General features: G+C 43.8%; 1 long non-coding RNA gene across 1 annotated transcript; it reads right to left on the bottom strand.

Annotated features, from left to right (window-relative positions):
• Positions 1-35,375: 35,375 nt before the first annotated feature.
• Positions 35,376-68,477, bottom strand: LOC138453735 (uncharacterized). Its single transcript, XR_011260509.1, has 2 exons — positions 67,887-68,477; positions 35,376-38,605 (listed from the first exon to the last, which is right to left on the bottom strand). It is a non-coding gene; the product is annotated as an uncharacterized lncRNA (long non-coding RNA).
• Between the last annotated feature and the right edge of the window lie 3,612 nt (positions 68,478-72,089).

The following is a 72,089-nucleotide window of genomic DNA, read 5'->3' as shown; positions in this document are numbered from 1 at the left end:
CAATGTATCCTACTTTGTATGGTAACTGGATTGCTCGAATGCACTGCCCTGTTCTTTTTTCCCTCTCGATGCAATTTGTGTTGTGTGTTGGAGTTATACAAAACACCAATAAAATAACTGGAAAAACTAAAAAAAAAAGAAATCAGGACGTTGATGAGCAACAGATAAAAATGAAGGCAATCAGGCTGCTATTGACCAACAGAACAAAAGCAATGTAGGAGGCTGCTAGCGATCAGTGTCAATCAGACAGTAGGTGGTGGTACGTCAGGTGCCTTATAGTGGTGATGTGAGGGCAGGAGTAGGTGTTAGAAGTTGATGAGACAAGGTGTTTTTACAGACACACTGCGCGCACACACACTATAAATTTCAGTTGGTATATGTTTATTTCCCAAGAAGGTAGCCTGACACGTGTGCTCTTGCTCTTCTACTGAGGCTGAGTAGTGGGAAACCTTTAATAATATCACAATAGATGTGGCAAGCAAGAAAGAATAGAAGAATCGTGGGCTCCACTTGATATGCAGTTGCAAGGACAATTGAAAGCGTAATCGCGTGAAACAGCGTCTCGGCTGTAACAGTGAACAGGAGTGATGAGTGTTGGTAGGAATTAGAGGACTGAAGACACGGGTGGGACCTTTGCTTTGATGCTCTTTGCTGAGGACACATGCAATTGGACTCCTGGAGGTTCATCCTATGAAGGCTGTGGATTATACTTCATGTGACTCTGGTGGCCAACAAGTAAACAGCAGGGCGTGTGGAGCTAATTCCCGCTGTATGTCTTGAGATCTAGTACATGGTGTTCACCTGGTTATATGATGGCAATGCCTAGGAGACCCTATCTGAACTTGGACATATGATGGGGGCACGCCTATGGTGCAAATAGCTAGGACTTTGTTGACAATACGTATCACATGAGTACACAGGGTTATTCGTTGGTATATAGCAGGAGTAAGAACCTTGTCACCTCCCATGTGGTGTGAACCTAGGCACTATCACCGCAGTACCAGAAAAGCAGCATGGTGCTTAGACCTGGGCATATGATGCTAATGCTTAGCAGGTAGTGTGACTGGAGACAGACTGTCAGTACCAGTTTCAGTAAGAGGTCAGATGATGGCCCGACCCAGGCAATACTTGGAGGTTGAAGTACCTTGGCCTATGATGCTCATTCCAAGTAAATGTGGGAAATACCTGACCGTGTAGAGGACATATTTTATATATTCAGGAAGTGTCTGCTCGACCAAGTTACACAACACTCCAACCATGCATACATCTACACGTATATATCAAAAGTCAATACACAGAAACTGACACACCAAAACACAAGGCAAAACCGCACACACAGTATTACAAAGGTAGCGGGCGCCCCTCTCTCGCAAGAACAGACATGATAACCTGTTCAGTGGTTATTAACCACTTGAGAGTTCGCAGCCACTGCTTTTACTCACTGTGCCTTTCACAGATGGGAAATATCCATTTGCATATCAGTCTTTGTCCTGCCCAGGGGCAGTCCAGCACCGAAATACAATGGCAATTCCAATCTGAACGAGAGTACCACCAGCAACCCCATACACGTGTTTCACCCTTGTTGGGGATCATCAGTGAGGTGAAGCTGATGCCTCTCTAAGCACAGTGAGAGGGAGACCACGTCTGGTTGCCCCCAGGAGACCTAGGGTTACCAATCCCAGGTTCCTTAACAAATAGTATTACAAAGGTAGCGGGCGCCCCTCTCTCGCAAGAACAGACATGATAACCTGTTCAGTGGTTATTAACCACTTGAGAGTTCGCAGCCACTGATTTTACTCACTGTGCCTTTCACAGATGGGAAATATCCATTTGCATATCAGTCTTTGTCCTGCCCAGGGGCAGTCCAGCACCGAAATACAATGGCAATTCCAATCTGAACGAGAGTACCACCAGCAACCCCATACACGTGTTTCACCCTTGTTGGGGATCATCAGTGAGGTGAAGCTGATGCCTCTCTAAGCACAGTGAGAGGGAGACCACGTCTGGTTGCCCCCAGGAGACCTAGGGTTACCAATCCCAGGTTCCTTAACAAATAGTATTACAAAGGTAGCGGGCGCCCCTCTCTCGCAAGAACAGACATGATAACCTGTTCAGTGGTTATTAACCACTTGAGAGTTCGCAGCCACTGCTTTTACTCACTGTGCCTTTCACAGATGGGAAATATCCATTTGCATATCAGTCTTTGTCCTGCCCAGGGGCAGTCCAGCACCGAAATACAATGGCAATTCCAATCTGAACGAGAGTACCACCAGCAACCCCATACACGTGTTTCACCCTTGTTGGGGATCATCAGTGAGGTGAAGCTGATGCCTCTCTAAGCACAGTGAGAGGGAGACCACGTCTGGTTGCCCCCAGGAGACCTAGGGTTACCAATCCCAGGTTCCTTAACAAATAGTATTACAAAGGTAGCGGGCGCCCCTCTCTCGCAAGAACAGACATGATAACCTGTTCAGTGGTTATTAACCACTTGAGAGTTCGCAGCCACTGCTTTTACTCACTGTGCCTTTCACAGATGGGAAATATCCATTTGCATATCAGTCTTTGTCCTGCCCAGGGGCAGTCCAGCACCGAAATACAATGGCAATTCCAATCTGAACGAGAGTACCACCAGCAACCCCATACACGTGTTTCACCCTTGTTGGGGATCATCAGTGAGGTGAAGCTGATGCCTCTCTAAGCACAGTGAGAGGGAGACCACGTCTGGTTGCCCCCAGGAGACCTAGGGTTACCAATCCCAGGTTCCTTAACAAATAGTATTACAAAGGTAGCGGGCGCCCCTCTCTCGCAAGAACAGACATGATAACCTGTTCAGTGGTTATTAACCACTTGAGAGTTCGCAGCCACTGCTTTTACTCACTGTGCCTTTCACAGATGGGAAATATCCATTTGCATATCAGTCTTTGTCCTGCCCAGGGGCAGTCCAGCACCGAAATACAATGGCAATTCCAATCTGAACGAGAGTACCACCAGCAACCCCATACACGTGTTTCACCCTTGTTGGGGATCATCAGTGAGGTGAAGCTGATGCCTCTCTAAGCACAGTGAGAGGGAGACCACGTCTGGTTGCCCCCAGGAGACCTAGGGTTACCAATCCCAGGTTCCTTAACAAATAGTATTACAAAGGTAGCGGGCGCCCCTCTCTCGCAAGAACAGACATGATAACCTGTTCAGTGGTTATTAACCACTTGAGAGTTCGCAGCCACTGCTTTTACTCACTGTGCCTTTCACAGATGGGAAATATCCATTTGCATATCAGTCTTTGTCCTGCCCAGGGGCAGTCCAGCACCGAAATACAATGGCAATTCCAATCTGAACGAGAGTACCACCAGCAACCCCATACACGTGTTTCACCCTTGTTGGGGATCATCAGTGAGGTGAAGCTGATGCCTCTCTAAGCACAGTGAGAGGGAGACCACGTCTGGTTGCCCCCAGGAGACCTAGGGTTACCAATCCCAGGTTCCTTAACAAATAGTATTACAAAGGTAGCGGGCGCCCCTCTCTCGCAAGAACAGACATGATAACCTGTTCAGTGGTTATTAACCACTTGAGAGTTCGCAGCCACTGCTTTTACTCACTGTGCCTTTCACAGATGGGAAATATCCATTTGCATATCAGTCTTTGTCCTGCCCATGGGCAGTCCAGCACCGAAATACAATGGCAATTCCAATCTGAACGAGAGTACCACCAGCAACCCCATACACGTGTTTCACCCTTGTTGGGGATCATCAGTGAGGTGAAGCTGATGCCTCTCTAAGCACAGTGAGAGGGAGACCACGTCTGGTTGCCCCCAGGAGACCTAGGGATACCAATCCCAGGTTCCTTAACAAATAGTATTACAAAGGTAGCGGGCGCCCCTCTCTCGCAAGAACAGACATGATAACCTGTTCAGTGGTTATTAACCACTTGAGAGTTCGCAGCCACTGCTTTTACTCACTGTGCCTTTCACAGATGGGAAATATCCATTTGCATATCAGTCTTTGTCCTGCCCAGGGGCAGTCCAGCACCGAAATACAATGGCAATTCCAATCTGAACGAGAGTACCACCAGCAACCCCATACACGTGTTTCACCCTTGTTGGGGATCATCAGTGAGGTGAAGCTGATGCCTCTCTAAGCACAGTGAGAGGGAGACCACGTCTGGTTGCCCCCAGGAGACCTAGGGTTACCAATCCCAGGTTCCTTAACAAATAGTATTACAAAGGTAGCGGGCGCCCCTCTCTCGCAAGAACAGACATGATAACCTGTTCAGTGGTTATTAACCACTTAAGAGTTCGCAGCCACTGCTTTTACTCACTGTGCCTTTCACAGATGGGAAATATCCATTTGCATATCAGTCTTTGTCCTGCCCAGGGGCAGTCCAGCACCGAAATACAATGGCAATTCCAATCTGAACGAGAGTACCACCAGCAACCCCATACACGTGTTTCACCCTTGTTGGGGATCATCAGTGAGGTGAAGCTGATGCCTCTCTAAGCACAGTGAGAGGGAGACCACGTCTGGTTGCCCCCAGGAGACCTAGGGTTACCAATCCCAGGTTCCTTAACAAATAGTATTACAAAGGTAGCGGGCGCCCCTCTCTCGCAAGAACAGACATGATAACCTGTTCAGTGGTTATTAACCACTTGAGAGTTCGCAGCCACTGCTTTTACTCACTGTGCCTTTCACAGATGGGAAATATCCATTTGCATATCAGTCTTTGTCCTGCCCAGGGGCAGTCCAGCACCGAAATACAATGGCAATTCCAATCTGAACGAGAGTACCACCAGCAACCCCATACACGTGTTTCACCCTTGTTGGGGATCATCAGTGAGGTGAAGCTGATGCCTCTCTAAGCACAGTGAGAGGGAGACCACGTCTGGTTGCCCCCAGGAGACCTAGGGTTACCAATCCCAGGTTCCTTAACAAATAGTATTACAAAGGTAGCGGGCGCCCCTCTCTCGCAAGAACAGACATGATAACCTGTTCAGTGGTTATTAACCACTTGAGAGTTCGCAGCCACTGCTTTTACTCACTGTGCCTTTCACAGATGGGAAATATCCATTTGCATATCAGTCTTTGTCCTGCCCAGGGGCAGTCCAGCACCGAAATACAATGGCAATTCCAATCTGAACGAGAGTACCACCAGCAACCCCATACACGTGTTTCACCCTTGTTGGGGATCATCAGTGAGGTGAAGCTGATGCCTCTCTAAGCACAGTGAGAGGGAGACCACGTCTGGTTGCCCCCAGGAGACCTAGGGTTATCAATCCCAGGTTCCTTAACAAATAGTATTACAAAGGTAGCGGGCGCCCCTCTCTCGCAAGAACAGACATGATAACCTGTTCAGTGGTTATTAACCACTTGAGAGTTCGCAGCCACTGCTTTTACTCACTGTGCCTTTCACAGATGGGAAATATCCATTTGCATATCAGTCTTTGTCCTGCCCAGGGGCAGTCCAGCACCGAAATACAATGGCAATTCCAATCTGAACGAGAGTACCACCAGCAACCCCATACACGTGTTTCACCCTTGTTGGGGATCATCAGTGAGGTGAAGCTGATGCCTCTCTAAGCACAGTGAGAGGGAGACCACGTCTGGTTGCCCCCAGGAGACCTAGGGTTACCAATCCCAGGTTCCTTAACAAATAGTATTACAAAGGTAGCGGGCGCCCCTCTCTCGCAAGAACAGACATGATAACCTGTTCAGTGGTTATTAACCACTTGAGAGTTCGCAGCCACTGCTTTTACTCACTGTGCCTTTCACAGATGGGAAATATCCATTTGCATATCAGTCTTTGTCCTGCCCAGGGGCAGTCCAGCACCGAAATACAATGGCAATTCCAATCTGAACGAGAGTACCACCAGCAACCCCATACACGTGTTTCACCCTTGTTGGGGATCATCAGTGAGGTGAAGCTGATGCCTCTCTAAGCACAGTGAGAGGGAGACCACGTCTGGTTGCCCCCAGGAGACCTAGGGTTACCAATCCCAGGTTCCTTAACAAATAGTATTACAAAGGTAGCGGGCGCCCCTCTCTCGCAAGAACAGACATGATAACCTGTTCAGTGGTTATTAACCACTTGAGAGTTCGCAGCCACTGCTTTTACTCACTGTGCCTTTCACAGATGGGAAATATCCATTTGCATATCAGTCTTTGTCCTGCCCAGGGGCAGTCCAGCACCGAAATACAATGGCAATTCCAATCTGAACGAGAGTACCACCAGCAACCCCATACACGTGTTTCACCCTTGTTGGGGATCATCAGTGAGGTGAAGCTGATGCCTCTCTAAGCACAGTGAGAGGGAGACCACGTCTGGTTGCCCCCAGGAGACCTAGGGTTACCAATCCCAGGTTCCTTAACAAATAGTATTACAAAGGTAGCGGGCGCCCCTCTCTCGCAAGAACAGACATGATAACCTGTTCAGTGGTTATTAACCACTTGAGAGTTCACAGCCACTGCTTTTACTCACTGTGCCTTTCACAGATGGGAAATATCCATTTGCATATCAGTCTTTGTCCTGCCCAGGGGCAGTCCAGCACCGAAATACAATGGCAATTCCAATCTGAACGAGAGTACCACCAGCAACCCCATACACGTGTTTCACCCTTGTTGGGGATCATCAGTGAGGTGAAGCTGATGCCTCTCTAAGCACAGTGAGAGGGAGACCACGTCTGGTTGCCCCCAGGAGACCTAGGGTTACCAATCCCAGGTTCCTTAACAAATAGTATTACAAAGGTAGCGGGCGCCCCTCTCTCGCAAGAACAGACATGATAACCTGTTCAGTGGTTATTAACCACTTGAGAGTTCGCAGCCACTGCTTTTACTCACTGTGCCTTTCACAGATGGGAAATATCCATTTGCATATCAGTCTTTGTCCTGCCCTGGGGCAGTCCAGCACCGAAATACAATGGCAATTCCAATCTGAACGAGAGTACCACCAGCAACCCCATACACGTGTTTCACCCTTGTTGGGGATCATCAGTGAGGTGAAGCTGATGCCTCTCTAAGCACAGTGAGAGGGAGACCACGTCTGGTTGCCCCCAGGAGACCTAGGGTTACCAATCCCAGGTTCCTTAACAAATAGTATTACAAAGGTAGCGGGCGCCCCTCTCTCACAAGAACAGACATGATAACCTGTTCAGTGGTTATTAACCACTTGAGAGTTCGCAGCCACTGCTTTTACTCACTGTGCCTTTCACAGATGGGAAATATCCATTTGCATATCAGTCTTTGTCCTGCCCAGGGGCAGTCCAGCACCGAAATACAATGGCAATTCCAATCTGAACGAGAGTACCACCAGCAACCCCATACACGTGTTTCACCCTTGTTGGGGATCATCAGTGAGGTGAAGCTGATGCCTCTCTAAGCACAGTGAGAGGGAGACCACGTCTGGTTGCCCCCAGGAGACCTAGGGTTACCAATCCCAGGTTCCTTAACAAATAGTATTACAAAGGTAGCGGGCGCCCCTCTCTCGCAAGAACAGACATGATAACCTGTTCAGTGGTTATTAACCACTTGAGAGTTCGCAGCCACTGCTTTTACTCACTGTGCCTTTCACAGATGGGAAATATCCATTTGCATATCAGTCTTTGTCCTGCCCAGGGGCAGTCCAGCACCGAAATACAATGGCAATTCCAATCTGAACGAGAGTACCACCAGCAACCCCATACACGTGTTTCACCCTTGTTGGGGATCATCAGTGAGGTGAAGCTGATGCCTCTCTAAGCACAGTGAGAGGGAGACCACGTCTGGTTGCCCCCAGGAGACCTAGGGTTACCAATCCCAGGTTCCTTAACAAATAGTATTACAAAGGTAGCGGGCGCCCCTCTCTCGCAAGAACAGACATGATAACCTGTTCAGTGGTTATTAACCACTTGAGAGTTCGCAGCCACTGCTTTTACTCACTGTGCCTTTCACAGATGGGAAATATCCATTTGCATATCAGTCTTTGTCCTGCCCAGGGGCAGTCCAGCACCGAAATACAATGGCAATTCCAATCTGAACGAGAGTACCACCAGCAACCCCATACACGTGTTTCACCCTTGTTGGGGATCATCAGTGAGGTGAAGCTGATGCCTCTCTAAGCACAGTGAGAGGGAGACCACGTCTGGTTGCCCCCAGGAGACCTAGGGTTACCAATCCCAGGTTCCTTAACAAATAGTATTACAAAGGTAGCGGGCGCCCCTCTCTCGCAAGAACAGACATGATAACCTGTTCAGTGGTTATTAACCACTTGAGAGTTCGCAGCCACTGCTTTTACTCACTGTGCCTTTCACAGATGGGAAATATCCATTTGCATATCAGTCTTTGTCCTGCCCAGGGGCAGTCCAGCACCGAAATACAATGGCAATTCCAATCTGAACGAGAGTACCACCAGCAACCCCATACACGTGTTTCACCCTTGTTGGGGATCATCAGTGAGGTGAAGCTGATGCCTCTCTAAGCACAGTGAGAGGGAGACCACGTCTGGTTGCCCCCAGGAGACCTAGGGTTACCAATCCCAGGTTCCTTAACAAATAGTATTACAAAGGTAGCGGGCGCCCCTCTCTCGCAAGAACAGACATGATAACCTGTTCAGTGGTTATTAACCACTTGAGAGTTCGCAGCCACTGCTTTTACTCACTGTGCCTTTCACAGATGGGAAATATCCATTTGCATATCAGTCTTTGTCCTGCCCAGGGGCAGTCCAGCACCGAAATACAATGGCAATTCCAATCTGAACGAGAGTACCACCAGCAACCCCATACACGTGTTTCACCCTTGTTGGGGATCATCAGTGAGGTGAAGCTGATGCCTCTCTAAGCACAGTGAGAGGGAGACCACGTCTGGTTGCCCCCAGGAGACCTAGGGTTACCAATCCCAGGTTCCTTAACAAATAGTATTACAAAGGTAGCGGGCGCCCCTCTCTCGCAAGAACAGACATGATAACCTGTTCAGTGGTTATTAACCACTTGAGAGTTCGCAGCCACTGCTTTTACTCACTGTGCCTTTCACAGATGGGAAATATCCATTTGCATATCAGTCTTTCTCCTGCCCTGGGGCAGTCCAGCACCGAAATACAATGGCAATTCCAATCTGAACGAGAGTACCACCAGCAACCCCATACACGTGTTTCACCCTTGTTGGGGATCATCAGTGAGGTGAAGCTGATGCCTCTCTAAGCACAGTGAGAGGGAGACCACGTCTGGTTGCCCCCAGGAGACCTAGGGTTACCAATCCCAGGTTCCTTAACAAATAGTATTACAAAGGTAGCGGGCGCCCCTCTCTCGCAAGAACAGACATGATAACCTGTTCAGTGGTTATTAACCACTTGAGAGTTCGCAGCCACTGCTTTTACTCACTGTGCCTTTCACAGATGGGAAATATCCATTTGCATATCAGTCTTTGTCCTGCCCAGGGGCAGTCCAGCACCGAAATACAATGGCAATTCCAATCTGAACGAGAGTACCACCAGCAACCCCATACACGTGTTTCACCCTTGTTGGGGATCATCAGTGAGGTGAAGCTGATGCCTCTCTAAGCACAGTGAGAGGGAGACCACGTCTGGTTGCCCCCAGGAGACCTAGGGTTACCAATCCCAGGTTCCTTAACAAATAGTATTACAAAGGTAGCGGGCGCCCCTCTCTCGCAAGAACAGACATGATAACCTGTTCAGTGGTTATTAACCACTTGAGAGTTCGCAGCCACTGCTTTTACTCACTGTGCCTTTCACAGATGGGAAATATCCATTTGCATATCAGTCTTTGTCCTGCCCAGGGGCAGTCCAGCACCGAAATACAATGGCAATTCCAATCTGAACGAGAGTACCACCAGCAACCCCATACACGTGTTTCACCCTTGTTGGGGATCATCAGTGAGGTGAAGCTGATGCCTCTCTAAGCACAGTGAGAGGGAGACCACGTCTGGTTGCCCCCAGGAGACCTAGGGTTACCAATCCCAGGTTCCTTAACAAATAGTATTACAAAGGTAGCGGGCGCCCCTCTCTCGCAAGAACAGACATGATAACCTGTTCAGTGGTTATTAACCACTTGAGAGTTCGCAGCCACTGCTTTTACTCACTGTGCCTTTCACAGATGGGAAATATCCATTTGCATATCAGTCTTTGTCCTGCCCAGGGGCAGTCCAGCACCGAAATACAATGGCAATTCCAATCTGAACGAGAGTACCACCAGCAACCCCATACACGTGTTTCACCCTTGTTGGGGATCATCAGTGAGGTGAAGCTGATGCCTCTCTAAGCACAGTGAGAGGGAGACCACGTCTGGTTGCCCCCAGGAGACCTAGGGTTACCAATCCCAGGTTCCTTAACAAATAGTATTACAAAGGTAGCGGGCGCCCCTCTCTCGCAAGAACAGACATGATAACCTGTTCAGTGGTTATTAACCACTTGAGAGTTCGCAGCCACTGCTTTTACTCACTGTGCCTTTCACAGATGGGAAATATCCATTTGCATATCAGTCTTTCTCCTGCCCTGGGGCAGTCCAGCACCGAAATACAATGGCAATTCCAATCTGAACGAGAGTACCACCAGCAACCCCATACACGTGTTTCACCCTTGTTGGGGATCATCAGTGAGGTGAAGCTGATGCCTCTCTAAGCACAGTGAGAGGGAGACCACGTCTGGTTGCCCCCAGGAGACCTAGGGTTACCAATCCCAGGTTCCTTAACAAATAGTATTACAAAGGTAGCGGGCGCCCCTCTCTCGCAAGAACAGACATGATAACCTGTTCAGTGGTTATTAACCACTTGAGAGTTCGCAGCCACTGCTTTTACTCACTGTGCCTTTCACAGATGGGAAATATCCATTTGCATATCAGTCTTTGTCCTGCCCAGGGGCAGTCCAGCACCGAAATACAATGGCAATTCCAATCTGAACGAGAGTACCACCAGCAACCCCATACACGTGTTTCACCCTTGTTGGGGATCATCAGTGAGGTGAAGCTGATGCCTCTCTAAGCACAGTGAGAGGGAGACCACGTCTGGTTGCCCCCAGGAGACCTAGGGTTACCAATCCCAGGTTCCTTAACAAATAGTATTACAAAGGTAGCGGGCGCCCCTCTCTCGCAAGAACAGACATGATAACCTGTTCAGTGGTTATTAACCACTTGAGAGTTCGCAGCCACTGCTTTTACTCACTGTGCCTTTCACAGATGGGAAATATCCATTTGCATATCAGTCTTTGTCCTGCCCAGGGGCAGTCCAGCACCGAAATACAATGGCAATTCCAGTCTGAACGAGAGTACCACCAGCAACCCCATACACGTGTTTCACCCTTGTTGGGGATCATCAGTGAGGTGAAGCTGATGCCTCTCTAAGCACAGTGAGAGGGAGACCACGTCTGGTTGCCCCCAGGAGACCTAGGGTTACCAATCCCAGGTTCCTTAACAAATAGTATTACAAAGGTAGCGGGACTTTCCATCAAAACAGCCTTGTATGCACAACACATTAAAAACAGATAGAGAGGATTTTCCAATGCTAGTTTTTCTAATGGGCTCCATGAGATCAAAGCCAGGTGAACAAAGCCACCATGGTTTAAGTGCCAGCGTAGGCATCATTGTCATTTGCGTGAAGGAGTGTAGGAACACACATGTTAAGGCTTTGCAGTTATAGTAATGTTTCCTCACTTAAACATTAACCAACAGCCGCAGCAATAATCTTTACAAAAACAGAACACGGAGGCCCTGGCACAATCCCAGTAACCTGCCGACCCCACCTGTAATATGGACAACAATGTGCTTAACTAGTCCCAGGGATAGTTTAAACTCAAACATTCAACGTTGCGCCTGTGGTCGTTTCTTCAGCTATGACGGCAGCACCGCTATTAGAATCGTGTATTCGTTGCTAACAGTTCATGTTTGTGTTTTCTTTGGCAATGAGCATCTTGTGGTGCTGGAAACGAACACGATACACTATGAAACAATACCATGGTGTGCTTTCCGACGACTATCAGCCGCAGAAATCTCTTTAACGTGCAGTGATCCTTTCGAGAAAAACGGCGCGCAGTTAATAGGAGCAGAAACTTGAACTATTTAAGTGTGAGGAAGAAGTGCTCTACTACTAGGAAGGCCAGTAATGAGATTCAAGTGTGAAACTTGACTGAGGATTTAGATATAGTCCCTGGTGTGCTCCCATATGTGTTCTTACATGTTGGGGTTCGAGTCATTGTTGTATTCATTTTTACACAAAGGAAGCATGTGCATGAAACTGAGCAAAGCAAGGGCAAAAGATGCATAAACAAGACTGGGAGAAGGAGTAAACCAATTAGCACGCAAGGAGAAAGCGCCCTTACTAATACCTCATGCACGCGAGAAAGACCCACTTGCATGTTAAAGTAAGGAACCATTGACAGAGCAAATATGTGTGTCTGATGTACAAGCATTGTATATGCGTTGACAGGGCCATCTTAAGGAACCTTGGGGCGCAGGGCACAGACTCCTTAGGTGCCCCCCTCCAAACCAAAGAAATTACGGCATTAAAAAAATCCCTGGTCACCGCCCCCACAAATCCCTGTAACCAGTACCTAACAAACTGAGCTATCTTCTGAGCAATCATGGCACTCAAATTTATCAATATGAATTTCAACTTTCAGTATGGCACATGATCTATATAAAACCCACAGAAGGGTGAGAATACTACAGAAGTTTATCTTTCATGACTGGAAAAACTGAGTACAAAAGCTTTATAGGATTAATTGATCTGAGCAAAATGTACTGGTCAGTAACAGCCTGGCTGCAGGTTTGGCACCTCGGCAGCACACCATAAAACATGACATGTGTTATTTTAGGTTTGGTAAATAAATGGGCACTGACTAATTTCAATCAGGCAGCCATATGGGGCCCCCTCAAGGGTGGGGGCCCAGGGCACGTGCCCCTTTTGCCCTCCCATAAAGACGTCTCTGTGCGTTGACACCATATCCCCAGGTTCTCACACTGTCAGCTATCGCCATCATACATCCACGAAGTAGCATCATTTTTCAGGTATTGCCATGATGTGCTCTGGTATTTATGTTATATGTCAGTTATTGTCCGGTATTTACAATTTTGTGGCTCCCCCATGCTGTCCAATTTCTAACTGCATTACTTAGCTCTGAGATACTCATTAATTCCTACTCATGACGTGCCCGACAAGCAAAAACAACCCAAAGAAAGTAGGTCATATAAGGAGGAAAATGGTATGTTCCCTTCACCCACTATAGATTCTGGAAGCACAGTAGTGTATGCTAGACTACTTTGCCAACAGTTTAGGGTGCTACAAGCATATAAAGCCTCAAGGTGGTAGGGACAGGTTTTCTCAATCAACGGTTTAGGGTGCTACACTCACAAATACCCTCAATGTGGTAGGGATAGGGTTTCTTAGCCAAAAGTTTAGGGTGCTATATGCACATAAACCCTCAAGGTGGTAGTGATAGGGTTTCTTAACCAACAGTTTAGGGTGCTACACGCACCTAAACCCTCAAGGCGGTTTAGGGTTCTAACACCTATTTTTTTTAAAACAACATTTAGTGCTGCCTTCCAAATGCACACTGAGTATTCAGGAGCAGTGTAGAGATCTATTTGTGCCAGACAGAACCTACAAAAGTGATCTGTGAAATTGAACTGGTCCCCGAACTGTTGAACTTGTGACCCTCTAAAATGTGCGGGTCACTTTTGGGAGTGTTTGCACGTTGTTGGCCGGCTCCACTCTCCTTTCCAGGTTTGTCTTTAACCTCATCGTCCCCGTGTAAAGAGTGCTTCCTTTAGCTAAACCTTGCTTTTCACTGTGCAAGCCGGGGCTTTTAGCTTCCTTTTTCCTATTATCAGTATGGACCTAAATGTCCCAGAATGCAAAGTAAAAGGCTATAACTTCCTCTTGCCCACTATGTAACCCTGTGTTTCACCCGCTTTCACTCTTTTTCTCGTCTACATTCCTTTTTTTTGGAAATCACTCTCACCCTCTCGGCACTCTATCCCCACATCCAGTCTTTGTTTCTATCTCTTAAAACACACCTACTTGATTCTTCGTAGCGCTTTCCACCCTCAATATTGTACTTCCTCCTTTACTCACTTAATTTACTGCTTTGAAGCCCCTGTACAAAGCTTTGGCAAAAGTGTTTAAAAAAAAAATAAAGCAAACAAATAAATAAAAGAAAACTACCAAGCATGTAAAATATTCATATACTGACTTATGTTTGCGTTTTCTTTCTAACCAGCTGATGGACAAATAGTTCATGTAAATCATCATAGGTGATAGACACCTATCATCTATACTTTAATTATTTCCTTGTGAAAGGAGAACATTGTCCCAAAATGAACTGCAGGACTGAGTCTCTTGCTTTCTATTGACAAAAATTTATGTTATATTAAACTGTATTATTGGTATTTGTTCCAAGCACGCCTCCATTTTCATGGTTTCCAGGTGCTCACGTGGATCTGAACAAAATGGAGGCAGTGAGTGGATAGGAAGAATAGGGGGAAAGACATGTGTTTTGCTTTACTGTTGGTGCATGTCAATCCCAGAGCAACTGGCGTCTGTGTGCATGACTTTTCTTTGAGGATGTGTACCCCAGAGTCGTTTTTGTTTTCAGATGGGAGACCTGGAGAGTCTGTGGAGGATCTGGGTGTTTTAGCCAGAGGTACAGGTTTTCAAGTTGATTGGAGAGATGAGATGTACAGTTGTGACTATATTGGTGTGGGTTGAGGATTTTCTTAAGCCATTTGTGTTAGTGAGTTGGTGAGCATGTGTTGTGTGACTTGTTAGTAGGTTATGCTCTTTGCATATTGCTATGAGAAAAGTTAGTTTGATGTTCTTTGCTTTCGCATTGGTCCCAGTGATGAGGAACATTTTGAGAGAGGGTTCAGCTTTGTAGGTTTCTGGTTTCAGGTCATGTTTGAAGGAATATGTAGGCTGAGATCGGATAACAGGTTTTTGTTATCATTTGCACCACACCACGATTATGGATTAAATGCAATGAAAAATAAAATTAACATATTAATCCTACTAACATCCCAGGACCCAATAACCAATTCCCTTACTTATATTCAATGCAATTTAGTCCATTGCTTATGAGTGCAAAACATTGGTGCATTGAGATAAAGTGGCCCATTTCATAAAATGCAAAGGCTTTTGTGCTCTGCAAGGCTAACATTTATATGAAAAATGTAGAATTAGATTTGTTTTGCCGTGAATACGTGACAGGGTTTAGATGCACATTGATTTATTTAAACGTGCTCCATTGTTCATTTATAGAGAAGGAGGAAATAGCGCCAGATGAATGTAACATTTTCCTTGAATCTCGGTCAAAGGCGCAAACGAAACCACAAGCTATCTAATGGGCTGGTTTGTCTAGGGGAGGTGGTTTAAATGACACATGAGGTTTTAGAACAGGGCTTGCAGCAGTAAGTGCTGGGTCACTCACTCTCTGGCTGACTTCGGGAGCAGAAAGGTTGGCAGCTGTCTAAAGAGGGTTCAATCCATGTGCTCATTCTCTGGCTGACTTCGGGAGCAGAAAGTCTGGCAGCTGTCTAAAGAGGGTTTGTTCCAGGTGAAAAGGGAGTGGACAGATACAAGTTCTTCTGTCCGACAACTAGAGTGGGGTCGTGAACAGTGCAAGACACACACATAATTAAAGATTTCTGAGGTAAGTTCAGACAACTTGAGGAAAGAGCAGATAAGTGAATGCTTGATACTAGGTATCGTAGGGTAAATAAGTCATTTCATTTTTAGGTGCTGCACCATGACATTTTAAATGAGTATGTAAAACCGTGTTCATATTTGATTCTCTCATGTTTTGCTGTGATAAAACTCAGTGTGACAGAAGCTGTGCTATGCCATTTTTTTTGTTTTGAAACCCATTGAAGGAAAGACTTCGCTTATGTTTGAATTACAACACGGACGTACATGTCATTCTGTGTAACTTTCATATTTCTACCTTATGATATAGAATAACAATTCAAAAAGGTGAATTAGCCTCAGTGTAATTATTCTGTACTCAGCTTTATTTGATTGCCATGCAGAGAGATGCATAACGTGCAGTAAGAATAATCAAAACAAAGTTAGTCACTGTAAATTGTCTTATTCTGAGAGGCTCTGAATGAAGGTTTTGTGTTTCCTTTGAATGGTAAATGTATTCTGGGATGCAAGCCACAAGGGCATACGGTGGTATTGTAAATACGATACCACAGGAGGGGATGAGTTAATTGTTTAGAATGTACTAAGTCCAGTATTTGATTACTGTTAGTGATTCCGTTAAAAGAATAATTATCAGGCAATATTTTGAAGTTAGGATCATCACTATACCAAAAATACCACTATATCAAAAATACCACTATACGACAAAAGTACGATGAGATGCTAAACATATAGCGCCAAAAGATCTCTAACAGGGCTTATTTCTGAGAATACCTAATTATAAAACACAATGGGGAGCAACGTAATGCCTTTATGTCCAAGAGCTTCTAGATAGAAACTATATTATGGAGCAGTGTCTGCACCAAAGTGTAACAACACTCATACAAAGAATATGGTATTGTGTGTTGCTGCCCACTTGTATACGGAAACACTGTGCTACTATCTCATTTGAATTATTGTTGTTCTTTGTATATTGGGCTACTAGATATGTTCCTTTTCTCCTTTTTTCTATTCTTCTTTCAGTGATAACGATTTTATTCAGTTTGAATTATATTAGCAAATCTCTCCTTATTTGGCTCTACAACATTGTCTGCCTATTCCGTGCAAATTTGAGTTTCATTTCCTATGTATTGTATATAAATGTATTTACTGGCTTGCTCCTGCTTACTTAGCTGATCTCATTGCTTTGCATCAACCTTCTCGCTCATTACACTCTGTTTCTTTGGGTCTTTTTCATGTTCAGTGTCCTCCTTGTACAGCTTCTCGCTTCAGTTCATTTCAACTCTTAGATCCTAAATTAAGGAATGCTTTGTCTCTTCATGTTTGTCTTTCCACTACATTAACATAGTTTAAAATATGACTGAAGCAACATTTCTTTCTGTCCTTAGCCTTTCTACTTAACTATGCTTATATTGGTTTGACATTGTCTATTTTGTGTACTTATCTAAAATTTAAATCTGTTTAATTTCTTTTTGTACCACCACTATATAACGATTTGTTCAGAACTCTGATAAAAGGGCTGTAAGACATCAACTAATAAATACAAGTAAAAACACCAAGGAAGAGATAAAAATATAGGGCAGTGAAATGGGTCCACTTATGAGAAAACCCAAGAAGACAAAACAATTTAGAGTAGTGCAATGCGCCCATGTGTCGCCTGGACAGAAAAAACTACATAGAGCAGTGCAATCCACTTCCATGTGAGAACACCTAGTTTGAAAACACAATATTGAGCAGTGCAATGCATCTATGTCTGACAACACCTAGACAAAACACACAATATAGGGCAGTGCAGGCCACTTAAGTCTGAACGCCCATTCGAATACATTATGTAGTGCATTAGAAAACACCATATTGATTAGCACCATGTACTTAGTTTGGACGCCTAGCATTGTAATGCATTTGTCTGACAAAACCTAGATTGGTAAAACACAATATAAAGCAGTACAATGTACCTATGTTTTAGAAAACCTTGTTAGAGTAAACAATGTATACGAAAATAGAATGTGCTTATGCCTGACCACACCTAGATAGAAAACACCATATTAGGCATTGCAATGTGCCAACGTCTAAGAATATCCAGGTATGAAACACAGAATGGAGCAGTGCAATGTGTGTATGTCAGAGTGCAATTCTTGGTATGACTCTGACCTAGCTACACTTAAACGTAAGTGTAGTGCGGCTGAGAGCAAATGGAGGGCTTCTTGTTCATCCTCTAACAAACTGGCCTGTCGCCTGCTCCAAAGGCAATACTGACTCTCTGTCCACACCAAGAAGAGAGCCCACATGAAAGCCCGTGTCTCTGTGGCATCTAACAACTCGGCCAAACTCTTTAAAATCTACAAGGAGCTGGCCTACCCTGCTGAAGTCTCTGCCCCTCCGGTCCCCTCCCAGGCTCTTTGCAATGCCCTTGCCTCTCACTTAATCTAAAAAACCCAAGACATCCTATCCACCCGCTCCTTCCTTCCCCCTCATCTCCCCTCCCCTCCTGTGAACGCCGACCCTCCTTCAATCACCCCACACCCTCTTTCTCGTCCTTTCCTCTTTTCTCCCCTGACAAGGTCACTAGACAAGTCCGATCTATGAAAGCCTTGTCAAAACAGGTTCATCCCTGTTCCTCTAAAACCATCAAGGACCACATTGATACCCTCGCTCCGGCCCTTTCCGATTTCTGCAACCTATCTTTTGCCTCAGGAACCTTCCCCTCTCATCTGAAGCGCTCTCTTGTGCATCCTCTTCTGAAGAAGAAACCCACAGCTGATCCTTCTTGCCCGGCTCACTATCGCCCAATTTCCATTACTCCTTTTTTAGGCAAACCCCTGGAAAAGTTGGCCATCTCTCAGTTTAACCTTCATTCTGATTCGGTTGGCTGTCTCCACGACCATCAGTCTGGCTTTAGAGCTGCCAGAAGCACGGAAACTGCTCTCCTGAACATCTGTGAAGAATTTCTCTCCAACCTTGACTCTTACATTCCCTGTGTCCTCATCCTACTCGATCTCTCTTCTGCCTTCGACACAGTCAACCATACCATTCTGCTCAAACGTCTCTGTGACAACCTGGGTATCACCGATCAGGCTCTGACACAGCTGACCTCTTTCCTCCCTGATCGACTCTCCCAGGTTCAACTTGGGTCCTACCTTTCATCTATTTCCCTTTCTACCTGTGGTGTTCCCCAGGGGTTTAACCACTTGCCCTGGCTTTTCAACCAATAGCTGGCAACTCTCACCCACTGCATTGCCATTTCTACTCCAATTTCCAGTGCTATGCTGACAACACTCAACTCATTTTCAGGCTTCCCTCGGCCTCCTCCTCTCCTTCTCTCATCTCTGACTGCCTAACTGCTATTCATGATTGGTGTGCCACCAACGATCTCTGCCTGAATGCCAACAAGACAGAGAGCCTCCTCGTTGGCACACCTTCACCCTCCTTTCCCCTCAGTCTTTGGCTGGCATTCCTTGCCCTCCTCCTACCCCCACTTGCGAGGCTAAAAACCTCAGGGTCATCTTTGATTCCACGCTTTCCTTCTCTGCCCACATCTCTGATGTCTCTAAAAAGTCAAACTTCCTACTGCACCTTCTCAGATGTACTCTGCCTTTCCTCTCCTTCCCCCAGAAGCTCACTGTCTCCCAAGCCCTGGTTCTCTCTAGGTTGAACTATTTGTCATGGCCCACAGGTCGTGCCCCTTTTGGTCTTCCTGGTCCTTATCGCAAAGGGCCTTGCATTCCCTGACACTCCCAACATGGCCGTCCAGCGTGACACGCCTTCCGTGGTCTATACATTGGACGTAACATATTCTACTAATAGACCGCACCCCCGCGGCTCGGCGCGGCTCAATGCTATTGCCAAGTAGCGATCAGACGTGTGCTCCATAGTTCGCAGTATTGCTTTCCTGGTTCCTAGCTTTTCTACTTCCATTCCTTGCACCTTTCCCTTTTCCTCTTGCTTCCTGGACTCGTGCGCCATCAGCACGTCTTCTTCTTTTCCCGAATCCCCGGATTGCTGCATCCCAGAATCTTCAACGCACGCTGGAGTCGGAAGAGACTCGCTCAGCCTTATTCAAGTCCAGGTCTGTCCGCAAGAAGACACTGCCCACGGAGTCCAGCAAGGATCGGTCTCAGGTGAGAAGGGGGGAACTCTGTGACACTATTTTAACAGCCTCTTTCTAAATCTACCTGCCTCTACTCTCCACCCTTCGCAACTCATCTAGAACAGGACTGTGAGACTTGTCCTTGGCCTAAAGCCCCGGGATCGTATCTCTCCAGCCCTGAAATCTCTCCACTGGCTACCAGTGGATGCAAGGATTAAATTCAAAACCCTCTGCATTTTCCACAAGGCTTTCTGGGGACTGGGTACAGAAATCCTTCAGCTATCCCTCTGTAAATACCTCCCGTCTCGAGTTCTCCACTCCTCTACTTCTAACTCCCTGAGAGTCAGACGTATTTCAAAGAAACAAACTGGGGATAGATCTCTGTCTTTGGCGGGGGCCTCCCTCTGGAATAGCCTCCCTGCCACTCTAAAAATTGAGGCGAACCATCTCCAGTTCCAGAAGCACCTCAAGACCTTCCTCTTTGCTTCTGCCTTTGCCCCTCCACTCCCCTGCTGATCTTCTCTCTCTCAGCACCGTGCACCTGGCCTACCCTCTTTCTTCTGGGCCCAGGTCCCTGCTCACGCTGCCACCTACCTGCACTGCCTCCGGAAAATCTCTTACACTGGGGTCTGTATCTGTAACCATACAGCCCCCAGTCCCCTTTTTTCCTGCACTTATCAGACATACCCTGTCTGCTGCCTTAAACACAGCACTTGCCACTTGCTGGCTACTCTACTACTGTTTGTTGCCTTTTATTATTTATGTATTTTAATATTTATCTGTTTTTCATTTGCTCTGCACTTTCCACTTCTCCCCCCTTCCGGGCCCTTTTACCCTTTCCCTCACCCATGAACTTGCGCATTCTCAATGTCACTGGACCAAGTGAGATTGTTGTTTTTGTTCTCCCTTGTTCCCCTTGCTTGCCTTGTCGCACTCTGAAACACTTGTGTACGAGCGCAACACAAATAAAATATCAATATCAATACCTAGATGCAAAACCCTTCTAAGAGCAGTGCAACACACCTAGGAAGAAAAATACTATATGGAGTAGTGCAATGCAATTATGTCTGATAAACACAGAGCCAGTACATGATGATACTGTGGATTCAGCATTTGTAGAATGTAGCATAATGATGTTGGTAAGTTGTTCATTAAGAAGTCACAGTGTAGAGCAATAAAATTTAGCCAAGTTATGGGTTAAACTTGTTTAAAATGCAGAGCAGTAATGTTGTTACTGTAAAGAGAACACAGCTGGATATTCTCATTACCCAAGTGTTTCTGGGAGTTCCATCCCAGAGGGCTGTCTGGCTAGGATGCCAGATGTACCGGCAAACAGGAGGGATGCTCAGGCATGGCTGCCTTTGGTTTCTGTATGAAATGTGCAGTTCTGGGTGACATGAATCAGCATTGGGGAGGGTGGTCAGTGGTATGGAGGGGGAGCGGAGGGCAGTGGGACTCAAGTGTGCATTCTCTTTAAAAGAAGAAGGAAAAAATGATTTCATTGTGAAAAAAGAGCTGGGGATGGGGTTGGCCCCAAAACAGCCTGAAACATTTCATGTTCATACACCCTATCGTTCTGGGACCAAAAGCAATACATTATATTTGATATCGCTTAGTGGAATTTCCCATGACATGGACATGGACATGTTACCCTTCCTCAATTTTCAAAGGGAACGGGTCTATTGTAAAATAGCATTCAGTAGATCATTGATTCCCACTTAACCATAGTTGAAGGAATGGCTTGACCTTACTAGACAATGATTTCATTGGACTCAATTCACAAAGATATTACTCTAAGTAACTCAAACTTACCCTTGACTTACTCATTGTCAGAAATTAGCATTTCAATGATTGGGGCTCTGTAGCACAACCCTGTATTTTCCCTTTGCACCCTCTTCAGTTGTGAGAATTGATAACTGAGCACCCTTCTTATACCACACTGTTTTAGGAGGACATTTACCAGGACACAGCGTGGCAGTAAGAACTGATGTCTTCATGCAGTAGCACATCACCACATAATCACAAATTACTAGACTGTGACCTGGAGCAAGTGCTCCTCTTAGCCTTCCACTTTCATTTCCCCTTTAAATTCCCCTACCCCTGGGATATTTCCCCCTTGGGACTAGTGGGATTTGTTCTGGAATTTGGGATTTCCCTTCCCAAGAAATTGTGACTCTACAGGACTTCCACTGGAATTACTATTTGGATTGGAGTTTTGTGGTTTCTCCTCCTTCTTACATTCTCGTTTTGTCAGGTAGTTAGACCCAGCACTTTTTCTCCCTTTGGACCTTCGTGATGAGATGTGTCCCAGTTGTGCTATTTGCTTATTTTGTTGTCTTGGTACTTGCCACCTACTTGCAAAATTTTTGACCTTATTGTTGTTTGCTCTTGCAGCAGCAGGTCGGTGTTATTTCCCCCCGTCCCGCGAAGTTTTGTGACACTGCCAGACGGTTGCATCTTACTTGTGGTCATATGCTGTTCTTACATTGTTCAAGAGATGTGTTAGTGTTCTCCTCAAGGTATTCAAGGTATCAATCCACTCCGACAGTGCTACCCCATTCACAAAAGGTGCACTGTGAATAATGCAGGAGTAAGTCAGACTTACTCATAGGAACTTCTTTTGTGAATCAAAAAGCTCTCTTCAGTAGTAACTAAAGTTACTCATAGCAACCTCATAGTAACCTTGTTGTGAATTGGCCCCATTGTGTTTGTCCTAGCCATCATAAACAAGACATTCATTTAGGTTTGGGTTACAGCCCAACCTAAAATGTCTTACTTGTAGATTATATACTTAAGATGACGACTATCGTTCCTGCATGTACAGTGCAGGCTTTGTGTTTTAAAGTTAAGATCTATGAACATTGGGAATGCCAACATTAAGGTTTAACATATTATTGAATAGTAAAAGTAAAATCAAATATACTTTAACTATTTTATAGATCGTAAACTTAAGTATTTTTAACACAGTATTAGATGGATATTTGTCTCCACATTTCTGCATATGGTTGTGTTGGTGTGAGTTAATTATTGTGCAGATTATGTAACAAACAATCAAAGGGCAATGGACATTTGGTGATATGTTCATATTGTAAAGGTTAACATTGCAACCAATGAATACATTTGATAGTTCCTAATTTGATTATTGTGTTTGTGGTTGACGCTTGAGTGTGGGGATTGTTCTAGTAATACACCTACACAAAAGTAAAAGTGGTGTAATCTGACATACTAAGGTTTGTGTATTTGGAAGCCTGTTTTTGCTTAGTAGGTTATTAACGATGATACTTGTTGTGGAGGCACCCATGATCATTTGGTGTGTGGAATATATAGCCAATGTTTTTTTTGATATCGTATATTTTTCTGATATTCTTTTTGATATGAAATTATTATCGGTCATTTTTTTTATTGCAATTCATTTTTTGATATCAAAATGTCTGGATATCAAAATAATACCTTTTATATAAACTTTATGTAATGTTAATATACAATTTGATTGAAAGGGCTGGTTTAAGACCGCGATGGTAACACAAGGGAGGGTCGGACAACCCGGATATATACCGCTCTGCGATGGGCTGGAAAACACTGTGCTATGGCAAGGGGTGAACACCCCCAGGAAGGAAGTCCTGTGGATTTACTGATGTAAGAAGGGCTGGAGGATGCTCTAATGGCTGGCTATGAACCCAAAGAGTTTTGGGACAATTATGAGGCTGTTTTGAAGCAATCATTTGCGGTCAATGCAAACCCTGAAGATGAGGACTGCAAAGCTACGGTGATGTCAGTGGAAGCGGCGATAACGACGGAGAACGCTTTGGGCCCCCGGAACCTTGAAGAAAAACAGGGCCAAGTGTGCGAGGGTGGGACAAACCAGACTATGGCAGAGACTATTCATATGTATTGCCCTTGCTGTTCCAGCCAGTTTGAAACCCCAACTCTATTGAAAGTAGCCTGTGTAAGGGTTGTTTATTGCTGCTGGAGACCGACGGCCTTAAAACATTGCCACTATTCAATGCGTTTGTTGCTCAAAACAAATTGAATGCCTGACAGATATCAATCTGTGCAAGGATTGTATTGTTCTAATGAAGATCGACATGGACACGCAGACCCCTCTTTGCGCTGATATTCAAGCCATCCAAGGCATTACGCCCATCATTACGTGGCATGTTTAAACCAACACTTTTGCAGGTGGTGCTACGGACATAAAATTAATGATCCACAGCAGGATGCTCACGAGTGTTTGGAAAAAGCTTACGCTGATAGCTCGCTAAATATGTTTTGTGTTGAGCCCAAAATGCATTATAGACTTGTTGCGATTGACACAACTGCTGACAAAGATAAGGATTGGAGCGGGACTGAGCGATGCATATCTAAAACATTATGGGCTATAGAATCCGCGAATAAACCGCTTTTGAAAATTAAGCAGTTTAGTCGCATGTGTCCGATGGGGGCTAGGAACATCTTTGAAAAAACAGTTTCCAACTGGGTGGGGATAAAATATATAGAAATGGAGAGTAACACGAGTGCTTAACGAAGCAGTGGCATACAATGTGGTTGTGCAGTATTCACAGGTGTTCTATTAATATGAATGTTATAATGTAAATATATTTTGTATAAAATTGGCGTTTTTACATGTGAATAAAAATCGTTGTTTATAAAAACTGACTGTGTCTTTATGTTGAGTTGTTACGGGGAGACATGTAAGGCCGGAAGGTGTCAAAAATATATTATGATGAAGGAGGTGTCACCAGTTATGGCGGGGTTGACAGCCTGTATCATGATATGCAAGCAGATGGTGAGAAGGTGTCACATGGGCTGTCAAGATGTGGCTTTCAGGGGGGGAGGGGGTGGCTAGCAGCCATGCAAGGCTGACGTGCTCGAGTGGAGCTCCTACTTATACAGCCTTCAGTAGATCAGTATATCCACTTTACTTGCGCCTGCATCACCCAGAAGCAAAAATACAGCAGTACGAAACATCAGGGAAGCCGTGTACCAAAACGGGAGCACCGAGAGGCCTTGTGCAGGGAGTTCTGCCGTCGCACCACGGGTACGGACAAAAGAAAAGAAGACAACGGCAGTGCCCCAAGATATATAGAGTACTGGGAGTGCTGGGGAACACTACAGATGCCAGAAGCTTTACTGGCAGCAAAGCGGACACACCGACCGCCTGTAAGCACGGGCAGAGACAAAGTACATGCTGCGGTCGCGGTAGTGCTCTGAATATTGCGGCAAGAAGAGGGCTGGTGGACCAAGAGTGGCTGTGCAGCGCCTTGAACGAAAGAAGATCCGCGCCCAGCTGGGCGGAGTAGCCGGGCCGTGATGCCGGCACCATTGAAGAGTGCTGCAAGACTGTGCGGTGAGCAGGGGCGTCAGGGCCATAAGACATATAAATGGATCCGAACCGGCTAGGAGCTTCTGCGAGCATGCCAGCTTTGAAGGACACAAGCAGATGAGCTGGAGAGCTGGAAGATGGATGAACTCCATCCCCCCTCTAGAAGCAGCGAAGGCAACGGCAGAGGTAGTGCAAGGGAAGCGGGAGCAGGTGAGGAGCCTATACACATCAGAGGACACCGGAGGTGGCAGTAAGGAGGAGGAGGTGGGGGTCCCCGTGCAGAAATCGCTAAACTAACACACATGAACAGGGTATCCCCCCATGCCACCCTTGAAGTGCAGATGAGGAGCCGCATGTGATGGCCTCCAGGCCAGATGAAGTCGCCTGAGGGCAAAGACACACTGCCCCCACCGGCCCCAGACTGTTATCCGGTAAACAAAATGCCTCGCATTTCTAGCAATAGGATGGTGACACTGACACACGGATGATAAGTTCCAGAAGGGAGAACAACATCCAGGGAGAATGTTCTCCCCCCTACATTACAGATCGCTGGATCAAGTGGGTGGGAAGACAGCCAAAGGTCACATGGTCTGGCCCCTGAGGCTGAGGGCCACCAACGGAAGAGTGAGACTGAAAGTCTATGAGAAAGTCCCCCAGCCAAAAGACTCCTGCACTGTCTATAGTATAAAGGAACATTGAGAGGGGGCCACGCCTAGAACTGCAGAACGGCAGGGTGCACAGTGCACAGGTCAGAGAATCCCTGAGGCAGATTTAAAAGGGGAACAGACTATAAGAGCGAAGAAGCTTGTGGGACAGAGTGAATTGGCCAAGCAGGCCCCGGGCTCCTCCCATTCACCCCTGTCCAGGCATTAGACATTTACAAGGAAACAAGAGGAGAAAAGGCGCAGAGACACTGGAAAGTGGCATGACCGTGCCAGGTGGCCAAGGGCTGTATGGCTTCCAAAGTATAGGATAGTGGTCAAGAGAGAAAACCAGAAACCGGACAATACTCCGAGCCTCGGAAGGCATACGCAACCACAGTACATGTTGAGAGGAGAACTTGTCGAGTAGAAGGTTCTATAACCGCGACCTCATCAATAAGGTACAACACGTACAGCGACGATGAAGGGTGAAAGCCGCTCAGGACAGCGAGTACTTAGAACCTTATACACAAAAATAGACAGAGCACTGATGGCTGCAGGAAGAAGACAGCCTACTAGGAATATATGCCAACCAAGAGCAACAAGACCAAACATAAGCAAACCACATTGGAAACAGTCACAAAAGGCCCGACCATCCACCAAGAAGGAGACAGTGAGGACAAAGGGAAGGAACAAGCGTAGCCCCCAAAAGACATGGTGGACACAGGGAACCAACAGGTCCTGCAGGCGATTGCAGCACTTCAAACGAGGCTGGACGTCAAGATCGATGAAGTGGGCATCGACGTGGAACTGTTGCGAGAAGATGTCCGTACCGTAGTGGAACATACGGGACGTTGGAAGTGCAGGTCAAAGAAAATACAGAAGTAAAGGTGCAAACGACCAAGGACATAGACATCCTTTTGCAGAAGGTGAAACCACTGGAAGACAGGGCAGAAGAAGCAGAAGGACGGGTACACAGAAACAACATCAGAATCGTCGAGCTGCCTGAAGGAACGGAGGGGTTGAATGCCTCTAATTACATTGAAAACATGTTGGTCCAAGAAATAGGGGCGGGTGAACTCACGCAGTGGTTTACCATCGAAAGAGCTCATCGCACCCTCATCAGAAGACCACTGTGGGCGCCCCTCCAAGGCTTGTGATCGCTAAGGTGCTAAATTATAAGGACCGAGAGAAGATTGTGGCTTTTTCCAGGTCCGGAGGGAGGATACAGAGGGCGTAAACAAATATCTCAGTGTACCCTGACTATACTTTCCAGGTCCAGAAAAAAAGAGCCCAATACATCACAAGAAGGCCAGACTCAGGAAGGCGGGCCTGAAATACATGTTAATATAGCCTGCAAAACTTAAGGTGATATACAACGGCAAAGCTCTTTTCTTTGAGACTCCAGCAGAAGCACAGGAATGGATGGACAGTGCACGGGTTACCGGACACAGCGGAACAGAACCAGCACACCTAGATGACCGAAATAACACTGAGAGCAGACTGCTACAACAGAACTGGCAATGTAGAGAAATACATAACAGTGAAGCGATGGGAGCAGCCGATTTAGCAATAGAAATTACTAGTAATATGGGTGCGGTTAGATATGTTATTAGATAACAGGAGCAACATATAGAGGCACAGAAACCCAGTAGTGGGAACGCTGAACGCAGACACACTACTCCCCCACCCTGAGAAGCAGTTTAAGGGCCAACTGTAAGAGGCCCGCCCATATGGCACCAGAAAACTAGTCTAGCGACCAGGTGGAATGGAGTGAAAACGGGGAAGTCCTAGTATGCTTAGCATAGCTAGACAGGTTAACTTTGAGTTTTGTTTAGAGTGTGGTTGGGGAGGGGGATGGGAAGGGAAAGCCTGGTATACATGACAAAGCACTGCATCATACTCTTGTTAAGGCTGGCAACAGGCTGGCGACCTCATTGATACCCTAGACATGGTATTCCAATGTCTGACACTGTTAAAATCATGACGTGGAATGTCAGGGGGCTTAATGATTACGTGAAATGTAGAAGTGTGCACATGTATATTAAGAGGAACACAGTAGGGATAGTGTTGTTGCAAGAAACACATCTAGATGCAAAAAAACAGAAAAACCTGGTTGGTGCGTGAGGAGTAGTGATGGTGGGCTCCACATACTCTACATATGCAAGAGGAGTCCTCATTTGGGTGAATCCAGTAGTACCACTCAAAGTGTTCAACACAAAGACAGATAACGAAAGCAGGATGGCAATGCTACATGGTATAATAGAGAACCAGGAGGTATGCATTGTGAATACTTAGGCCCCAAATCACAATGTTACTGTGTTTTTCAGGTCATTGTATGCGAGGTTGGGACCCTACAGGGATGTAATATTGATTTTGGAGGGGAATTTAATTGCATGTTAGACCCTGCGGTAGACAGATCGGACCAGAAACATAAATGGCCATCTCCTCCAGCCAAGGTGTTAAACTCGTTACTAAAGCACTTCCAAATATGTGAGCTATGGAAAGTAAACCACGGGGCAGAAAGAAAATACTCTCACTATTCGGCCCCACACAAAGTATACACAAGAATAGATTATTTGTTAGCGCGTGAGGAACACGTTACTGAATTCTCAGAGCTGGAATATTTGCCCAGGGTCCTGTCGGGTCATTCCGCACTAATCGAAAGATGGCGGATGGTGGATCAGAGTCCACCAATGCCCACATGGAAGCTATGGAGTGAGGCACTGTTAGATAAGGCATTCACTGAGCACATTAGGAAGAGGACGGCTGAATTCATTGCAGCAAGTTAGGGGAGTGTACAGAAGGTGAGCACAGTCTGGGAGGCATATAAGGTGGTCATCAGAGGGAAATTACAGCAGAATCCAGGGGATACAAAAAGTAATTGTCAATGACCTTAGGAATATGGAAGATAAACTGAAGATATCAGAAAGGGAGACTAAAGTCACCAATGAACATGTGAAGGAAATAATCGGACTGAAACATGCATGTCTAGTACAATGGGATAGATTGCAAAAGTTTAAGCACGAAGTATTTGGAAAGGAGTCATGCACAAAGGGATAAGCCTGGGAGAATGCTAGCGTGGTTGTATAAACGGAAGGACACCAGATCCCCCATATGCTTTTTTGAGAATGGGGACCAAGAAGTGAACACACAGGCAGGCATAAACAAGGTGTTCTCTATGCCGACCCTCTAGTATGTGAGGAGAGGGATCTTCAGGAAGTACTGGATCCCATTACCTTGCCCCGATTGGATGCGCCCCAGGCAGAGTCATTGGAGGCACCCATAACTCCGGATGAGGTTGTAGCTACTATTAGAACATTGCCTTCAGGGAAGGCACCAGGCACAGATGGGCTCCCTAGCGTACCTATGTTGATGCGCGTTGCCACTGCTGGCCAAGGTTTATAACGAGGCGTATGCAGACAGCATACTACCAGAGAGTATGAGGGAGGCCCTGATAGTTCCACTGCTCAAACCAGATAAACCAAGCATGGATTGCGGTTCCTATAGACCTCTGTCCTGATTGAACCAAGATAGCAAGATCCTCACAGCGATCTTGGCACATAGGCTCCACAGATCAGACCGCGTACATGCCAGGGAGAAACATCACAGAGAATCTTAGGAGATTGCATCAGGTGATTTACAGTACAGAGGCTCGGACTGCAGAATGTGCAGTGGCCTCACTGGATGCAACTAAGGCATTCAACTCAGTACACTGGAACTGGTTGTATGCTACAATGACAAAGGGCCTCAGTACATGAAATGGGTTTGATTGATATACACCAAACCGATGGACAGTGTTCATACGGGGAGCATGTATTCCAATAAATGGCAATTATATAGGGGCACGAGACAGGGTTGCCCACTATCCCTAATGCTATACATCAAAGCGGCAGAGCCAATAGCAGCGTTCTTGCGACAGGAATATGGAGATGCTGGGCTAGACGTAGGAGGGGTGAAGCATGTGGTGTCCATGTATGCAGATGACACGTTGTTGTATTTGTGCAATCCGGAGTGTAACTTGCCATACATCCTGGAGGTGCTGGATAACTCCAGCAAGCTGAAAGGGATTAAAATAAACAAAAGTAAGTTGTGCTTGTTTCCACTAGCGGCGACAGCAAAGGTGGCCGAGGTGGACTTAACTGTCCTTCCTCTGCCCTGGAGCAAGAACTCCTTCAGGTACTTGGGAGTCAACATCTATCACAACCCCAAAAGTGAAGTCAGCATGAACTCAACACAATATGGGCCAAAAATGGTTAGTAAAATCTATGGAGTTATGGAGTAAATTACCCCTGTCAGTGATGGGCAGAGCTGCAAAGTTAAAAATGGTGGCACTGCCGAGACTCATGCATTGCTTCAGGAATGTCCCGTACGATATTCCAAGACCGTTTTTTCAGGACTTGGACAAAATATGCAGAGGGTTCCTGTGGCAAGAGGGGAGGAATATGGTGGCTCTGATTACGCTGCAAAGACTATACGAGCAGGGGGAGGTTAAAAATACCACATTTTGAATTGTACTTCCTGGCCAACTACAATATGTTGTGCAGTGGATCATCGATGACCCCACGACGGAAACAGCGCTGCTACAACCTGTTATAAATGGAAGGTACCTGAGAGACCTGCTTTGGATTCCCCCCAAGGAACAAATTGATCTTCCTTACCTCATAGAATTGGGCATCCGGGTTTGGAAAAGTGGGCCTCAGGCGTTATGTGGTTAATAGACCCACTCTCAGCGCAGATCCCGATAGCAGCGATCCTAGGTGACAAACCAAGTAGCAAGGAAGTGGTGCGATCCAAATGGGAAGCACACGGTATAGCCATGGTGGGGAACCAGCGGAATGAGAGGGGGCTGATGACGTTTGGGGAATTGCAAGAGGCCACTGGCATACACAGAGGACAATTCCTGTTGCATAACACATTACTGAGGGTACTGCGAGACAAATGGCCAACTAGCAATGATGAGACCATAGGAAGTGAGGAAATCGAGACGCTGCTTAATGTGGCATAGGGTTGACATGCCATTTCTAGGATTCACAAGGTATTGGAGGCATGGAGTTCGTGAACAGAATTGAAGTGCAGGGAGAAATGGGAGCAGGAATTGGGGAAGATGTTTGAGGACAGAGAATGGAAAGAGGTGACATTGTACCATAAGAAGGTCTCTAGGAGTGCTAGACTACAATTAATACAACTGTACATTACACAAACGGCATACCTCACACCTGCCGTCATTGCGACATTTAAAGGTGCGAATAGGCAAGATTGTCACCAATGTAAGATGACAGATGCAGGACTATACACATGTTCTGGGGATGCTCGATAGTGCAAGGGTTCTGGAGAGGGGTGGTATGCAAGGCATCCCAGGGAGGCATTGAATTAGATATCTAAACACTGGAGGCTTGCCTACTGGGTCGATACAAGAGAAATGCAAAAGATAAACCGCTAAATAAAATTTAAGATTTGATGTACATACTGGCTAAATGCAGCATAGCTATGCAATGGAAAGATGCTAAAGAACTGTGTGTAGCTAGATGGTGGGGGGAGTTAGAAAAGTGGGCCACAGCAGGGACCGGTGTATGGGAGAAGACACTAAGTGAACAAAAAGCAGATTTGGGAACAGATACCCAATGGTGGATAGCTTTAACCGTGACACTGTTTACAAGCAAAGAGGAGGAGGGAGTCACGCAGCCTGCACTGAGAGAAGTAGATGCAGTAGGATAGAAATTGTAAATCTAGATGATTAGTACATGCTGAGTTTAGTGGGGTTTGGGAGGTGTTAGAATTTGTTGGAGTATGGATTTGAAGATGACTATGCTGTATTATAAGATGTGATTATTGTTGTTTGTTGTTGTTTGGAAATTAATAAAAACCTTTAATTTAAAAAAAAAGGCATGGCTTTGAGGGAAGGAGGCCTGTGCGTTGCATAAGCCAGCCCGGAAACATTTTAAATGGCGAATGACCATGGTATGTGACTTCAATCAACAATGGCAGGCAGATATTATGGATTTGAGCCAGCTGCGTGAAGACAATGATGGTTTCCACTATATTCTAGGCGCCATCAAAGTTCTGTGAAAATACGCCTATGTTGCGGCTTTGAAGAACAAGACGGCGCACAACATAGCGGCGGCTTTAAGCGAAAATATTTAAGAAAGGCAAACTCCCTGCTAAACTACAGGCAGATGCCAGTAAATAGTTTTTAAATGAACCGCTGCAAAACTGTCTGAAGCAGCACAGTGTACACCACTTTATAACAGACTCTGAAGTTAAAGCCTCTATTGTAGAACATTTTATACGCACCTTTAAAACATGTCTGGTGCTTTTTTAGAGCTAAAAAGACCAGCAGATATGTGGAGGTGCTACCCGCCTTTATAAATATGTATAACAACACGCATCATAGATCTATTAAAACCATGCTGGCAGGTATAACACTGCAGAATTCCCTGGCTGTCTGGAAAAAAATTGTACAGTGAAATACTTTTTAAAAACACAAAAGATATACCCCTTAAAAAGGGGAATCATGTGCGGATCTCGAAACACAAGGCCGTCTTCACAAAGGGGTACAAACAGAACTACAGCAACAAGGTCTTTATTATAGACGGTGTGGTTCAAAGGGAGGGAGTTTATGTATACATTAAATGAACATTTGGGGGAGGGCGTTGAGGGTGTTTTTTTATAATGATGAGATCCAGAAAGTCAGTAAAAACCAGCAGCGCATTTATAGAATTGATAAAAACATAAAAAGTAAAGGTTGTGGATCCAAAAAACAATATTTAGTTAAATGGCTGGGATGGCCCGACAAACTCAACAGTTGGGTACCCGCCAGATCCATAGAGACCACGGGTATGTAGCAGCGGTCAAAACTCAGTCTGCATCTTTTTATATTATGCTTCCCAGCAATGCTTCAGCAAAAATATTTCCAGGGAACCAAATATCCAACTGTACAGTGAAGCTAGCCGAACCCATACATCTGTAGGGTCAATGGACGGTTCCACTCACTGAGGTTCAGTATGTCCAATCGGGGGACACATTAGCTCCTGGGGCAGCTATGTTCATCATAAAATGAACAAAACCTACAAGGCATTGGCTGGGAGGATTTCCTGAAGGACATTATCCAAATATACAGGAACTTGTCAGAGTCATCAACAAGGCCGTAGCATGCATACCTGAGTATGAGGACACACCGTTACATCTAGACCCGCACCAGCAGAACATTTTTCTGCAGGGCTCATACCCATCTGTTAGGTTTTAAACAACCAGGAGACTGTGCAGCATATTGGGAACTGTGCAACACAATGGAAGTAAAGAACCGTGAGACAAAAACTGCACCAATATTAACAGGGTTTTTTATAGCTTATTGCTTTATAGTGACATCGTGGCGTATCAAAGGGTGGGGGACAGCTACGCCCGCGGCTTAGAACCGTGGAGAATAAAGGAAAAAACAACAATATTGTGAGCATTCAATACAGCAAACCCGAGTATGTCCCTGTGTGTAAAAACCGCTTTGACACCATCAACATTCAGATAAGAGATGATCAGGGGCAGTTTGTATCATTTAAATATGGAAACATCTGGCTGCGGTTTCACTCCATACCAAAAAACTAATAAAAGCAGCGCTATAATGGCGGTGGTGAAGAACTATGTAGACCCAAGGGCTCACATGGAATATTACATGAACCAAGCCGGTTATGGCGATTAAACGTATTTTAGCAGAGCTCCCGTCATGCATGGCGCAGGGCTAGGCGGTATCTTTAAAAGTCTTTTTAGATGCACAATTCCCTTTCTATGGCACGGCTTTGAATTAGTTAAACCGCACATGAAAATGGCAGCCGGCAATATTTCAAAAGACGGTGTGGGAAGCGTGATAACGGAGGTTGCTGAGCGGCTAGCCAGACAGAAAATGGAGGATATGGATGGTTTGGGGCTCATTTAAAAATCGCGTAGCAGAATAAAGAGGAACAAATCTGAGTCATTGTTGCACGGTCCTCCAAGACCCAACAGGAAAAACAGATCAAAGCCCTGCTGCGCACCAACGCATGGGAAGAAGAAAGATGTAATTCCTAAAAGACACAAAGGCAGTGATATTTTCTAAAGAACAGTGGCCTTCCTAAACAGAGCATCGGGGGAGTGTGTAAAATCAGAGCTCAATCTCTTTACTGTGCCCCTGACCCAAACGAGCATTGACAACAGTTTCTTTATAGAGGTCTCGCCACTGGCGGCTCTATCACTGCTAGCCCCCATACCATTTTTTGTATCGGGTTCGACCAATGTGTATCTGGATTTGAACGATATGCTGTTAAATCTATCCTGTAAAATAACAAAGGCTGATGGAACCGACACCGCTGCTACAGCGCAAGTGGGCACAATCGCTTACTCGATAGCCAGCATGTTCAATCAGGCCGACATGACGCTTGGCGATGGACTAATAACGCAGATCGATAACATGTACGCCTACCGAGCCTATATAAAGGGCCTGTTCAATTAATTGTTCAATTATAGCAGCGATGTCCTGGACAAACGGCCGGTCTCTATTACCGCGATAATGCGGGGCATTCCGACAGCACTGCTATGGACGGTGATAAGAAGGGATTTGTGAAAAGAGCCTATTATGCCAGGACCAGCAGAGTATTTGATTTACTAGGCTGCCTCCACGCTGACCAATTCTTTCAGGATAAACTAATGATTAACAGTGTTGATCATAAAGTGAAACACAGATGCTTTCTGCCTCATGAGTGGGGACGCCCAGCAATACAAACTAGTCATTGTATCGGTCAGTTTATTTGTTAAGCACGTAAACATCTCACAACTCTTAGAATGGCGCATGCAGAGGCGCTCAAGATATCTAACGTGAAATACCCTGTGGAGAGAGTCACTCTAAAAGTCTTCAGCATTCCTACTGGTTGCCACGGTACCAGTCAAGACAACCTGTTTCTAGGGCAGCTCCCTAAAATGATCATCATGGGGATTGTTGAAACAATGCCCTCAATGGGGAATACAATAAAAAATCCTTAGAGTTGAAACACTGTAACACATGAGGGATGTGCCTGTTTCATTTACACGCTATACCCTACTGGCCTTTCATCTAAGACCCGATAACGCGTCACCGAGGCATTTCAACCTTGCAAGGACCGGAAACCTACGTGCTGAGATAAAGTTTGAAAGCAACCCAACCGCCACACATTTGCTGCTAGTGTGGAGTATTTTTGATACCGTTCTTAAAATCATAACGCAGTGAAACATACTTTTTATATATTTAGTGGACACTCTACAGATAAGAAAATTTCTGTGCAAGCATAGACACGCACAAAAACATTTCATGGTGTGTATGCCAGCGAAACATGTCCCAGCCGTCTACCCAGAAATCACCCTGTAAGCCTGGTGGTGAATACCAGCCAGCAGGACTAGGGTGGAACATACTGGATAGCTCTGTGGCTGGAGGAGGATGTGTTAACAGTGTTTGACAGTTTTGGCATGCTTCCCGTACCACCCCATTTACACCGGAATTTGAACAGACTATGTAGGAAGCATCGCAAAGTATTTATGCTTTATTACTGTTCTGGTTCAAGACTCTAAAGCCATGACCTTCGGTCAACACTGTATATTATTCATCACTCAAATGTCAGAATGGAGGGCGCTGTTGGCATTCTGAAAAGTTATTCGAGAAACCCCTTGCAAAATGATCCAATGGTGACCAGATTTGTTAAGAAGACACTACACAACGTACATAGATCTCGCAAAATGTTTACAGTGTGTCAAAAATATAAACGTGTATCATATATACACTGATACATGTGTCAATAAAATAGCTTTTTTTAAACCATTCAGCGTGTCTTATTATACATACTAGATAATATAACATCATTAAGATGGTGCCATGTTTATGAATTGAAAACATTTATTAATAAAAAGACATATTTAATACTGAAGGAAAAATGTTATAGCAGAATATAGTAGTGAAGAATCATACACATTCAAAAAGGGGTGGCCGCATTACTCTGATAACCATATAGGCCTGTCACGGCCTTGTCGGTGTCTAGACATTTCAGAGTCACGAATGCCGGAGGTGGCTAAAGAATCCGTAAGCCAATGGGTATTCCACCCCCTTTCTAGGCTGGTTGAGCGGGGGCTGCTGATGGGTGTGTTTAACGGGCTAAGTTGTTGGCGAGGAGTTGCGGGTGCCCCAGCTTTTAGCCGCTCCAGAAGGCAGCGTTGGGTGAAATTACCCACAACCAAAGTCGGTTCATTTAAATCAGCCACTGCCTGCATAAACTCATTCCATCCGAAGGGGGCATTTATTGTGGAAGTGGGGTGTCAGTTTGTAACACTTTGTACTAGATTGTGCAAGTTTGAATCCCTTAAAACCATGCCTTTATAAACAAACTCTCCCCTATCAGTCCACACGGCCACATCCTTTGCAAGTTTCATCTTATGTAGCAATAGTTCTGCATTAGGTTCAGAGCGTTGGCTGAGTGTGTTTAACACATCAACCACAACTGAATCGGTCCCCGACGGTTCCCTCACACTGCTAGATTCTTTGGCTGGCATGCGTAAAGTGAGTTTGTTTTTTTCTGCATCAACATGTCGGGTATGGTTTAAGTATTTGTGCAGAAGGAAACATCCTTCATTTCCAAGACAAGATGCATGCTAGCAACATTTCGTATGTCCCAATCTGGCGGAGCTGTGGGAGTCATCAGTTTTTCTAACTGACACTTGTCCACGATGTACATTTTCTGGGTGTGTTCCATTATTGGCCCCAGACAAGCTGGTGATTATCAGTAGGGCTATGCCTATGAGTCATCTTCTGAACCCACCAGCCTGCAAGACTACTTTTCTTTTAGCCCTTAGCAATATTTGCTTATTGCACAGTTTCTTGATGACCTTCTTTTTCTTTTTCAACACACTAATTTGACAGTGTGTTAGGGGGAGGTGTCCCTTTAAAGTGTTCTGAACAATCTCTGCAATAGGGGCCACCAGAACTTTGGAGGCAGCGGCTAGAATGGCCATCAACAGCGCTATGTTTTGTATGCGTGTCGACAGGGTGAAAGTGCAACAGGGTACTGACGCGGTTTGCGGTTAATGTTGTTTTTTAGATGTCTTGGGATGTAAACAGCAGGTAACTCCGGCGGAAAACGGTTGGTGTGCAATCTATAAGCCTAAAGAGTGTTTGTTTTTAAATCAACCAGGAGATATTTGTAGGGTTTACTGGTCGCGTCTTCAAAAGCTTCCATGAAAAAATGGGTTTTGGTCGGATACATCTGGCCGGCTATCACGCCTAGTTGCTGTTTATCCCAGGGGTTTTTAAATAACAGTATATAGCTAGCATTTAGTGTTATCAATATGTTTCTCTTCCCCTTGTTAAATATGTTTTGCACAATATAACCTATGCTCAGATTGCGGTGATGGGAATATTGAGTAAAGGCTTATTCTTGTTCGGTATCTGACCCCCTCGGCCACCAAATCATCCACAAGAATCATATTCACCACACTCGGTGGTAATAAACTATCATCTTTGAGACTCTTGGGCATCCCTTCTACAAACCAAAGGTGTTTAAACTGCTGTTGCAGGGTGTTGTAAAAAGGTTGCCAGCAGCTGTAATACCAAATCATATTTTTGGGGGCATGTGATATCACGGGGTAGGCGTTTTCTAAACGTTTTTTTACAAAATATCTCTTGCTGCAGCTAGAAGGGCCTGCCAGCACACACGGAAAGTGGTGTTGTAGCCTGGTATCCATAATGACAACTACTTGAACATTAGCGAAGCATGCTCAGATATCCAAGTATGAGCCTCTCAGTGAGTTTAAATTAAATCAAATGGCGCACCTTTCAAGCTTCTAAAAGTTGATAAAACAAAAATTACTATGGCTCAGCGCTTCTACACAGCATTTAAGCGATGTGTCGAAACCTACACTGAATTGAAAATAAAAAAGCTGTAAATAAAAAAACATGATACAATATACAGCTTGAAACTGTATAAAACAAATACAATATATATCACACACAACATAGCTTTAGAAGTTATAATGAATCATTCAGCATATAGCGCCCCAGTCCCGCGCACCTATAAAAAACACTGCGTTAGCATTTGCCATGCATTCCACGGCACCGGTTTTCAGAAATAAGAGAAGCATTCGGTGCGCTGTAGCCAGCCCCCTGTGGATGAAACAAAAGAACAACTCCATGTTATGGGTCCCCAGATACTGCTCAGGCACGATGGTTGAACCAAAAACAACTTTGATCCTAGGGGCCCCAGACACTCCTCGGGTTCCTATGGGTGAACCATAAACAACTTTGATCCCAGGGCCCCCCCAGACACTCCTTGGGTCCCAGATGGGCAAACCAGAAACATCTTTGATCCTAGGGACCCCCCCAGACATTCCTTGGGGCACCCCTTGGATGAATCAAAAACAGTGCTTCACCCTATGTAGCGTCGGTTATCAAAACTCTGTGATCAATGTCTTGGTAGCAGCAGCTCCTCCAGCGTACAACCCTTGGTGATGACAAAGCAATGGGAGCCAGGCAGACCCAAGTGGGCCCGGTGTTGAATTTACAAAAGAACTCTGTGGTGCTTGTCCCACTGACACTCCATCAGGTGTAGCAAATACGCCAGACCCAGGTGGGCCAGGTGTTGAATTTACAAAAGAACTCTGTGGCGTTAGGATCCCCAAATCCCATGACCCTTGCTGACGCTGCAACAAAAAAGGGTACTCCATGCCGGTGTCGTTGAAATATTCCAAATGCGTTGCTCTGTGCAGAACAGCCCCCGTACCAGCACCCTCAAAAGCCCCAGTAGTTGCATCATTCCATTCACCATGGGACATCCAAGATTTGTTGAACCTTCTGCCAAAAGTGCCATCCCTGCTCCATCCTGACATCAGTAATTTGCTGAATCAGTCACTATAGAATTCACATCCAGAGATTGCGACACCTGTGCCATCCGGGTGTTTTAGGCAATTTCTATAAAAACAGAGAAATATAGAATCAGCAGCTTATAATGTTAATATTTATACCCGAGTCAGAATAGAAGATCCTGAATCTCGGCGGCTTAAATAATGTCAACCGCTTGTGTGATCTGTGACACATATACAAACCTGAGAAAATCTAAAGGGGATGTGATCTTTTTAATCTTCCGCTGTTTAGATCCACCTTTGCGATAGATTACATGTAACAAGTTCTATTGCTGTCTTAAATATATATACAACATAAGAAGACTGTTTGTGGGGACAATTTATAAACCCACTTCTTAATGTTTTTGGTATAGTTTTTAGCAATTGGTGTATGTATGACTGACACTGTATGTTGAGTAATGTTTGAATGTTGCACTATGAATAAAAAGTTTTGTGGTATGACTTTTTTAGCTTTTTTATGTAATTTTGTGCTTTCCTGCTATGACACTATTATGGCAAATACATTTTGATACGTCATTTATAAAATAAATACGTCCTCTGGATAATTTCTTTCAGTATTTTGTGTTATAATAATACTCTGATCCAGAGTATAGAGTTTCCCTGCGTCTTTCAGTTTTCTCACATTTATAAAATGAATATTCTTTTATAAAAGGCGCTGCTATATTTTAAAATCATGACACACAGTTAAGAAAACAACACAATGGCGACTATGTAACCATCAGGCACAGAGCGGCCCTTTGGACCGGTAGGGACAGTCGTGGGATCACCACTGCAATACAGCGGATGTCCCTAACGTCCAAACCGCCGCTCTGACCCTAATGGTCCAAATGGCCGCACGGTCCCTAACGGTCCAAATGGTTGCTCTGTCCCAGATGGTCAACTGTGCTCTCCCGCAAATTTGAAAGAGCCCCTGTGTTTAAAATAAATATTTAACATACAATATTACATATCTAATGCACATTTGTGTTTTAAAAACTGACACACACACAGAAGCATGCATATACACTTTGCTGGAATTTGTGATTGTAATAATACACATGAACACAACTTTCTGCAGTATGTGCTTGACATGCTGAACCATCACTGCGCCTAAGTCTATCAAAATGTATTTCAATTTTTGCTATTGTAAATGCTCAATACAGCCCCACAGAAATTTGAGCCGGGATCGATTGATCAGGGCGTAATTGACAACAGCCATACGATAGGCTTAGAGCTACAATGGCTAGCAGTAAAATATCCAGGCATGTTCTATTAAAGTTTGGTGAACAATGCAAACCGACTTCTTTAGCAAAGACAGATCTGTAATGTAAACACCCCATACCCAAAATTGCTAAGGCTCTCAAAAGCCAAGCTTTCAAATACTGCATCGCTTAACTGAAGCAGAGCGATGTGATCTACTGTGCGGATATTTTAAAAAACTTCTTACAACCGTTGCTTGCAACAAAATACAAGGTATTTGGTTAGTGGTTGGTAATTAACTCTGTCCTGCACAAAAGCCTCTAATACCCTACAACATCTCAAGACCTGCAGCGAATCACATGTTTGAACATTAAAAATGTCACGCTCGTTGTCTGTAGCTATCTTTCACTCAGTGGGGAGATGTCAATACCTCCTAACACCGATTGACTAGGCCTAATACTGCCGTTTCACATTTTAAAAGCACAATGCCCTGCTGTCAGAAACACCTTTGAAAAATAAATGCAACCCGCCCCGGGCAATATCCCTTACCTTATTCACACTGTGTTGTTCAACACCTCGAATTCAAGATAAGATAAGCTGGGCCTGGGCTGGTTTCTTCCTGCTCTGGCCGAGATATCTGCCTTCAGAGTAGGTTTTCAAAGGTCTCCGGTGCCAGCCCTCTCCTGCTCACCACCGACGTGGTAAGCCATCTCCCGCTGAGAGCTGCGCCTAGTGGGGGCAGTCCATGTTAGCTATTCAGCTTTGCACGGGTGGCTGCACCTCACACATCCAGTTGTACAAGCCCGGCACTGTAACAATGGTTCAGGCGACCACTCTTTTATAGAACAAGTTACACATCTTTGTAGAAGGGTCTTTGTAGTTCTTGTTCCCCTCGTGACACTCAGCTGACGCCATTAGCGCTACGTCATTTTTAATTTCCCACATGTCTCCTTAGACTGTGTGAGCAGGCGATACTCAGCCCTTGATCTCTTGACATTGCCAATTTGTCACACCTAGTCTAATAGCTATTTCAAATTCTCTGTTTATCAGGAAATTTGCACATGCAGGGACCTAGGGCATTATCATGAATGCCCCATCATTTAAAATGTTTGATATTATCTCTTTAGATTGTGTGAGCCTGCGATACTCAACCGTGGGTCTCCTGACAGGGTCATTTCATCACACCTAATTAAAATACTTGTTTAAATCCCCCAGGCATAACAAGAGCCCAGATTCACGGGCTGTCCTCTCAGCCCTGGATCTCTTGACACTGCCAATTCCTGCCTATTCTAATAGCTATTTAAAGTTCTGGGTTTATCAGGAAATGTGCACCCGCAGGGGCCTGGGGCATTATCATGAATGCCCTGTCATTTTAAAAGTTTGATATTATTTCTTTAAATTGTGTGAGCCCACGCTACTCAGCCCTGTGTCTCCTGACAATGTCATTTCGTCACACCTTATTAACATACTTGGTCAAACCCCCCGGGCATAACAAGAGCCCCATCCACAGGCTGTCCCCTGTCTTCTAAGCTCAAACTCCACGGGCGACAGTGTGCTGTCTGTCAGATCGGCAAAGATGCATTTAATTAAGCCTTTTACAAAACACTTGGAGGTTTCTTTTTTTAACGAGGGAAAGGCATTGCCTGCAGCCGTGCATAGGCCTTTGATTTTGTCTGTGTTCAAGAAATGGGGAAATATTATATTTTTGTATTTTGTTAACAGTTTTAAATCTCCTAATCAGTGTGTGTGTCTGTGTAACCCCTGACAGCTGCACAACTGTACACACACACACACACACACACACACACACACCCCTTGTTTCAGATATAAACCCATTTCGTTCTAAAATACAAATATGCCTGTGTTTAAAACAGCACACAGGTACAAGCCCATTGAACTATAGAAAGTGCTCTTTAAGACTCTACTAATCATTTTAAAAAATACAAAAAAGCACACAATTGCGCCCTTGCCGTCCACACATTCACATTTCCCATCGACGCTGGAACATTACACTTGTTTTGCCAGTAACTATTTTCAATGGTTCCATGGTCCTTACAAACATACGTGCCTAAAACCATCCCTATTGAATCCATATAAAATCATGTTGACGATCCCCCTAGAATTATATTCAAACTCTCTAGAACCGCTATCACATTGTGACATAATTTAGAGCACCTAGACTTATATTCACAAAACTATTAGCACTGCTTAACGTCACCCAATCTGCCTAACTTTATATTCTATCAGTATCAAACCCTCACGCATGCTGCACCACCCATTCCACCATCTTTGCCGCGTCACCAAACCCTAACACTCGCCGTCTAACTCCTCACATCTCCCTTTGCCCTCGACCAAGCAACAGCACACATGCCCTCTCCCATATTATAAACATTTTGATATACACTTTATATCATTTTGATATAAACTTTATATCAAACCATATCAAAGCACACAAACACACTTTATATAGCCGTTTATATAAAACAGACATCAAATCAATATAAATTTGATATCGAAACATTTTGAAATACAAAATGTATTGATATCAAATTCCATATCAAAATGAAATCGGTCGTTTCCACCTGTCACACATTTTACATTGGAAAAAAGGGGCCTCCTAAAGGAAGGAAGGAAGGAAGGAAGGAAGGGAGGAAGGAAGGAAGGAAGGAAGGAAGGAAGGAAGGAAGGAAGGAAGGAAGGAAGGAAGGGAAGGGAAGGGAAGGGAAGGGAAGGGAAGGAAGGAAAGAGCTGGGTGATAGGCTTAAAATGAGAAGATCGAAATGGGGTGTGAGGCATGAAAAGATGAGAAGCACAAAGTGATAATGTGGGGAATAGCTCTTTCTGAGTAGAAACAGGATGAAAGGGTAAGTAAGTGAAAAGGTAGGACTTGTGGGTTAAGGAGGAAGTGTGATAAAACATGAATAAGGCAAAAAATAAAGATGGGGTTGAATGAATATATGAGCCAGGAAAACAAATACAATGTGAGGATGGAAAGATGAATAGGGCACACAGACAACAGGTGTGTTCTAGGTAGGGATAGCCGGCACTATTTTTTTTTTTAATTAACTGGTATTGGTTGCACTATAAAACCACACTTCAGAAAAAAACGTTTGAATAACAATTAATTACTTAACAGTTAATTGCTACAATCATTAAAATATTTCAACTGTCTCCTTATCATATTACACATTACCAATCAGCAAGCCAGCAAGACAGTAAGACAGTAAGACAGTAAGACAGCAAGACAGTGTACAAAAGTGCATCAAAGAATTTCATTACAGTTACATTAGTTTTTCTAGTTTCACCAGTGCCTCTTTCCATGCATATTCTGCTGCACCACTGATCACCACAGAGGTGGCTGAGTGAACTGTGCTCCAGAATTGATTTCAGTGAAGTTGCCGTGAATGGAAGTCAAAATGTTGGTATGCTCTACAATATTGCTCCTTTGATGTGGAGCACTCTAGTAGCCTGCTAGTCTCCACATTTAGTCTGCACAGGCGGCATACCCTTCTGTCAATGGGGATTCCCGCCCATGCACTGTGGCACTCGTTAGTGGGCAAAATATTAAAACACATATAAATGATAAAACACCTAATAAAGGATTTGCAGGGCTTTAAAAGGTATTGGCAAGGACTTCCAACGGAAGCCAGAGCTGGCAATTTCAGCTTGCCTTTTATTTTTACTCCGTTTTCCATGTTAGCCGAGCGTTCACAATCTGTTGTTTTTACATTTAGTAGATGGAGGTAAGTGGGACCAGTATTCAGCTGAAGGAGGTGGTAGACCAATGTTATTTAAGTGGGTCTGTACCGTTTTCTCTAAGTCAGTGTAAAATGGATTTTGAGGGTTGGCGTAGATGCCTTGCGCTATCAAGTTAAGCAGGGAGCTGTTTCCAGTTTGAGCCCAGCTAAGTAAGAAGAATTCTGCAGATGCCTCACTGAAACCCTGCCTAAAGTCTCCTCCCAGGTGGCCAGGGGAAGGTGGATGCTTTCTGATCCCACCCTGGTGGTGGTGTACTGTGGGAGGATTACCTGGGTGTAGACAGGGTCCAGGGTATTGAGGAGATTACATTGGATGAGACGCAGTGTTTTTCCTCTGATTTGGAGATTCTTACCACAGTGCCAAAAGAGGATATGGCTTATTGTCATTTTAGTGTCTCTCAATCTCCTAATAATATCTAAGGTTGTAAACCCCAAGCTTGTAACATCAAAGCACAATATAGCAGCAGATACACTCTTTTTGGTATCTAAAACTAAATGCCCTCCTCAATTCCAAAGGTTCACTACAAAGGATTTTGGAAATGTTGTCTTCTCTAAACCATCTTCCTCTATAAAAGTTCAAACCCATAGCCCCTCTGTTAAAAATACTAAGGGAATTATATCTACCCTTTTAAATAATCAAGAAGCAGAAAAAACGAACATTGATAATACAAACTACATATCCCAGATTCCTAGATGAACTGATATGAGGAAGAGGGCTGAAAATGTATGTAGATGTAGTGGTCAGGCAATTAAGCCTTGTAGCCATTGCACAAGCCAAGCAATTGAAACTAATGGCTCACACCTGAAGTCTAGTTTCAAATCTGTGAGCCATAAAGACCCCAGCAGGAAGGCAGGAAAGTGAGAAAGAGCTGGAGCAGGAGTTGGAAAGCTGGCGGTAGTACTAATAGAGGAGAAGCAGGAGGCTGGAAATTCACGAGGAAGTGGGAGCACAGAAGGAACGGCGGAACATGGAGACAGAAGATTTCACCTGTAAGTTCTGAGAGGGTCCTCTGTTCCCAAAACCTGTATTGCAGAGGCTGCACAGCCTAAGACGTGCTGGAAGTGAAGTTTTCCCCATTTGAGTCGAGTTGCTGTGATTGCAGTGCTGTGAACGTGCAGAAGCCTAAGGAAAGAAGCAGAAGGCAAGCCAAGGGTCCCAGGAGTGTGAGAGACTCCCAATTAAGGTGGCCGGACCGGAGAAACCCGTGCTGGAGAAGGCTGTGGGTCCCAAGTGAGCGTGAAGTAGTAGCAGTAGTCGGGGAAGCAGAGCAACCCGCAACCGTAGTGTCCCTGTAGCCAGTGAGTGAAGCACTGCATTCAGATTCAGAAAGAGAAACAGTTCAATGAGAGTGAGCAAGAACTAACCCACTTAAAAGCAATGTTAGATGAAATAAGACAAGACAAAGATGTTGCTATTTCAAAAACACAAACGCTTAGAGAAGATAACAGGGAGAAAGAACATTCCATGCTATGGAACAGGTGATATTCAAATTACGAAGAAAATGACAAAAAGGACAAAGTGTGTAATTAGTGTCAAACACAAATCAATGAATTGCAAGCAATAATCAATAAGGTCAGGGATGGGAATTCAAATCTCTGTCATGAGGCAGAACAGCTTCATGGACAGTGCAAGAACTTAGAACAGCAAATATTTAGTCTCAGGTCTCAGGAAAGGCGGCAAGCCACTACATTCAATGGAACTGAACTCTTTCACAGGTCTGGCCAAGTAAACAATGTACCAACAGCTGTTCCTATGGCCAGACCTGGTTATAACCCAATGGTGCAGTCTGAATCACCCGCAAAAATTCACAATCATTCCTGCCCACAAGAAAACAGAAATGAGCGACAGAATGACCCACACCAGATTGCACCATGTAGTCCTATCAAAATTATGAAATCTATCAAGACTTTGATTAAGCCATTTAAAAAGGGAGGCGATTGTTGCATGGAAGACCACTTGGAAACCATTCATGATATATGTATAGCCCTCCAGCTACCTAGGGAACAATTTAGACAGTTCTTTTCACCTAACCATGGATTCAGCAGCTGCTAGTGTCATTCGTGTTCTCAATGAACAGGAAAATATGTCATGGGCGGACTTTGAGAAAGAGATTAAACATCAGTTCTCACATTAGTCTATACAGGATGCCAAAAAAACAGATTATGCTATGACGGCAAAGCCAGATTTGTCCCTTTGCCAATACCTTCAGAATTTGAAAAGAGCATTTTCATGCTTTGAGGTGGCCTTTAACCCTAACTCTGAAGAATGTAAGAATACTGATTTAAAAATAAGAAACCAAACGAATGAAAGTGAGACAGGGAATTTCAACACAGACAAAAAGGGAGTGTGATTCAATTTAGAGTTGAACCACACTATTGAGGTGTGTGAAAATGAAGAACAAAAGGGGGGAAATGAACAAGAAAAACCTAAGAACAGAGAAACAGACTTAAAAAGAGAATCCAATGTGAAAATAAAACACAAGACGAAGAGTTAGGATCAACTGATAGATTATCCTCACTTCATAGTCAGAATACTGTTGATACCCATACAGAGGAAACAGTACATCAGAAAGAGGGTGCAAGTCTATCCGCCTCCAACTCCCTCATGGTCAGCCGCTTCTCGAAGCAACGAGCTGGGGGTAGATCTCTCTCCGCGGCAGGGGCCTCCCTCTGGAACAGCCTTCCTGCCTCCCTGAAACTTGAGGAGAACCACCTCCGGTTCCGGAAGCACCTCAAAACGTTCCTCTTTGCTTCTGCTTTCTCTCTCCCTCTCCCCTGCTGAACAGCTAATTAATTCTTCACTAAACTGCACTGATCCTGCAACTGGACCACTCTAAACTGCCTTCGGTCCTGGTCCCAGTCACTGATCCCCTGGAACCCCTCTGCACTACGGGACTGTCTCTGTATCCCTACAGCCCCCCCCTTCCCCAGCACTTGTTCTGCACTTACCTTGCACTTGCCACTAGCTGGCCCTTTTTTATTTATTACTTTACGCCACTTACCTTTACTGCACTTCCCCCCCTCCCCTTCCCCTTGCACTTTTTCCCCCCTCCCCACCCCTGCATTTGCGCGATCTGAATGACACCTGGCCTAGTAGGATCGTTTGTTTTGTCTCCCCTTGTTCCTCCCCTCCCTGCCTCGTCGCGCCTTGAAACACCTGTGTATAGGCGCATTACAAATACCATATCATATCATATCAAGTCAGTAACCTGAGGAGTATTTTGAACCACGGATATTCCAACGGACAGAAATGACAGGCTCCATGCAAAAAGCAGATAAGTGTTATGCACCAGAAGATGACAGGCTGTGACGTGACACTTGTGAAAATATCCAGTCAAAAGGTTGCAGTGTAGAGAATCCAGACAATGAGAAAAGTATGTGTACTAGAAGAGGTTGAAGATAGGTACTATGCTCCTATTACTAATAAAGAACAATCTAATGCATTTAGAATGATTGATACAGGCGCCCAAGCAATGATAATGTCAAAAGAACTATTGAAAAGTATCAATGAAGGAGGATCCCCACAAAATCACATAAATGTGAGGCAAAATTAAGGCCCTGTGCACAACTTCAATGGGGAAAAAATACATATGAAAGGTGTCACTGAGGTTGACATAAAGATAGGGAAGTATTGGATGAGACATTAATTAAATACCTTTTCTCATAGGGACGAATTGCCTGAAGAGGTTGTCACCCATCATTGATGGGGTAAATGGAGTATCGTGGTTCTTAGCTAAAACACCATTGAGACCTAAGAAAATAATGACACAAAGCAACAGTGTAAAATATTGCCATACCTGTGCTAAATCAGAAAGTGCAGTGGAAGTACATGTTCAGAATGGCTGTGTGCCCAGCGTCATTCACATTCTCATGTGTCAGGATGAAATGCAAGGAGAAAAGGAGAAGCAGTCTTTGGAGATATATTTGGACCCCAAGAAAAAATGGCAAACAGAAATGGGTGAAAACATGTTACGGTTTTATCTAAATGAAGAAAAATGCAAACCAAATGTCACTCCCGAGATAAATATAGAAAAGCATATTTCAACTGTCTCAGAAATACACATGGGAAATGGGCAGCCATGGATTCCTATAAATCTGAATGCGCATCCTGAAATGATTGAAGCCACTTTAGCACTTGAAGGTGAAAGAGGTTTGATTAATGAAAAGGTACTCCAGCAAATAATTGACAGGGAGGGGATCCCAAAGTTCAGAATAAAGGAACAACACATTTTTGGCCTAGATGACCGACACAAGTCAGGACAAAGAATTGTAGGAAGATGCATGTTAAATATTACAATTGGACCTAAGAGTATTCATCAAAATGTGTGGATCGTGAGCACGACACAAATAAAAATATATTCAGGAAATGACATCATGCACAGAGTGTGTATGGTATTAGACTTTCTAAATCTAAAGGTTCGGTCCAGGTTTGGTGGAGCCACACATGAATTTGAAGACAAAAGATAAGCTTACCATTGCACCGAGATGACACTATATGCAGTTGAACTGAAGGTGAAAAGGGATGTTACCATTCCCGCATTCACCAGACACGTTACAGTAACATTAAAATACAGAAAGGGACAACAGATTAAAGGTTCTGGTGCATGTGTATGCCTAAATGATTCTATGAGGCAACAAGGGTTAGAATGTGAACATACACCACTCATAGAGATTGGGAATTGACCCATTCAAATCTGGGTAGACAATAAAGGGTGTCAAGACATTCATTTGAAAGCGAAGTCAGCAATAGGAATGGCAATAGAGAAGTCTTACTACACTGCTGATTTCAGTAACATAGTTATTTGGAACATTCCTAAAAGCTGTGCGACTGCACAGGGTGAGTTACCCGCATCCTTGGACTTAAAGTTCAGTCTGTGTACCCTTATGAGCCAAGGAAATAGTGTACTGTCATCAATATGATTGTAATCTGTTCGAATTAAGAATCTAAAAGAAAAAAGTAGCATATTGAAATTGAGGTCAATCTCCCAAAATATTTGAGTCTGGCGACACTCCAAAGAGCTACTGCCACATGATTTAGAGGAAAGTATAGAGGTTCTTCCTTTGGAGGACTTCCCAGACTTTTCTAAAATGGAAGAAAGCATATTCAAGCTGCAGATACTTGCACAAGTGAAGAAGAAAAAGACCCGTTGAGAAACATATTTATGGAATTCAAACAGGTTTTTACCAAAGATTCATATGATTGTGGGTTAACAGATTTGCATATTGCCACACTACCAGAAGGACATGGTAAGGAGCCAGTATTTGGGTGGCAATATAGGATACCCCTGGCATGTTTGGAATCACTTGCTGAAATAATCAAACATTTAGAATCTAGAGGAATCATTGGGCCTATTCATAGTACATCAAATACCCCTATATTAAGTGTGCTAAAACCTAATGGCCAATGGCGCTTGTGTGCAGATCTACAGGAGTTAAACAAAAAGGTACCTGTTTCCAGGTGGCCCCTTCCATTTATTGATCAGGGTCTTGCACAGGTTCACAGGTCAATGTTGTTTACCACATTGGACCTTACAGCTGGATACTGGCGTGTCACTGGCTGAAGATATTAAACATTTGTTTGCATTTTCTTTTACAAATCACAATATGCATGGTTCCGGACACCTTTTGGGTATGTCGATAGTTGGAATGAGTTTGGGATATTCCTGAACAAGGCACTCCTGGAGCTGAAAGGGGGACAATAGTTTATGTGGATGATGTGCTAATCAAAAATGAAGATCTGAAAAGCCACTTCAATGAGATTAGACATGTGCTTAGTCAGCTACAGAAGGCTGGGGCAAAAGTATCTTTACAGAAGGCACAGTGGTGTTAAAAAAGTGTGAACTTCCTAGGTCATGAAGTTACAGAATATGAATTAAACCCACAAAGGAAAAAGGTGGAGGTGATTCATAAACTAAAAGATCCCACTAATTTGAAAGGTTTGAAGAGTTTGTGAGGGATGACAAGTTACAACAGGACATTTTTTGAGAATTATGCAGAGTTTACACAACCTTTAATGAGATTACTGAAACAGGATGTACCCCGGAAATGGGAAAAAGAACAAAATGAGGCAGTAGCCAGGCTAAAAAAGTGTCTAATGAAAGCACCATGTTTAGCATACCCAATGAAAAACCAAGATTTAGATGTAGAAATAGGATTTGCAGATCAATGCATGTCAGCAGTATTATATCAAACACATGATGTGAATAACAAAACTATTGCATATGCTAGCAAAGCATTATCACAGGTAGAGACCAAATTTAGTGAATGCGAAAAAGCGCTTCTGACCACTGTCTGGGCATTTAGATATTTCCGCCCCATACTTTAAGGGGAGCGGGTGATTATTGAAAAAAAATCACCAACCTTGCAAAGCAAGAGAATCAGATCAGGGAATGTGGCCCAGTCAAGAATTACTTCCTTGACATTAGCACTTCAGGTGTTTCCTGTAGAAGTGAAATATGGACGAAATAAAAAGAGCCTAGTTGCTCAAGGACTAGCAGTATTGCATGAATGTGCAGCCGTATGTGCACTTGATGACAAAGAGCAAGAAACAAGTTTGAACGAATTTGAGCATTCCCCACACAGAGAATTGAACGAAGAAACATTTAAGGATTTACCAACTGTGTATGTATATGAATGTGCATACCATATAGAAAATGATACAGAAAAAGTGCTCGTAGCAGCAATAGGAAGTATATCGTTTACCTGTGACAACATTCCAAGAGTATGTATGAAGATAGGTCTCAGAAGTAGTCAAGTGGCAGAATTGGCCGCTATTTATAAGGCAATATTTACATCAGTAGAAAATAAAGAAATAGTTCTAGTAACTGATTCTGATTATGCGTGAAATAGTTTTGTAGAGCATTTACCTGGCAGGAAAGTGAAAGACATGCTCACCTATAACAAGTAGCCACTTGAACATGGCAAGATGATTCAAGCTATAGACAAGCTTGTGTCAGAAAATAACCTGATAATCCATTGGAGGAAAATATGTGGTCATTTGAAAACACCAGGTGGGGATAAGGAGGGCAATTGTAAGGCAGACCAGTTAGCCAAAATCGGAGCTGTAATGGGGGAGTTTTTCTTATTCAACACCTTCTTGGTGAAATACAGGTAAACGCGATAACATGCTCCAAGACTCCAAAAGCAGTTGAGCAGCCTGTGGCACAATGGAGTTTTGATCTCCAAATCAGGACCTGATCAAAGCGCAAAAGGAAGACCTAGTTCTAGGGCTATTTTATAGCCATTTGCTAGACGGAGAACAAAATCCTCTGATTGAAGAGGATTGCAAATTGAAAGAGGAATTAGAGTGATGAAAAGGCTCTTGACACTCCCATGGTCTGATTTACAAGTCGACTATGTCGGGCCCGTAAGAAGGTCAGCAAGGGGAAACAGGTACATGCTGACAGTAACTCGTCTAATGTACAAATGGGTGGAGTGCATTCCACCTCCAGACTGCACTGTGCAAAAGGCGGCCACTTTATTTGTAAATCATATTTTTTCAAGATTTGCTTTAGCTCAAAGAATAGAGTCACATCGTGGACGTCATTTCACTAGTGCATTCATGATAAAAATATGGTAAATCTTGGGTGTGAAGAGGAAGCTACATATTTCTTACTGGCCCTCCTCTTCAAGGCGTTTGGAACTGTGTAACAGATCAATAGTTGATATGCTGAAAAGGTTTGTAGCTGAAGCAGGACCTAGTTGGGATTTGCAGCTTCCATTGGTACTGATGGCTATCACGTCGATGCCCTCTAAATCAACAAATCTCAGCCCCCATGAAATATTGACAGGAAGGAAAATGGTTCTGGCACACCATTCAGTTTACATAACAAATTAACAGGTGCTTGTAAATGCATCCACAATTCATGAATATGTGAAAAAATTGAGAAGGCACTTGCAATATGCGTTTGCATTTGCTCAGCGAAATTTGGAAAAGGCTGCTGACGGTGCAAAGACATATTATGCTAGGAAGACACTGTGAGAGAATATGAGATAGGAGACCAGATTTACACATTTAACTTCAGGAAGGTGAAACATAAAAACTCTATATTTCTTGCAGCATAGCAAGGGTCATATAGATTTGTAGATCAGGTTACACCTGTAGTCTACGGAATTGCTAAAAAGGAGTGAGAATTAACAGTGGACGAGTTTGACCATGTTAATCAAATTAAACCCTTTCTCCTGAAACATGAAGTGAAAAGATAAGAGTGAGGTGAAACTAACAGGGAGTACAAAAAAATAATAAAAGTACTGCTATAGCAAGTGGTTAGGTGTAAATAGTGTGACGATATTGAAAGGAGGTTCAAAGTGGTAAAAAGAATATATATATATATATATATATATATATATATATATATACATATATATATATTTCCAAACGAAAGTTCAGCCGTCACAGGGCAAAACCAATGGATTGCACTCCACAAAGCAGCTGAATCAGGAAAATCCAGTCGTCAGCAAATGAAGGGCTCAGACGGCAAAAACAGTTAGCACAAAATGTCCTTTATTTAATCAAAGTGCATCAGAGAGGAGGACCTGAAGAGCACAGCGATGCGTTTCGCGGTCCTCCGACCGCTTGATCACGTAAGTAGGGAGAACATAAAAGGAGGACTCATTTAAGCAACGCTCGAACTCTATGGTAACAATGCATAGAGAGGACCTAGACACACGTTGATACAATGATATATATATCAAGCTAGAGCACAAAAGTACAAATAAGGGAAAGGAGTGTTGTGTTTGAGGCTGTTATCTGAAAATACCATTTGATAGTAGTGTGATTACTGCATGTTAATTGTTCCGTAGTTAGTGAGAAAATGTCTTGGCTGCATGGCATGTTATTTTTATAATTTACATTTGTGTGCATTTTGTTTCAGATACTCCCGTGAAAAAGGAAAGTAAAAGGTTTGATGTTCTTGATACTTAAGGTCTCTTTTCTTTTTTACTCTAGAAAAATAATTGTTATCCCAGTCAGTGCCGGATCCTTCGAGTGCTGGATCCCTGGAGGATACCACTGGACTGGAGTCCCCTGAAAAGCCCCCTGGACGGAAGAAGGGGTGAAGATGATGGCCCCGAAAGAGGTCCCATGAAGTCCCGGAATGGAGGGGTACCACCAAGAATGGTTTCCTTTGTGATTTTTATCACAAACTATTATTTACAAAGTCTATTTCTATTACAGACTATGTTTACTATTTTTATCACAAGCTATTTTATTAAAGGCTATATTTACAAAGATTATTTTTATTATAGACAATGTTTATCACAAATTGGATGTTATCACACACTAATTTCTTTTTATTTTTTACTGGTTTTTGTATTTGACTGAAGCCAATGACACAGTTTTGTTGGATGTATGTTTTCCGAAAATGATAATGATTTTATTTTTTTTAAAGATAAATGATAAAGGTGATCAAAAGATAAAAAGATAAAAATTCCCCAAAAAAATTATAATTGAAAAGAAGATACATTTTTTTTTAAATAAATAGATCACCAATTAAAAAAGATAAAAATATAAAGGTGATCAAGAGAATATAAAAAAAGACACAAAAAACAGTGTTTCTTAAAGATATATTTTTTATGAAGACTCATAGTTCTTTTGCTCAAGACTAGAAATGTGTAAATAAAGCTTCTCATGTCGGAATTTGGTCATTTTCATATCATTTATTTTCGACTGATAAGAGAAGATTCTATTGGGAGATCCACACATGTTTTAGAGCTCAATGTTTGTATTTCCTGCAGTGATTTCGGGTTACATCCAAGCAGGAAAATAATTAGGGAGTGTAGGAGTAGGGGCTCTGAATTTTAGAGGTGAGTCTATATTTCGTCGGTTCAATATTTTAGCATGCACATGTTAGCGTGGGTTTGAAATGCAATAGGGACTTAGGGGGTGAAACTCAAACAGGAGACAGGAGTCACTGTTGGCAGGCTGCCTGATGCTAAAGCAGTCCTTATCTGAGTGACCCTGGGTGAGGCAGGTAGAAAGATTGATAAAGATTTCCATGCTAAACTGAATTAGAAACATCGCCAACATATCTGGGTAATTATGAGTTTAAGTGAGGGGCTGCTGTTTTGAATGAGGTCAGATAGTCTACATTAAGTAATTCACTTCGTATTAACTGCTGTCTATTTTTAACGTGCATGTAATCCTGCATTTATGTGTCGAAATGTTTTACTGCATTTTTTTTTTCCAAAGTGTATTTGTTTTGCCAAGTGCCACGTTGCAATGGACAGTTGGCAGGACTTGCCACAGATAAAAACACACAGTTATTGCAATGTATTCGCACTGTGAAATATAAAGTGGGCATAATTGTTATTCTGTGTATTTTGCATTTTTCTTTTTTACGATAAAAAAGAAAACCTGCTCATTCAGGCCTGTTACTGCACTTTTTGTGATGTAGATTAATTCATTTTCTTTGCCAACTAGTCTTCTTTTATCCATATTTCCATCACTCCCTGGTTTAACCTGGTACAAGATAGTCCATCTGAGGTCTTCAGCCTTATGTATAAATTCAATAAAATGGCTCACCAAAGGTGCTGTGTGTATTCTATTTTGTATCCAACTTTTTTGTTCTGTTATCCAAGTTTTTATTTTCTTCTCTGTCTTCCCTATATAGATGTTGTCACAGGGGCACCAGATGGCGTACACCACCTTTGCTCAATTACAATTTGTAAAGGTGTTTTGTGTCCACATTCTTGGTAGACCTATGTGCACTTCCATGCTACTTTTGGTCTGTTTACAACATGTACAATTCCCACCTGGGGTATGTCCAACTGGCCTCACCAGGCCCCAACTCTCTGTGATAGTTTGTTGTCTTGATTTAGATCGTGCTATATTATTACGTGTAACCTGATCTCTGATGTTCTTACTCCTTTTGTAGGCTATTAGGGGTCTCTCCAAAGGACTACTCCCTTACTCCAGTATATTCCAATTTGTATGTATGATCTTCTGAATCTGATTTGAAAGGTGGCTAAACATGTTAAAAAATATCAGTTTTTCCCCTTTCTTCTCATCACTACCTCTGTTTTGAACCAAGAGGGCTTCCCGGTTGCTGTTCTTGGCCCATTTCATGGCCTTTGCCGTGATTTTCGGAGGGTATCCCCTCTTATGTAGTTTGTCCCTCAGGTACTCTGCTTCTTGTTTATAGTCTTTGAGGTTGATACTGTTTCTTTTCAATCTGAGAAATTGGCCCAGCTGCACATTATCTCGTGTGTGCTTGGGGTTGAAACTAGTGTCGTTTAATAGTGAGTTCTTCACCGTTTGTTTATGAAATGGTTTCACCATTAGTCTTTTATTTTCACTGTCCACTATTATGGTGAAGTCCAAATAGATGATTGCATTACAGTTCGATGTATATGTGAATTTTAAATGATCATCTTGCTGGTTAATCCACTCGAAAAAGCTAGCTACTTCCATCTTCTTGCCTGTCCAGATGATCAGGACATCATCTATATATTGCCACCACAGGCATAGGTGTTTCTTAAAAGGATTGGTGTCTGCATAAATCCATTTCATCTCAAAAGATTCCATATTGAGGTTGGCAACACTCTGGCCAGTGTTGCCCCATTGCCATCCCTCGCATTTGTTCATAGTAATTGCCATCAAAGTGAAAATAGTTCTCCATAAGTGCAACCTCTGTGCAGAAGACATTGAATGATATAGGGGTTTGGGTTCCCAATGTAGTCTGTCTCAGTCGTTCTTCAATTACTTCCAGGGGTAGGCCTTGTGGGATGCTCGTATACAGATCCATGACATCTAAGCTGATGAATAACTCTTGGCTTTGATCAAAACTCAGCCCTTCAACTTCTTTAATAATTTGTGTTGGGTCCTTGACGTAGAGTGCCATTTCTTTAACAAGCGGTTTTAGATAGATGTCCGCAAATTTAGACAGGGACTCTAGGACTGAATCAATGTCAGAGACTATTGGACGACCTGGGGGCTTGACCTGAGTTTTATGTATTTTTGGGAGTGTATAGAACCGGGCCATCCTGGGTTTGTCCATAACAAGAAAGTCTGATTCTTTGTCTGTGATCCAGCCCCTTTCCTGTACTTTTCCCACTTTTAAGCTAATTAATTCACTTAGTGTGTTCGTGGGGTCCACTTCCAATCTAAGATCACCATTGTCATATAGCAACTGTCTTTCACATTCCTGAATGTAATCCACTCTGTCTTGTATCACTGTGGCTCCTCCTTTGTCTGCTTTTCGTATTATGATGTTGCTGTTTTGAGACAGGGATTTCATTGTGGCTCTTTCATTATTACTAGTATTCTCGTTCCAGCCTTCCTTGCAGCTCTTCTTTTCAAGCTTTTCCAGGTCAATTAGAACTCGATTCTCGAAGACTCTAGTATCCGGGCTAAGGGGATGCAAAGGGGTAATATATTTAGATTTATTTCGTAGGCCATTGTCGTCCTCCTTCTCTGTCATCTCCTTGTCCATAACCAATTGTTTGAGATGAATTTTTTGCATTAGGTCACAAAATTCTTGTCTGAATGAGAACCTCTTATGTTTGTTGCTAGTCTCAAAACCTAGACCTTTCTTTAGGGCCATGCGTTTGTTGCTGGTTAGCTCATGTGTTGGCAAATTCACCACAATGTTTATAAAGGGAGGATATTTGTATTTTGTGCCAGCAAAGGTTTTCAAGAAGATTATGCCAGTTGGTTGATAATGAAATAATTTGGCAATGCTGGTCTTTGATCAAAATGAGAGATGTTTATTTTCAGACTCTCTGTTAACAAACTCTCGGGGGCTTGGTTAATATTATTCTACTTCCTTTATGTTTATAGACATATCCTGTGGGTTCTGCCTGGCTAGCTGCTCACAAACAGGTTTTTCTAACAATTTGCAGTCTAGAAGAGCTGGCACATGGAGATTCCACACTTGTAAATTTTGGGATAGTTGTCATGCAAATTATTATTATTATTTTTTAATTATTTATTGTGATTTAGCCAAGATAGATCTAGACTTTTTACACAAGTATCAAAAATAAATACATTCATAAGAACACATTTTCAATTACAATGAATACAAAAAAAAACAAAGATAGAGAAAGAAAGAAAACCAATACATTCACTAGTGACTGGCATACGACTCTTATGTTCAGTGCGCCGGACGAACAGCAAAGAACAACACGTCCACTATCCGATGTTACATTCTCTAATAACCCTTAAAACTCATAAACATCTTAAGACAGAACCAATGCTTATTACTGATAACTACCAGAAAACACTTAATGGTTCTACCTAGGTCGGTCTTCCCACATCTGTGGTCCCCTTACCACTTCCCCCCCTTTCTCTCCTCTAGTAGGAATCACTCCTATTAGTAAGTTTTAGAAGCCTCAACATTTTCATGCTTCCCTATCTATCACATGGAGGATTTCTGAAGTTGGCAGGATGTTCAATCTAAATCGGAGGAAGTCAGCCCTTGCACTAGGATCCAGCGATGTCCTCAGATCGGAGGTCAAAAAAGCTTGAGGTTTGTCGAACTCCAACAGGCAGGATGCTAATTTTAGTCCCCTAACCCTTTCGCTTGTTCTTATCCAATCTCGTTTTTTTAGACATTCTTTGGATTTTAAAGGATTAGGATCAGTGTGTCAACATCAGACTCTGCTGAAGATAGAATCTCATTTGATCTGCCCCTCAGAGTATTTAGAAATCTATGTCCCCCTTCCAAAGTTGTACCGCCACATCTGCATAGAGAGAACATGGAGGGGGCTCAAGAACCAGTCTATATGCAGACACCGATCTCCCTTCCATCCATGCCAGGAACAATATCAATCCCAATTCGTATTGAATGGAGACTTTAGGGACGGAATCGGGGAGATTCAACGTTCTTTTCAAAGTTTCGATTCTAATTTGTCCCGCTCAATTAAAAAATGTTGGGCATTACACTCCACAACAAAGAGCAAGGAGGGTACCACTTTTCCTATGTAATATTTTATTAGTGGAGTAATTGAAAACGTACAGAATTTATTGTGGATTTTGAGCATCTGGGAGCCTAGGTTCACGATCTTACTATCCAAATTACTAAGAAGGGAACTTTTGGTTGGATAGGCACAGATCCTTCAGCCCAAATAAATAATCTCATTGACTATCGGCACTACTTGGTTGTCCATCTGCCATATAAATTATTTAATTCTCCTCTGAAGTCTTTTAAAGATGATTATGTTTGATTTGCCCGGGTTTATCATTGGTTTAGTTTTGTGTATTCTGCCAAAGCATTAAGGAGGTGCTGTAAAACAATTTGTGAGCAGTCCGGATGACAATATCATCGGCGTAGGCTAGCCAAGATATTTTTGTCTGTCCCAATTTAGGACTGAACACCAATAAGTTTTGAAACCAATGGAATAAATCCGCCAGAAACAAATTAAAAAGAAATGGGGCAATTAGGCAACCTTGGCGAACTCTATTTATTTAGATTTTTGGGATAGATCACCAGATTTAGATAGTCTAACACGGAGACTAGAATTATGATGGAGTTCGATCAAGATTGCCAACAAGTTGTCTGGAACCCCCAACTTTTCAATTTACTCCATAGGCGCTCTCTATTGATGGTGTTGAAGGCCTGCGTTAGGTACACCCAGGCTCCGAATGGAGGACTGCCACCCTTCAAAGAAGTGCTCGAACTGACGCAGCTAAGAACCAAGTTGTTAAGAGAGGTGGAAAGACCTTTCCTAAATCCTGTTTGGAACTTTGAAATAATCCTGTTCGATTTAGCCCAGCCTTCTAGGTCTCTTAAGACAAGGCCTGCAAATATTTTACTGTCTGCATCTAATAAAGAGATTGGGCGGTAATTAGACGCAGCTAAGCGATAGCCTTGCTTATATATAGGGACTATAATCGAACTTTTCCAGGAGTCAGGAATTCTTCTAGTGTCAACTATACGGTCAAAGAGGCCCTTAAGCGCTCTCGCCCCAAAAGGAGGGTTGGTCTTTAATATTGCATTTGTGAGGTCATTAGGTCCTGCGGCTCGTGACACCGATGATCTAGAGATTAGATTCTCAATCTCCTCTAAGGAAGAGTTTAGTGCCCAGGGTGAGTCAATCTCAGTCCTTCGATCTATATGTTCGGGATGAGCATACACTTTGGCATAATAGTCAACCCAGGCCTGCTCCTGGATAATGACATCTTGCGATTTAGTGGCCTTAGAATTTATCAAGGCCCAAAAATGTTGCAAGTTGTTCAGGCATACCGCCCTTAACATTTCCTCACCATCATTCTGGAGCCTAAGCGCCCTATGAGATCTCATCCAATTCCTGAATAGGTTGTTAATCACCTTAGCCTTCATCAAACGTTGGGTGGCGTTCAACTTGCTATTTTTATGGTATCCAGTCGGTTTATAGTGATAATGTCGAAAACAAAAATGTGGAAAGTCATTATTTCGAAACAAAAATGTCGAAAAATAAAATGTCGAATTCTTTTTTCAATACATTTTTTTTCAAAATGGGGGGGTTCCCCCTCAAACCCCCTTTTTTTTTTTTTACCCCTTTTATTTTACTCCCAGACCCCAAAATAAATATATAATTTAAAAAAACGTAATTTGACATTTTTTTTTCGAGATTATGACTGACTTCCATCCAAGTCATTGCATCGAATACAATGCATCGGAAAAAAAAAGGATTGAATGTATTTTTTTCAAAGGTAAACGTTTTATTTTAATTATAATGCGGTTTAAGGGATTGGGGGTCTCCCCATTAAAAAAAAAAGAGGAAAAAAAATGCATTTAATGTTTTTTTTCTGTTGCTTTTTTTAGATGCTAAGGCATTCAATGTTTTGGCATTCGATGCAATCACTATAAACCATTTTTATTTACGGCCCTCAGCATTTTTCTACTTTCTCTCTTCTTTACCAGAATTTGCAGGTCAAAATGGAGTCTATGTGGTAATCTAGACTTTTGGGCACTTATACCAGGTGGATTACGTTTCCATAGAAACTCCACGATACTTTCCGGGTCACACTGTAGGGCTAGCTCATGATTGGAAGAATTTTTGCATATTTCGCTAAATTGTCAGTTAGAATTTGACTCCCTTTACTGAATCTTACTAACCTATTTCGTGCCGAATTCAGGGCTAGCTTCTGAGACATAGAAAGGACCCTGACCTCTCACACTACATCAAATGACGCCTCCAACAAGCCATGGTCACTAAGGCCACATCCGTGATTTTAAACACCGTACAACTCTCAAACAGACCCCTTGACACAAAGACATTGTCGATAGTTGAGTGGAGGGCCCCCCACAGCCATGTAGAAGTAGCAGGGATATCACCACGTAAATTTCCGTTAAGTGCCCATAGGTTCGATTCCTCCATAAATTGTCTCCAAACATACCCATCAACCAGCTTTTCGTTACCCTTGCCGCTTGGCTGAGACCCCGAACGCAGAAAGTTAGAGTTAAAATCACCCATAATTATTATGTCATCTGTGGGGAAGCGAGCTGTAGCCATGTTGGGAAGGTCCCCTAATTATTGTAAGAAGGCTATCAGAGGAACGACTGTAGGGTTCCAATAAATGTTCACTAGTAACCAGCCTCGTGCATATAGTCTGCCTTTTCTCGTAGTTCTAACAATCATAACCTCTGGAACCTCTCCAGAGATTAGAGTAGAAGCTTCAAATATCACTCTTCTACAAAAAATACACATGCCCCCGACTGGTCGCTCCACACCTGTTCCACTGGCCAGCTGATGGTATGAGTAGAAACCATCTATATCAAATACTGATCTCAGCCAAGATTCCTGAAAAAAGATTAAATCAAAAGATTCAAACACATACTGTGTCATAAGATCATTACAGAATGAATTGAAACCTTGATAGTTGCATGACAGAGTTCTTATCAGCAAATTAGCTAGAGATTCTGCTCGGCCATCCCAAGCTTAAGAAATATCTGAGATACTAGCTCAGGAACCAATTCCACAACTGTTGAGGACAGGGATAGGGATACATCCTTATTTTTCCCTTGAGGTTGCAGAGGTAAGGGTACAGTTGGAGGAGCAACATGATTCAGCACCACAAACTCAGAGAGCTGTTTCGTTATCATAAAGCCCCTCCGAGTCCAGTCCGATTTGGCACCTAATATGGAATCAAACCCCTGTCTTGATCTTAGCACCAGTTCCGCAGTATCAATATTGGGCAGCTGTGGGAAACCAACCCGTTCAATATCTGCAGTGATGATATATTTTAAACTAGGAATATTCTTCATTTCCGAAAGAATTCCAGATCGATTCAGAGGAGGTTTATCTCCATTATTCAGGGTGACATGTGATAAGAAAAGCGTCAGATCTTGTGATATCTCCTTCGGTTTGTCGGTTTTCTGGGACATGATTCGATTAATTCCGGAGGAGCTAATGGTCGAAACTTCCATCTTTGTTTCTCTGCTTTGATTACCTCGAAAGAATTGGATTTTTCGATAGCTGGCAAGCACTGCCTTGGCCGATTCGGTACCTCGGTATCACTTTTAGGTTGCTGGCCAAGATGTGTGAATGCAACGCTTTGCCCCCCTAGTGCACTGGAACCATTTGTATTGTTGTGCTCCTCTTTGTGAGTCGATTTAAGAAAAATAGGTGCAATCTTTAGGGGCAATTTATTAGGCAATGTTTTGTTCCCTTTTAAGAAGATTGGGGCTATCTTCAGTGGTGGTTTAGGTGGTTCAGTTTGATTCCCCACTGTGATTTTAAAAATTTCCGTCTCTTTTACGTTAGAGTCCGAGGAGCTTGAGGTTGAACGGGTGTTTGTAAATTGCTGCTTCCTTCACTCCAAAGGGGCTCATTTTGTTTTAGATTTGGCACACTTCTCCATCTTTGACCCTTGCAGGTTACAGATAAAGTGATTTGTAGATCCTGCGTGATTTATCTTGTTGGCCTTTCAGCCATGATTAGCACTTTCCTCAGAAGCATCTGGGTTGTCAGAATCTTTTTGAGATTAGATTTGTTGTTTTCTCTGTTTCTTTTTCTTTTAGTCTTCCCGTTGTACTTTTTTGATCTATTGAAATCTTGTTGCTCTTCCAAGGGGTTTGAGGCCAAAGCTGGACATTCCTCCTGGACATCTGGTAGCCCTTGTATGGCTATTTCTATCTCAGCCATTTGTGCTAACTGCATACATTCTTCTAAGGTAGAGGCCGACAAGGGAGTATCATCCAGCCCCTGATTAAGTGGGGCCTCCACAGCATCTCCCATGAGCGTATACTCCTGGTACTTCAGAAACCTTTAAGTTCAGGCTGGCCAATTCCACCTTCACTCCCTCCCTGTGTTTCATCAACAAGTCCATTTTCTGGGCTTGGCTCTTTGACAGACAGCAAAATTCTGCCAAAGTTTCCTTTATTGAATCATTGACTGCAGATTTTAGGGCCACCAACGCAATTTAATTCAATTCTAAGTCTTTGGTAATATCCAAAAGAGAACCCGAGTGTAGAGGAACTTCTGATTTCAGGATCTCAAAGACTTTGACTAGTGAGCTCAGCACATAGTTTAGGGCCGCAATCGATGCAGTGTTTGAAGCTCGATCTCGTAGATCGCCCTCCCTACCCTCCACAGGAGAGATTCTGGGCAGCATCGGTGATGTGCTGTCCCGGAGTCCTTTGTGATTCTGGAGACTTCAAGTAAAGCAGAAATTGCATTAAATTCAAAGGAGGAGTCGAAATTGGGAAGGATGTCAATATTAACACTAACCTCCTCCGTCAAATCAATGTTCAAACCTTCCTGGCCATTATACTGCTTCTGGCATTTTGGTGAAATGTGGTTGGGTGGAACTATATCAAGAACTGTATCGATCCTACTGCCTTCCTCCTGCAGATCCTATTGTCGGCCCTATTTACTGGGAAGTAATTTAAGATTGTGTTCTTGATTGAGGTTGTCGTTAAGGTATAATCCAAGTTAGAAGAGAGATAGTCTTTTAGTGATGATGCGTTGAGAGCGATGGGAGTCGATACGTCTAGGTCTCTATGGTCCGATATTGACTTCATGATAATACCAGAACCCGAGGACTGTTGACCGTCATTAGGGAAAATGCTTTGTTTTTCCTGAAAGCGTCCGCTTACTGCTGAAAACGTTTTAAACATGGATCTGTCCGCATGGAGGGTATTCGGATCCTGACCACGCGGCTCCTCCAGTTCTGGAGCGTAGTTGTCTGCCCCAGCTGAGGTGCTCCAAAGATTATAAGTTTTAAGCTTATTCATTGTGCTGAGACCTTTGTGCCGAGCTGGCCTTATCTGAGACGTTCAACCGACGCCTCTGGCTTGTGTCCTGTGCCAAGTAAGCTATTGGGTCAAAGGCCAGAGGCCCACAGTCCCCAAAAAACAATCCGGCAATGTGAAGTGGGGTTTGTTTGTTTTTTTGTTTGTTTGTTTATTTATTTATAATGCGCGCCAGACCCAAGGGTATCAGGGCGCAGAAGATACAAGAAGGCTTTCAGCTTAGTTACAAAGTGGCATCAGGTGCAAAACAGGTATACAGACATGACAGATATACAAGAATAATTAAATGCATACGAAAGCAAATAGTAGATTATAACACAGTGCAGGCTGGTAAGTAATTTACAGGCAATTTGAGACTATTTACAATTTGATGTACAGGACGAAGGTAACTGGCTAGGGAGTTACTTGTCATTATCTTTGAACCAATTAATAAGGTTCTGTCTAAAATTGGTGAATGTTTAATCAGCTCTCAGTGGTGGTGGCAGGGAATTCCAAAATTGGGCAGCTTTGACCGGGAAGCTAGTGCCCCCACTTGTGGATAATTTGAACCGTGGCACAAGTAGGCAGTTAGTATTGATTGTTCTTGTAGGTCTGGTTGATGTTTTTCTGTTAAATTTTTCTGTCAAGTAGCGAGGTGCCCTATTATTTAGGCATTTGTGGATGAGTGAGGCCGTTTTCAGTCGGATTTTGTCATAAGTGGTTAGCCAGTTGTGTTGTCTCCTGATCTCAGAGATATGTTCTCTCTTAGCTATGCTTAGCGCAGCTCTGAGGGCGTTGTTTTGAAGTGGCTGTATTCTTTTGATAATGTATTTATTGGCGCCAGTGTAAAGGGCTTTACAGTAGTCCAGTTTGGACAGGATGAGGGCTCTGGCCAAGATAATACAACTATTGGAAGAAAGGAAATGTTTGCCAGCTCTAATTAATTTACACATGTATCCCGTGGAGGAAGCCAGAGCATTTACTTGATTGGTAAATGTAAGAGTGGAGTCGAGGTAAAAACCTAAGGTCTTTACTTCTTTGGCAACTTTAATGGAGTTCCCATCGATAATGAAGGATGAATATTCAGGGCCTTAACTTGTGAGGTGGGAGGTGGTGCCAAGGATGATGAGCTCCGTTTTATCATCATTCAGGCAGAGACGATGGGAGGCCATCCATGTCTGAATGATCCTGTAGATTCTGTTCACCAAGGCCAAATCCTTATCATAATCCCCAGTAAGTGGTAGGAGGATCTGAGTATAATCTGCGTAGTTAGTGCAGGTGATACCAAGATGGTCCAGATCATCAAAAAGGGGCTTGGTGAATATATTATACAAGGTCGGAGAGACACATGATCCCTCGGGCACCCCACATGTGATGGGAATAGGGTCAGCGGATGCAGAGGGAGAGAAGACTCTCATAGTCCTATTGCTGAGGAACAATTGTATCCAGACTATAGCCTCCTTGGAAAAGTAGGCTGCTAATTGATCCCCAGCTGTACCCACACCTTGACTGCACATTCTATATAATGACTGCTAGGCCTAACGATTTTCAACTGTATATGTTCTATTGTACCATTTGACTGTATTTTTTGGTATATCCATATGGGACCACTGGTATCTCTGTAAACTATGTGGCAGTAACTATGTTTATCGCTGTATGTAACTATGTTTATCACTGTATGTATTTACATACCTACTCTGTAACTAAGCTTTTAAGTATCCTTGTAATGTTTGCGTCCAGCTACCTGAGGGTTTTGGTTGCGCTTTATCAAATAAACAAACAAACAAACAAGTGGCTGCTTAAAACGTTATGGTCCACCAAGTCAAAAGCAGCCGAAAGGTCGAGAAGGAGGAGCAGAGCAGGTTTTCCACTCTGAGTTTGTCAATTTGGGCCTTGAGATCAATTAATGCGGTTTCCGTGCCATGTTGTGGTCGGTACTGTTGTGATGGGCCTGTAGTTAGTGGGTATGGTGGGGTCCAGTGTTTGTTTCTTGAGAAGAGGGAGTACCCAAGACTCTTTAAGGTTACATGGGATATTTCCTGATGCAAAGGAGGAGTTGATGATTTTCGAAATAAAAGGGGCTAAATCTCTAGCAGCGTCCTTGATTAGTTGTGCTGGGTATTGTTCGCCCTGGCAGTTTGAGGGTTTAAGTGAGAGTATGACCTTCTCAACTTCAATGATAGAGACTTTGGAAAAGCTGAAGCGAGTTAGTTGTTTGTCAGGTGACATGGGAGTTTTATTAGGTAGAGTCAAGGATGTTAGGGAGGCTTTTTGTGCTAGCTTCTTCTGAAAATTAGAAACTTTATTGAGTAAGGCATGCTGAATATTGGAACACCAAACTTTATCTTTACTGCAGTTGTCTTGTATAGGAATTGGTGTTTCTAGCTCTTTTAGTATAGTAAATAGTTCTTTCATACTAGAGTAAGCTTGCAAGATCCTGTTATAATAGGTTTCCTGTTTCGCCAAGAGAATGTCTTTCTTACATTGGGCTGATAGATTAATTAGGTTTGTTTTGTTTTCGGCAGAGGGAAGTAATCTACATGCTCTTTCACATTTTCTCTTATCTAATCTCAGACTTTTCAGATGTGAGGTGAACCATGTGTTGAGATGACTTTTAGGTTTGCTACTTCTCAGTTTTAGCTGGGCAATATCATCTAGTGCAGTGGTCATAACTTTGTTATATTCCTCAACTAATGAGTTGGGATCCATACTGTCGGGTAGTGAATTGAGATTTGGTAGGATACGAGGAAGAAGTTTGTCTAGTGTGATATTCTTTTTATTTCTGGTGCATATCAGAGGTAAGGATATAGGCGACTTGGAGGTGTGCCTTTTCGTTGCCAGCATAAATGTTAGAAGGTGAGGGTCTGTCCAGATTTGAGGGGCAATATCAGTGATTGATGTGTTGCAATTGTGGTCTGTCACCCAGTCAAGTATTCTCCTTTTGTTGTAAGTTGGTGAGTTGACTCTCTGAGTGAAGCCAAGTTCTGCCAGGGTGTTAGTCACAGAGATTGCATGTTGGTCTTTGGGGTCGTTATATCCCAGATTGAGATCCCCCAGCAATATGTTTGTGAGGTGCTTTTTAAGTTATCTGACAGTATAGTGGAGATATCTTCAATGTAGGTACCGATAGGGCCAGATGGTCTGTATATAAGGTGGATGTTCAGAGTTTGGGCGTTGGTGATCAGTAATTTGACTGACAGGGATTTGCATGATTTGATGTCTGGAGAAGGGGTTAATCTCATGGAAAGATTAGATTTAGCGATAATGGCTATGCTTCCTCCTCGTGACTCATGTCTATCTACTCTAAGAATAGTGTATTCATCCGGGACTGCTAGGTTAAGGACAGGACCTGCTGCATCATGAAGCCAGGATTCAGTGATGGCTAGGAAGTCATAGTTTTCAGCTATGATGAGATCAGCTATATCTTTGGCATGCACGACTAGTGATCTTGCATTTATTAGGGCCCCTCTAAGGTTAGGTGCAGAGTTGTTTAGTGAAGGAATGGGTGGGGGGTGCTGGCGCTAGGTCCAGTTGCATGGGACCCAGTGATGGGCTTACATTTTTGAAATTTAATCTGGATAAGGCTGAGTGGTGTGTGGGGTGCTGGGATGGTGGGAGTAGTATTTTTAGTATCAGTTGTCGGTCTAATAGGTAGGCTCAATCTATGGCTGTCTAAAGTGGACACAGAACTGGCTAGGGGTTCAATAGTTTTGGTAATCATGCACGTAGTCTAGAATTTCTATGAGCAGTGTTGCAACTGTTGTTTTGGATAGGTGGACCCTGAGGCGGCTGTAACATACTTGAGTGTAGTTTAGGAGTCAGCGAAATAGGAGTGGGTGCAATAGGTGCCTTGTTCAAGGATGTTACCATAGTAGTAGGAATATAAAAAGTGGTTGGTATACAGGTGGGTAGTTTTGAAAAAACAGATAAAACCCCTATAGTGAGGAGTATACCTAAAAGGACTACATTTAGCAAGGTAGTATACATAATGTCTTAGGTCAAATGGGGCACAATGTTTACGCAGTGTCTCCTGCCGGTGGGCTAGTCAGGTCTCGGTTAGTCAATTGAGCACAGTAGGTAGTCTGGTGTGGGCTAATACATTTGAGCTTAGTGGGCTAGTCCAAGATGGGATAGTAGCTTTGAACACCATGGCCTAAACCAACATGGGCCAATACAATTGGGCACCGTACACTGATCTGGTATAGGCTAATACAGTTGATCACAGCGGGCAGGCAGGTATGTGCCAATACATTTAGGTACAGCAGGCTAATCAGGCATAGATTCATCCCAATTGGCACTGTAGGCTAATCAGGCATAGGCTAATACCAACGGCCACAGTAGGTTAATCAAGCATAGGCTAATACCAATGGGAACAGTAGGGTAATCAGGCATAGGCTAATACCAACGGCCACAGTAGGCTAATCAGGCATAGGTTATACCCAATGGGCACAGTAGGGTAATCAGGCATAGGCTAATACCAATGGGCAGAGTAGGCTAATCAGGCACAGGCTAATACCAATGGGCACAATGGGGCTAATACCGTAAGTCAAATATAGGCTCAGCCGGGGTATAGGTAGTATAAATGGGTGCAACGGTATCACGAGCAAAGTCAGGCAATAAGTACTAGTGGGCCAAGATGCGGGCTAGATATAAGCTAACTGACAAGAGGGTTATATATTTGTCTACAGCAGTGTCGAATAATAGTCAGGGTGCGGCCTCTGTACTTAAATAAGGCAAGAGCAGGGAAATGGAGACTATCACAGTAATCGTGCCAGGTAGTGGTCACAGATTATGTACAGTTTACTATAATGTTACCAGTTAGTGACGAGGTCCGCCTATTGCTGGCAGCCTTAGATAAACAGAAAAGTAATGCAGTACCGGCAGCAGGTCAAACAGTGAGTGCTGGCAAGTCGCATTAATGGTACATATTAACAACAAGAATACAAGAATAGCATTGGGACGTAAATAGAAGACAATCCAAGCAGCAATAGATATATTTTGCAGTACCCACCGATAAATCAAGTGTTGTTCTATGCGCCCTGCATGGTGTTAATAAAGGGGCACCATACATATATTGTATATGCGGTAGCAACGAGGACAGAGACTTGTTATTATTTCTCATAGATGTCCGTTTGCAGTGACTATTATTAGGTACGGTGTTCGACGTTGGTTCAGAGGATCCGGCAGCAGTTGTAATCTTTGGGGTAATTTGTTACACACTTGTAAGTGCAATGCTTACCAGGTCATGGCAGAGCCAGAGTCGAACAGCAGTACTAGGAGAGACGATGCCGCAGCACGCCAATACAGGCACAGAAAGGTGCTTGCCTTGTAATATGTGCTGGCTCACGCCTTTCCGGCGCCGTACCGAACATGATGTAGGGATCCCAGCCAATGGGAAGGGCTGCACATCGGCTATTGTTGCTAGGCAACCACTAAACAAAAAAATAGCCCGGCAGCCATTACAGCCAGCTCCTCATGCATGGAGGGGCTGGAATCGGATCGCTGATTGGGAACAATGGTGGCAGGATTTCAGTGACGGCTTGAAGGCATGATGCAGTATGCAGAAATGGGGCACAGATGGGTGGCTGCTGTTTAAGAGTTCCCTTGAAGTATGGGCCGGCGCATGCCTTCCGGCGCCGTACCGAACAGGATGTAGTGAACCCAGCCAATGGGACGGGCTGTACGTCGGCTATGGTTGCTAGCCAACCGCTAAACAAATGGCCCGGCGGCCATTACAGCCAGCTCCTCGTGGAGGGGCTGGAATCGGATCGCTGATTGGGAACAATGGTGGCAGGATTACAGCGAAGGCTTTAAGGCATGATGCAGTATGGGTCTGGTTACCCTGGAAACTGCAGTTAGGGCGTCTGTAGTGCGTTGTGCATCTCAGGCCGATGGAGCTGTGGGGGAAGATCTGCCTGCATCGGAGGTCAAGGGCTGGGCTCCTGCCCACCCAGATGGCTGGCAGCTTCTGAAGAAATGGGGGCACAGATGGGTGCCTGCTGTGTAAGTGTTCCCTTAAGTATGTGCCGGCTCACGCCTTCCGGCGCTGTACCAAACAGGATGTACTGATCCCAGCCAATGGGAAGGGCTGCACGTCGGCTATGGTTGCTAGGAAACCGCTAAACAAATGGCCCGGTGGCTATTACAGCCAGCTCCTCTTGGAGGGGCTGAAATCGGATCGCTGATTGGGAACAATGGTGGCAGGATTTCAGCGACGGCTTGAAGGCATGATGGAGTATGGGTCTGGTTACCCTGGAAACTGCAGTTACGGCGTCTGTAGTGCGTCGTGCATCTCGGGCCGATCGTGCTGCGAGGGAAGATCTGGCTGCATGGGGAGGTCAAGGGCTGGGCTCCTGCCCACCCAGATGGCTTGCAGCTTCTGAAGAAACTTCCTAGGGTTGACTATGAAGTTTCAATACCCACGCCCATGGCACTATCTGAGAGAGTTCGAGGTCACCCTTTCTACCAACCCTTCCTGGGGGAACGGGCAGCTTCAGTACTAGCAAACAATAAATAACACGATACAGGCAAAAATCAAAGCTGAGCTAGTCCTGTAAACTGAGCGAGACAGTTCACAAAGCAAGGGGACTGATGCAAGAAAGTCAAAGTGAAAAAAGCATGTGAGGGAGCAGCTCAGATTTTAACTTACAAGGCTCTCAAGGGAGAAACAGCGAAGCAAACGGTATGAACAGACATGCCCCTTCGGTCCAATGTGCCTAAGATCGCAGTATTTGCAATAACTAGATTATTCACAGAATGGAACTCTGGACCGTATCACTGTTTGTGATGTCTTAAAACCCTCTTTTACCTTCCGTGCATCTGTTGATTGCTGAGCCAGAGGGGCTTGCTGTCCATGCAGCCCACAACGGACTGCGACTGACTGCAGCAACACTCTGCAGCCTTCACTGGCGTGCTTCTTTTTGGGCAAGACAAATTGCATGAGTTTGGGCAGAGAACAAATAGAAGATCTGATATACTCACAAAAGCCAAAGCATGTGTGTGTGTGTGTGTGCCTGTGTGCCTATGTAACTATCTATAGAGCTCCTGCATTTGTATGCCCCCCCCAACCTGTGCCCCAGCTACCAAGTAGGCTCAGACGAACAAAAGTCAGGCAGAGGTGAACATGGGCAGAGTGTGATGCAATCACAGGACTGAAATCCCCACGTAAGAGGATGTATGATGTCTCTTGTCTCACCGGTCAGCAGCTGATCATTGATCCAGCGCCTCTGTAGCAGCTCTGACACAGCATTATTCAGAGCCACCACTCAGCCACCCTAGAGCCGTTCTCAAACTCGAGTTCCTCTCCTCTCCTCTCCACAGCCTGCCAATCGATCCAATCTGGTCCAGCCACACGGTTCCGAAAACGGGCTCCTTACTCACGTTCGCGCTCTGTGAATGTTACGGATGACAACACACTCCGGCAGATTAGATGAAAGGACCTGAAACCAACACCAACGCCGATGTGTAACGTGCTCACAGTGTCAAGCCACACTGGTTACAATTAAGAATCAGCCGCTTTTGCGCCAACAAAAGTTTTCAAGAAGATTGTACCAGTTGGTTGTTCATGAGCAGCTAGCCAGGCAGAACCCGCTTAATTTGTCTGTAAACATATCAAAAACCAGCATTAGCAAATTATTTAATTATCAACCAACTGGCATAATCTTCTTGAAAACTTTTGTTGGCGCAAAATACAAATATCCCCCCTTTATAAACATTGTATTTTTGCAGTGAAGCAGCCTAGTGTGGAATCGCCATGTGCCAGCAATTCTACACTGCAAATTGTTAGAAAAACCTGTTTGTGAGCAGCTCGCCAGGCAGAACACACAGGATTTGTCTATAAACATAAATAGAATAATATTAACCAAGCATCTGAGAGTTTTTTTTAACAGAGAGTGTGAAAATAAACATCTCTCATTTTGATCACAGACCAGCATTGGCAAATTATTTCATTATCAACCAACTGGCATAATCCTCTTGAAAACATTTGTTGGTGAAAAATACAACTATCCCCCCCTTTATAAACATTGTATTTTTTCAGTGAAGCAGCCACACTAGCGGGATAAACCATTTTGCATGACAACTATCCTAAAATTTACAAGTGTGGAATCGCCATGTCCCAGCTCTTCTAGACTGCAAATTGTTAGAAAAACCTGTTTGTGAGCATCTAGCCAGGCAGAACCCACAGGATATATCTATAAACATAAAGGAAGTAGAATAATATTAACCAAGCCCCCGGGAGTTTGTTGACAGAGAGTCTGAAAATAAACATCTCTCATTTTGATAAAAGGCCAGCATTGGCACATTATTTCATTATTAACGGACTGGTATAATCTTCTTGAAAACATTTGTTTGGCGCAAAATACAACTATCCCCCTTTATAAACATTGTATTTTTTCAGTTAAGCAGCCACACTAGCGGGATAAACCATTTTTCATGACAACTATCCTAAAATTTACAAGTGTGGAATTTCCATGTGCCAGCTCTTCTAGACTGCAAATTCACCACAGTGCTCGCATACATCTCGTTATCCTTGGCTCCATGTCCCAATTCTGTGGGTCCTGATGTAAAAAATGTTGTTGAGGTCCTGCATAACCTCTTCAGCCTTCTAAATTCATTCCCCATTTGAAAACCTGTAGCCAAGCCCAGGAAGTAGCAGCTCGTCTTACACTGTGACCTGTGTTTTGTGCAGGTATAATCTGTGTGGCAGTTGAGAATGACAGCACGCAGATCGGTATTTTGCTGCTAGCAGCCTGTTATTTATCTCTGGTGAAAACCGCACCTTGCGGTGATCGCAATTCGTCAGTGCTGTGTTGTGTTTTTTTACTCCCCACAGTAGTGTTATGAGTCGCAATAATGGGCCAAACTAGGGGTCTCAATTAATGGAATAATGCTTTTTTGCTGAGAAAGAAAAGTAGCTAATAGAATGAGAATGTTAGTAGCAATACAACATGCATGTCAGCAATGCATTACTAAAGGTAGAATGTAAAAATGGGAACTCAGTAGAACAAAGGGAACGCGCACAGGAATTGTGCGTTTATGTCTGAAAAGGCATTGAACCAAAAGGGTACCGGCTGCTAGTAGCAGTACAATATGCATGTCTGCAATGAATGATCGATAGATCAAACAGAACGAGTGCAGGAATGGTGCACTCATGTTTGGAAAAGGCATTGAACCGATAGGGCACCGGCGGCTCCGGTAAAAGAAGAAAAGGGACTGGGCGTGCTAGCAGCCATTGGTTTCCCTTATTTACTATTCCCCATGTTTCTCTATGCAGAGGCATTGCCCCCAGATGAAGAGCTCCTGATTAAGGAGGGAGTTCTTGTTGGAAATGAATGCTCTAAGCGGCAACCATTGGTACTAAACTGAGCAGGCTGATACCGAGAATCAGCCTAAAGCACGAAGGCCACAGCGAAGTAAACCACGCCGAAACCATCTGGGCGCA

Source organism: Ambystoma mexicanum, chromosome 4p, assembly GCF_040938575.1.
Source record: "Ambystoma mexicanum isolate Mex_15411 chromosome 4p, UKY_AmexF1_1, whole genome shotgun sequence".
Lineage (NCBI taxonomy): Eukaryota > Metazoa > Chordata > Amphibia > Caudata > Ambystomatidae > Ambystoma > Ambystoma mexicanum.
Note: the sequence above shows the minus strand (reverse complement) of the source record. Positions and strands in the feature narration are given on the sequence as shown.